The sequence below is a fragment of the Mauremys reevesii genome, linkage group 3, assembly GCF_016161935.1.
Source record: "Mauremys reevesii isolate NIE-2019 linkage group 3, ASM1616193v1, whole genome shotgun sequence".
Classification (NCBI taxonomy): Eukaryota; Metazoa; Chordata; order Testudines; family Geoemydidae; genus Mauremys; species Mauremys reevesii.
In genome coordinates this window covers 198,792,356-198,864,444 of record NC_052625.1, presented here as the reverse complement: position 1 = coordinate 198,864,444, position 72,089 = coordinate 198,792,356, and the positions used below count along the sequence as shown (strand labels likewise).

Here is a 72,089-nt window from a genome sequence, read left to right as displayed (position 1 = left end):
TTATTCTCAGATGAGTTTGCTCAGTCACAGTTTGGCTGAATGGCATCTCATGACAAACAAATCCTGCAGGCCACATAAAAACCTCAAGACAAGATTTTCAAAAGTGACTAAGGTTTTCAAATGCCTCCATTTTGGGGGTCCCAGTTTGTGACCCCTTAAAGAGTTTTGATCTTCAGACAATGCTGAGCTTCTGCCCTCTGAGAAACAGGCACTTTAGGGTGTCTCAGTATGAGCCCGACAATAGAGATGCCCCAAATCGCTATAACATCTATATTCACAGGGCTCTTGGAAATACAGGGCCAAAGTGCAGTGAGTGACGCTGCATTTGCTTACACCACGGTTGAATTTGCCCCACTGTCACTTATTTGAGTACAGACATCAGTGTCCACTCCGCTTTCTAGTTGCTTGTTGTGCAGTTTATTAGGGTCTGGCTATTCTGATACCTGTGAAGACCAACGGCAGGTTCTCCAAACAGAGTGTGTCAGACACCTTCTTTTCAGGTGAACCACCTGATTCCAGTTAGAAGCGTATGCAGAGAAAGTCCTGGCTTGGAGCAGTGTGAGATGTGTGGAGGAGTCATGCAGGGGTTCGGTCTCCCCTTTCCTAGTAACCTTTAGAGCTGGGCAAATTTTTTCAGCCAAAACTTTTTTTCAGCGAAGCATGCAGATTCAGGTGGAAAGAAACTGTTCACAAATTAAAGGTGCTGTGGTTCCACGACTAGGAAAGAGTGAATTTGGCAAAGGACTTCTGGTCAGCGTCCATTGCAAATGCAGGAGACGGTTCACCGTGTTTGCAGCGCAGCAGTCAGAGTTAAATGAAAGGGTTAAATGCTGAGCTTCACTTGAACAAAGGGTGTTACCTCTGTTTCCTGGGAGTCAACTGGCAACTTGTGGGACAGAAAGGATAAAGAGCACCAGGGCATGGGGTTGTGGGATAGCACTGGTGGACTTCCTGTGGCCCAAGTCCAGTGATGCTGTGTCCACATGGCAAAACCACAGGGCTTGAACCCTGAGTACTGACTCAACTTGAGCTCAGACCCTCTGTTTCTGGGGGGTCTGAGGACCTGGGCCTAAGTCTGAAAGTTGCATTTAGACAGAAAAGGAGTTAAGGCTTGAGCCTGAGCCCAGACTTACAATTCCTACATGTCCATATAGACATATCCTTTGTGTTCATTCTTTGTAAATAAACACGATCGCACCAAAGAAATACCTGACCCATATAATCAATTTCTCCTCTTAATGGAGACAATCCACAAGACCATTAATGTTGGCTAGGAGTTCAGGCCAAGTGGTAACGGCATTTAATAACTTTGCATCATTTTACATTGGGATGTACCTTGGAAGTCTCACCCTCCCCCCTCCCCTGGTGTAACTAAGATCAAAACTCTGAGGCTTCTCTTTTGTGCGTATTACAGCTGTAAAGTTCTAAAGATGGTGCCTGTTTGCAGAGAGCAGCCATTTTGGCCTCAGAGTTACTGTAGACCAATACAGAGCAGTAGACTCATAAACTGCTCTCTCTCCTGGGGACTTTGCTTTGGATCTTCCTTGTTCTTCCATTTTGGAATAGGGAACACAAACCACTTATACCCTGAGACCGTTTGTACATGCTGCTCCACCAGTGTGTAGGGGTGTAAAAACAACACACCTGGCTGCAGGAGAGTTACATCCATGCATGAGCGGCACAGAGTTGTGTAACTGTCTCTACGCTGCCCGTCTTGTAAGCGCTGATGTACAGGAAGTGCTAGAGATGGTTCTGAGAGTTGTCAGGTCTCAGAGGTGCAATCCCTATACCATTGAACACTATGGAGATTCTGGACGGGTCTGGAGCTGGCCATAAGCAGACTGGGTAAAGCCGGAATGAGAGCAGCCAGCAGGGTTGTTCCAATATATGCTGAGGACACTCCAAATCCAAAAGCAAGTTGTTGACACATCACAGTGCTGAAATATGAGTGTGTGTGTTCTGTTGGGAGCGTGGGTGGGGGTGGGAGTCGGGGGGATGTTAGTCAATCCTAATATAGACACCAACATATCTCTCTATATTATAACTTGATGTTAGTTACATCTTACCTGGGACACCAAGAAGTAAGGCAACAAAAAGAAGAAAAAGTTGGGAGGCTGGGACCCACAGTGAGAATCTATTTGTCCTGCAGCCACATAGTAGGGGACATACATGGGGCAAAAAGGAGTTAGTGGCACCTGTCTCCCGTGTCCCCCAGTCATTGCACCCTGCCCTCATTGTGTCCTGACCCTGACCCTCCTCCACATTCCCATCCATGTGGGTAGATGGAGGCAGCCATCTCCTCACAGAGTGAGGCCGGGGAGCTCTGTCCTCTTCTCTTTCATGCTCACAGGATCCTCAATATGATTAAGGTCATTTTTCAATGTTAAACTCTTTGACCCCTTTGTGATGGGTGGGATACCTAAAAGTAGGACAATACCGTGGATACACACACAACAATGGGAACAAGTGTGTACAACAGATACTTAAACACAGGCCCTGCTGCCAAGGCACATCACCACTAGAGCTGTTCTCTGAATTTGGCTCTGCACTATGTGACATTGTCCAAAGCCCACTGAAATCAGGGAGACTCTTTCCATTGACTTCAGTCAGCTGCAGATACTTACCCGAGATGAAATCCCGGCCCCACTGATGTCAATGGCAAAAATCCCATTTAGCCCTTAGAAGGTCATTTCCTCTAGGCAGGTCCTTGTCAGTACTAATAGTGACACCGAAAATAAAGGAGCTTATCCAAAATTTTTGTATGGAACATTTTTTTCCTTTTGAAACTGCTGTTTCATCAACAAGGAAACGTTCACGGGGCACATGTCAGTTTTAATGAAATCTCATTTTAAAAATCTGAAACAATTCTGATGACGCTGAAACTTCATCTTCTTATTATTATTATTTATTCAGGAGCCCAGGTCATGGACCAGAACCCCATTGTGTTTGGCACTGTACAGACACAGAGAAAAAGATGGTCCTTGCCCCAACAAGCTCACAAACTAAGCGTAAGGCAAGAGACATCAGATGGATACAGACTCACGTGGGAGTACAAGGAAACAAGGAGACAGTCTTGGCCAGCATGATAGGCAGTGGTATCAGCACAGTAGCCTAGCCACTATCAAGTTTGTTGCAGGCTTCACAGTGCAGGACAGTCTTTTTGGAGCCATTTGGAGGAAGACAATGAGGTGCTTTTTGGCTGTTTAGGGGGACCTCTTCAGAAGCATGAGGAGCAGCATGGAAAATCACAAAAGGACTTGCCATATACAATAATGTCATAGACATCCATAACTTAGTCCTAAACCTTTAAAATATGTCAAATAGCAGCTGAGGCTTCTGTGTTTCACCTAGGACTTAAACTGAATAATAACAACAGCAAGCTGGCTACACTCACTGCAAATACTTGTTAAATTGTAAAGGGACGTCTTTTATCTTTTTATTCTATAATGCACAAACACACACACAAAGCTGCATATTTTAAATATAAAAGTTATCATAACTAATCATTCAAAAGATATAACGATCCATTTGTTTTATACTAGAGACAGTGATCTTGCCTGTGACCTAGCAGCTCATCTGGTCCTGATCTGGGAATTTCATTATGATTAGTGATCTCAGCTGTGAAAGGGTCAGGAAAGGCTACATAGAGGTGGGAGAAGAACTCAGGAGGAAGTAAGAAGGGAGTAGGTAGATTCCCTCTCAGGCAGGGCTGAGGAAGAGCACAAGGATGGAATTAATCCATCTGGTGGCTCCTGGAAATGGGGCAAGGCAAAGAGAGCCAGTCCTGAGGGGCTGGTGTTCCAGCAGAGGAGGAAGAAGCTAGGAGAAGCCAGGGCCCTTAAAAGCAGAGGATAGATTGTGTTAAGTATGAGCCCCAGGGGAGCAGCATGAGGTGAGGCAGGAAGTGAGGTGGCCAGGAAAACAGCGGCACATATGAAGGAGCAGACCTAGTTGCTTAATGCAGGGTCCTTGGGCTGGAACTCAGAGCAGTGGATAGACCTGTGTTCCCCTGGGTGCACAAGCCTCTTGTAAGGTCTGTTGAGCCCAGGGTGGGGCTCAGGGGCGGCTCCAAGCGCGTGCCTGGGGCGGCAAGCCGCAGGGGGTGCTCTGTCGGTCACCGCTAGGGTGGCAGGCAGGGTGCCTTCGGCGGCTTGCCTGCGGAGGGACAACTGGTCCAGTGCCTTCGGCAGACCCTCCGTGCTTGGAGTGGCAAAATATCTAGAGCCGCCGCTGGTGGGGCTGAATCTTAAGATTAAAGGACACGCTGGAATATCCCAAGAGGGAGTGGTAGGAACTTTTGTGCTCGGACTTGTACTTTTGTCACCAAGAAAAGGGTTCCAACTAGCCAGGACTTATCCAGGGGCTGAGTCCTGGCAGAATCAGCCCATCACCGGGTCAAAGAGGTGACCAACAAGCTGTGCTAGTGGTGAAGATCCTGGCAACACTCCAACCTAATGCTAGAAGGTGCTATGGGCAGTGAATGCAAACTCAGGTCTGTGGGATGGCTGCTTAGCAATTGAATACTTTTGCTACAGAAAGACAATGAGTATCTTTGGACAGTCACAGGGCAGGTTGCCAGGAGGGGAGTGCAAACCTCAAAAGGCTCGCTATGTGGGTTGAGCGGGTTAATTTACTGTATGAATGGGGCGAGGGTGAAGATGTGCGTGAGTGTGTTTGAGGGAAGGTTCATTCTGTTTCCATAGACAAACACATACGGTGAGCTCTCAGGGTGAAGGTCTCTATTGTCCCTCCTGGAGGCCTATCCATCAGGGTACATTCCACCAGGAGGGGGGCAAAGGTGTCTTTAAGCTGCTTCTTCACCACTCAGGTTGCATGGGGCTGCCCCGAATCTCTGCTGCTTTACAGCCCTGATAACCCCCAGCGCCATCTCCTCAGCGAAGGGCCAATTACTTCAGCACTATGCTACCTAGGCATTGAGGTAACTCCCCCAGCCCACTGTGGTGCCTCTCCATCCCTAGATGTAATCAGAGAGACACATACACCCGGAACCACACGTTCAGCCCTGTTGTTTCAAATATTTATTTTCATTTAAGGGCTTGTCCATCTAACAAGTTGAACAGGTCAACTTTAAATCAGTTAAAAATCTTTGTAGTTAACTGGTGCAAAATACAGTGTGGACGCTCATGTTTCTGTATGATCCAGTTTAAACCAGATCCATGTTGATTTAACTGAAGTCAGCTCCTTACTGACATAAGTTAATCTGTGTTTACATTCATAGACGTTTCTTTGAACAAAAATAAGGGTGCTCACAGAGTGTTTTGCAAAGATTTAAATTAATTGGTTTTCAGTCACACCAAGAGACATGCAATTTAGTTTACTTTTACCTCAGGATTAATGAAAACATCGTTTGCAGGTGGGTATATCAAACATCGCAAAGTTTTCATGCGACCACAGAGAGCGCTGAGAGATTCCCCAGAACAAAGCCACACTGACAACAAAAGACATCAGGACACACTGTTTTAAGGTCTGAAGGCTGGTGCTGCTCCCGGTGTAAATCAAGAGTCTCTCCACATAAGTGAGTGTAGTGACACTAGCATAAAATTGTCATAAGGGAAATCAGAATCAGACCTGTGATGTTCCATAAAGGTTAGAACAGATTGACAATATTTCAGTCTGTCACACCCCTCCAATGGCTGATCCAGTCCCATCCTAGACTTCCCACAATGATACCCTGGCATTAGGCCACACATCAGCAATTTAAGACAGATTGGTTTCCCTTTGTGCTGTTTAGAGGTGTGTGGGGAAGGTCTAAATTAGAAAGTGAATCACATCCTTCAAGAAGCAGAGACAGTAATATTCCCATGATTGTTTACATTGCACTGTCACTAAAATCCACCAGGCTGCGCTATGAAACCGCAGGTTCCTACTTGAAGGCAGATGCTCCACAAAGAGGTGAATCTTTCTCTTTTCAGTCTTATCAATCTCCCTGAAAACAGGTCTCAGACAATAAAACGTCCGAGGCCCCATGTGAATGCTGAAAGGTTTGCAAGGTCTGATACCATCATTAAATATCTGCAAGTGCAAACTGACAGATACAACCATAGCTGGAAGTTCTTGCACAAGATAAGGGGACCTGGAGTGGAGGGAAGGAGGGTGAGGATCTGGCATAGACTGGAGATTAGGGTGCTATGGAGCTCCCAGGTGGGGGGTACACAGGGGATCTTGTGGCAGGGATAAGTCCCATGTGTTGGGAGTGGAAGGAGGCAGTACAAAGATGCAGCTGCCCTATGGCTAATGCTTCCCCCAGAGCTGTATAGCTATCAGTGCAAAACCGAAGGAGAGAGGTGTAGTGTGGAGATGCAGACGGAGGCGCTAATGGCAGCATGAAATGGGGCAGTCTGGGCAGCACTACAGAGACCCATCAGAGAAGTCCCAGTAAAGACCCTGTGGCATTTAGCCATCGATTCTCATAATAATAACACGAGAGGAGATCTGGGTGCCGCAGAGCACGGCGGTGGGGGTTACGCACAGTACAGTCAAGCTGCGACTGTACCAGCTCCTCTGACACAGCACAAACCAAAAGGATTTGTAGCTTGTGTAAGAAATAGATTGATCCACCTGAGCTCATTGACACATACAGAGATGACCATGGTCAATAAACACACACATGTGAATTTAACATGCTTTGTATTTTATTTATAACTGAAAAAAGAAATGAATTTCTGTGGAAAAAAATGGCAGAAAAGCTCCCCAGCCCACCCCTCCCACTGTGACACAAACACACACTTCAGCATTGGGTTTTCAAAGCAGCTTGATTTAATTAAGAGGGAATCTCTTTACAGGTGACACCAGGGCTCCCTTCTAGAAATTCTCCAGCTCATGCGGTTCTCTACAGCCCCAATGAATGGTGCTTCCATTGCAGCAGGATTAAGTGATTTTAGAAATGAGGGGCTGTCTCCCAAATTCCCAGAGGGCCTGCTTAGGCAATCAGTGACGTCACCACCTGCACAAAGAAAAAAGACTCTCAGATTCTTTGTTTATTCCCATAAAAACAGAGAAAACGTGACTGATTTCCAATCAAACAGCAGAGTAGGAATGTGCAGTCACTGACTGGTGAGTGCAGATATACATAGTTAACTTTAGTGCAGGGAATTCATTTTCCACTGCAACTATAGACAAGTCTACTATAGAGTTTTAATGGGGATAGTCATATGTATCTAAAGAGATGACTTGGCTGCCTACCTGGCTTACCAGGTATATACCAGGCATCTGAACTTGCAGGGGAGGGGAATACCCAAACCTAATATGTGGGATTTTTTTTTGTAAACCAACAAATCGTTTCCTTTTGAACTATGAAATGAAAACAGTTTTCAAATTTTCAAAAAATGTCGTGACTATCTCCCTCTGCGTTTCAACCAAGAGACACAATACGCTTCAGTCACACAACTGTTTGTCAAAATGGCATGCAAAATGCTGAAATCGTCAAAGAAATTAGGAATGGATCTCTCTAGAGAAGAAGAAGAGAAACATCTCCCTGTGCTCCATGCAGAGAATCACCAGGGTCTTTGTGTATTCATTTGTCTCACACACATTCAAATGTGCTCAGTCTCCAACACTTCAGACTCAGAAACACGCTCCTAGAAACACTTCCCCAATCTGCACACACTTTAACATTCACCCAGGGCTCTAAGTAAACTCAAAAGTCTCAAGGTTTGCCTATGGGTCCATCTACACTTATGTGAGCATGCAGAGTACAGACATAGCACACCCAGCCAGCATGGGTGTAAATAGCCATGTACATGCTAAGGCCTGGCTTCGGTGAGTAGAATATAGCGCCCTACACACCTGAGCCCCCCGGGTATCTACCCTATACAGCTGACTACCTGCCCAAGCAGTGGTTCCCCCATCCATACCACTATTTTTAGCAGCATCCTGTCCTGCAGCCAGAGCCTTTCCTCACTGCCAGCCCCCACTCCCTGCCACCACAGCCTTTCCTGGCCACAGTGGACGGCTCCTGCAGCGGGGAGCAGCCAGAGCCTTTCCCTGCCACCTCCCCACTGTCGGATCCTTTCACTACGGCGGGTAGCTATACACTTCAAACAAACCAAAGGAAGCATTTCTTCACACAACGCACAGTCAACCTAACAAGTCAACTTGTTGCCAGGGGATGTTGTGAAGGCCAAAACTATAACTGGGTTGAAAAAAGAACTAGATAGATTCATGGAGGAGAGGTCCATCAATGGCGATTAGCCAAGACAGTCAGGGATGCAACCCCATGCTCTGGGTGTCCCTAAATCTCTGACAGCCAGAAGCTGTGACTGGACAACAGGGGCTGGACCACTTGATAATTGTCTTGTTTTGTTTACGCCCTTGGGGGCACCTGGCACCGGCCACTGTCGGAAGACAGGATGCTGGGCTAGATGGACCTTTGGTCTGACCCAGTATGACCGTTCTGATGTTCAGTATCAGAGGGGTAGTCGTGTTAGTCTGGATCTGTAAAAAGCAACAAAGAGTCCTGTGGCACTTTATAGCCTAACAAATGTATTGGAACATGAGCTTTCGTGGGTGAATACCGACATGCGTCTGACGAAGTGGGTATTCACCCACGAAAGCTCATGCTCCAATACGTCTGTGAGTCTATAAGGTGCCACAGGATTCTTTGTTGCTTCACTGTAATGACAAGTGTGGACATGGCCTGTCTTTCGCTGTGGCAGGTGGCTACATGGGCAGTGCCTGTACTCTACACACTGCTGTAACTGTAGACATAACCTATATCACAAGTTGCACTGCTTTAACTAAAAGTGTGATTTTAAACCAATTGACTTAACTCTTTGAAAAACACACAGTGGACACTCTTATTTCAGTTTAAACAAAGTTTGGGTTTTTTTGGGGGGGGGGCAGGGTTTGGCATGTGAATATAGATTTAACTTACTCAGGGAAAAAATATTTCTATTAAACTGCTTTAAACTGGACTATATAGAAATACCAAGGTCCACACTGTTTGGCAGTAGTTTAACTACTTAAGGTTTTTAACTGACTAAAGGTTAAACTGGTGCAACTTGTAATGTAAACAGGCCCTTAGGCTCTTCCTTTCTGTGCACTGCATGTCTAAATGACTAAATATGCTGCCTGTCCGCAGCATGGTCTCAGAATTACTGCAGGCAGATACAGAGGAGATGCAGCCCCCGCGCTCTCTCCTGGAGATTTACTTTGTTCTTTCTTGTCTTCACTACTCCTAAATTAGCTTAGATTTCCAAGGTTGATTCTGGTCTATGGCTTTATGTAGCTGTCTGGCTGCTTATATCAGGTGTATGTACACCTCAAGGCCCAGTCCATGAGCAGTGTGGTGCTGATATAACAGGCCCTTCGCTACCCCTCCTTTCAAGCATTGGCACAGTGGATGGTGAAGGGGATGGTACTGCGAGATGCCAGGGCTGTGAGGCTATAGAGAGTCTGGGTAGCTCCACAATGTCTTGGTAAGGCTGCCATAAATTAGAGCAGCCATCAGGGTTGATCTAATATATACTGAGCCACTGCAGTTCCCAGCCAGTCCAGAATCTGGCTTCAAGCCTCCTTTCCCCCTAGATTCTGCCATTAGTGCGGCACATCCAGGGGCGGCTCTAGGCACCAGCAAAACAAGCTGGTGCCTAGGGCGGCCAAATCTAGGGGGCTTCCCCTGCGGCCGGGGGTGGGCGGCAGGCTGGGCCGGCGGACCTGCCGCAGCCATGCCTGCGGGAGGTCCACCGGAGCCCCGGGACGACCGGACCTGCCGCAGGCATGACTGCGGAGGGGGCGCTCGTCCCGCGGTTCGGCTGGACCTCCCGCAGGCATGGCTGCGGCAGCTCAAGTGGAGCCGCCGCGTCCGCGAACCGTCCGCAGCCGCGGGGGGAACAGCAGTCATGCCCGCGGGAGGTCCGCTGCTCCCGCGGCTCCGGGGCGCCTCCCACGCATGACTGCTTGGGGCGGCCAAAACGCTAGAGCCGCCCCTGAGCACATCTATGGGGGGTAGCACAGACTCTCTCCCGGAGCTAGCACGTTACTTCTCTCTTTATGGCAACAGCACATGACTTCCCCAAACTTCCCCATGCGCACACAGATTCACCCCCTCCCCAGCATGCCTAGGGAAACAGTGGTTTTCTTCCTAAACAAATTTGATTGAGTGGCCATGTGTATATAAACCAGAGAGTAACACACATTCCTGCCAGGCCTGCTGTGTTGCCTCGCCAATATTCTGCACTTACGGTAGACAGCAGCTGTCTGATCCACTGCAGGTGCCAATACGAGCCATACCGCTGGGACATGACCCACTCCGGCAGGAACCCCCGAGGCGTATACACTGAAGGATGTTCTGAGCCTGGGTGAATCCTGCAAAGAAAAGGAATCTTAGTTTCCATGTGCAGAGCAGAGGAAATAAGAGTTGTGATTTCCACATGACAGGCATTTCTCATTCACTGAGATGCCGCCAAATCAGTCCAGTTATCTGCCACTGAACAACTTTACTAGTTTATATAGCTTTCATAAAAAAATATGGAGATATACCTATCTCAGAACTGGAAGGGACCCTGAAAGGTCATTGAGTTTAGCCCCCTGCCTTCACTAGCAGAACTGAGTACTGATTTTGCCCTAGATGGCCCCCTCAAGAATTGAGTTCACAACCCTGGGTTTAGCAGGCCAATGCTCAAACCACTGAGCTATCCCTCCCCCCTACATGTTAAGTGCCTCATGCAATAGGAAACTTAAGGTAGAATATTTTTAACTGGAGGTAGCTCTTCTTTCATAAAACTATCCACCATCCATAGATATAAGCCCAGATCTTAAACTGTGTTCATTGCCGTACACACTGTCCCGCCCCGATGATGGCATTTCCAGGAATGAAGCCAAGCACATAGATGGGGCAGGTTCCTTCTGAAAGACAGTGTTGCTAAGGCTGTGAGATGAGAGTCTGCTCTGGTAGAGATCTGGGTTATATTTGCAGTTTGTGTCACCTTTCCATAGGGCGTGAGACCTGCCTTAGCAACATTTGTGAAGGATTGTGACAAATTGGATATATGTGTGAAAGGTATGTGATCATCTAAGATCCCTATTAATTCTTGTTTGGATGAATAACTAAAATATGTGCCTTGTGTCTCAAGATTATTTTTTTATTTGGTTTTGGTTTTTGAGGCTATGGAGCCGGTTAGAGGACAAATGGTCCATCTGCTGCTACAGTCGAAAAGGCTATACTGAGTCATTGATGGTTGATTGCCAGAACTCCAGGAACACGCAGCCGAGGAAACTGGACTAACTGGATTAGGGAGAAGGAAAACAGCTCTTCCCCTAGAGGTATCTCCTGAAATAAAAAGAGTAGGAAGTATTGTAATAGACTCCTGGACCCAGCAGGGAGAGGAGTCTTTTAATGGAACACACACACTGGCTCATGAGGGAGGGACATAGCAAGAGTGACTGTGAGCTAAGGCTGTCTCTGCACTACAGGGGCTGTACCCACATCACCCCGCAAACCAGACAGAGCCTACAGTGACAGACATTGTTCTGTTGACGGAGGAACACCACTGCCCCGCACAACGCTAAGTACATTGACAGAAGTACTCTGCCGTCAACCTATCTGCATCTACACTGGTAGGGTTGTCAGCATAGCTATGTCAATCAGGGGTGGATTTTTTTTCACACCCCTGACCAACACCTCTACCAATCAGACTTTTCAGGGTAGACCAAGCCTCAGACGGGGGTAGGTCACAGAAAGAAATATGTGGGCTGGCCTACACCTAAAACTTAGGTTAACTAGGTATGTTGCTTCAGGGCTGTGAATTTTTCACATCCCTGAGAGACGTCGTTAAACCAACCTAAGCCCGGTGAAGACACCACTAGACTGATGGAAGAATTCTTCCATCAACCTAGTTACTGCCTCTCAAGGGGGTGGATTTAGCCCTTCTGCCGCCATAGTAAGTGTCTATAATGCTGCAGGTGTGCAGCTGTAAGAGCTGGAGCGTAGACGTACCCTGAGTTGGTTCAGTTTTTGTCTGTAATTTCAGCTGAATTCACCTTATTTAGTTTAATCCATAGTACATTCTCATGCCTAGACAGGGTATGTGTTTTGGTTCATTTAGTCCAATTTCTGCCTTCATTTGAGCCTTTAAATGAAGAACTTGTTTTTTAAAAGAGACCTGGTCGGCTTGAGGGTTCAAACTCTCTTCTCTCTCTGGAAGGAAGGAACTCTGTAGACAGCCTTATGCACAGGGGCCTGCAAGTTAAAGGGGTCTATGGAACTAGGCACCTATCCATGTTTTGGTCTAGGAGGGGCAGGATGGTGAAATCCACCCCAAAGAAGGAGCAGTTACTAAAGGTGAAAGCATAAACTCAGCAGGGGGCAGCTGAGAAATCAAAGTAACTCCAGTGGGGCAGGGGTCATAAAGGTCACAAGAGAACAAAATTATGAACACTGCTCAGCAGAAATTAGATGTCAATTACCGAGCTCCTCATTCCCAACTCAGTACACTTTCCCCCAGACCAAAGGGTAGTTTGGAGGAGGTAGGGCAAAGGGGAAGGTTTCAGTGTGTCTGTGTCTTGTCTGGCTGTTCAGTTCTCTGTGCCGTGCTGAAGCAAGAGCAGGTGCAGTGAAGTCAGAAACTTGGGGCTTTTAGCAGCAGGCCTCTAACAAGCTTTACTGAGGACAACAGAAATGATAAAAGGATTTTCTAAAGTTTATAATTCAGCTACATGCAAATGGATTTTCATGAGGCAACAAAGGCACCTCCCTAACCTCTGGACTATTCCCTTGCCAAGCTTCAAGTTTCTCCTGAAGAAAAACAGTTGGAAATTTTGTTATAATGGAGAGTGTCAAACAACTTTGCTATCAGCCACAAATATCCACCTATAATATCCTTCAATTTCATTTTCAACTTACCTGGAGCACTCTGGAGCACCAAGAAGACAACAGCCAAGAGAAGGTAAAAGGTCCTCATGGCTGAAAGTTGGTCAGGATGTCCGCACACTGGAAAGACGAGACACCAAGATAGAGATGAGATGGAAACAGTCCCTGTATTTATAGGCCCCTGGATGTTGTGAAACGGTGAGGTGCTGCAGTCTTGGCTTGAGGCACATGAAATTTTACACTTTAATAGTAACAATTATCATTCCTACAACACCACAGATGCCACTGGAGCAAGCGGCATTACTTCAGACGTGGCTTGGCAACAGGATCTCTGTTGTGGGTTTGTTGTCTTATACAATTGTTATCAGTATCCTATGTATATTTCAAGTATTTTCCTATTTCTATGGATCCAAATATATGCTCAGATGAGCATCTCAGCTTTCCTGGGGGAAACAATCTGCAAAGAAAAGCTTGAAACCATGCACCCTAGAGGCTTAAGACAAATCCAAAGAACCCACATCTATTATTTTTGAAATTACAGGATTTTAAAGCCTGTCATGATTGTATGGAGCCTGACTCGTGGTTCTTGAACACTTGGTGTTCACAATGCCAGCCTCTCCTCCAGCCCCTTGAGGAGACGGCCTGTCACTCTTATGATTCTCCAGTGGCTGACTGACTAGCCCTGTCGCCACTCCTGCTATGGTAGAGACCTGGCCAACTGGCCAGCACCCCCCTTATAAATTGAAGCTCCCGGTATATTCTGTGGAACAGGTGATTTTTCCCTCCCTTCATTCTCACCCTTTGGTAGCAGGTCTGGGAAATGCTTCTGTTCAAGTGAGACCAGAGTTGGCTTAATACTCTAGTGCATTGTATATGTTTTAGACACAGTCTTTTGAAGGTGACTTGCAAAGGAGAAAAGGATATTGTGTTTGTGTCCTATTTAATTTACTGTTTTGCTTCTGTGCAAGGTATCAAGAGGCTTGAAGCTTTACTGTTGTTCTTGCTATAATTTGCTTTCTTCTGCTTTTGGTTTACATTGGAAAAAGCAAGAAATTCAAGTCTGGTCTTCCTTGTTTTTGAGGGAGGTCTGTGTAATGACACAGAGAAATGAATGGGAGTTTCCTCAGCCCTTAATCGAAGTGATGCAGGAGCGGGAGATTGGCAGCTCATAGTATTGAATCTTTACTAAAGAAGTATCAGAGGGGTAGCCGTGTTAGTCTGGTTCTGTAGAAGCAGCAAAGAATCCTGTGGCACCTTATAGACTAACAGACGTTTTGCAGCATGAGCTTTCGTGGGTGAATACTCACTTCTTCGGATGCAAGATCTTTACTAAAGAAAGATTTCCTCCTTACTGTTTAAAAATGATTTGACTGAAATAGCTGTTAGTAATAGCAATAAACAAAAAATCTCTTCCTTGGTGCCTGTGATGCTATAAGCTTACCAGTTCTTGCTCTTTCTCTCTCTGTCTCTCTGTCCCCATTGCTTAAGAATAGCTATATATATCAGAAGAGTTAAAAGGCCACTGGACCAGCTTTAAGAGGACAAAACAAAGTAGCTGGGAGCAGAGTTCTCAGGCTTGCTGATTGCAGAAAGGTACCTTAATAAATGCTGAGAAATACGGTGGACAAGGAATACTGATCCACAGAAACTCCATTCACCCTTAGCATGTGTGTAAGGCTTTGCCTGTGTGCAAAATTGCACCAGTATGGTTTATATTGATGCAAGAAAATCAATGCAAACAGTACTGATCCTGGGTGTTCCCACTGCTGCACCAGTTTAAGCTACTTCCCCTCAGAAATTCATCTCTGTTTTTAGGCATGAAAAACAGAATGTTTTCCCTCAGCTGTACAATGGACATAGAAGGAGTGCATTGACAAATATGATTCTGGGAGGTCCAGCTTCCTCTGTGCCTCTCTGGCTTATGAGGCCTTCAACTGGAATTTGGACAAGAGAAAGGAGCTATTTAATTTCATCCTAGGATGTCTGGGAAATGGACATTTAGAAAATTGAATGACAACTGGGGGTTTCTCATGATATGGCTAAGGCTTGTGAGCAATGTCTGCCCTGTATTACCAGTGCATGATGCAAGTTGCATGCTATATGTCAGGGGTAGGCAACCTATGGCACGCGTGCTGAAGGCAGCACATGAGCTGATTTTCAATGGCACTTTCACTGCCTAGATCCCGGCCAGCAGTCCAGGGGGCTTTGCATTTTAATTTAATTTTAAATGAAGCTTCTTAAACATATTAAAAGCCTTATTTACTTTACATACAACAATAGTTTAGTTATACTTTATAGACTACTTATAGAAAGAGACCTTCTAAAAACGTTCAAATGTATTACTGGCACGCAAAACCTTAAATTACAGTGAATAAATGAAGACTCGGCACAGCACTTCTGAACAGTTGCTGCCCCCTGCTATATGTCATACCAAAGGTGACCACATGCGGGAAAGGTGAGGCCATTACTAAGTACTGGGAACAGGAATACGGAGATTTTCACCTAATTTTGAACAGCCTGAAGCAAGGCCTTTAGCCAAAGTTTCAAGTAGCAGGAATGTCCGGTTTAGGAAGATCCCTGCACACATTTTGAGAACAGGGCAAAGGGGGATTGACATTAAGGAGTGATTGCTTTATTCCCTATATCTGTATGTATCACTTAAATGTACCACTTGTTTTTGTCCTCTGACTTTTGTTCAAATGTGTTATCTAGCAGACCTAGTCAAGGAACGGATTTTTTTTTCTCATGGGGAATTTCCACATTTTGAAGTTTGTTCCTGTTCTAAACTGGAACAGAAAATTGAGACAGCGAAAATTTTGTATAGTGAAAAATTCTGAAGAGTTTCAAATTAGAAATGTTTCAGTGAAAACCTTCCACTTTTAAAGCAGAAACCAAACAATTTGACACGTCAGCTCAGAACAGGAAGTCCTAACGTGGTCATTTTCAGTTACTTTTTCAGATGAGGTTGGGTTCTTGTGGGTGTTTGGTGGTCTCCTGAAGTTACCCTTGGACACACAAACAAAGCAACCCTGTGTACCCGGTGGACAGGTTAGGATGAGAGACAAGGAGGAGCAGGGGGCAGTGAGGAGGGAAGAGCAGGAGATGTGAGTTGTAGGAGTAGCAGCTGCACTCCCTCACCATTCCAGGCGTCAGCGCTCTCAGCTCTGGGGAAACTTTGCCTGTAGGACACCAAAGTGGCTTCCTGCCACCATTGTGAGGAAGGAAGCTGCATCAGGATGGGGAGGGAATGAGTGCTCCGTGAAGCCATCTTCTCAGGAGGCACCCAGATGTGCTGGGGGCAGGGAGGACCATGTCCCAGAGCTGCTGTCCAAGTTCTCCTTGCGTTTGGTCCCAAAAGCCATGTGGGTCCCCAGTCCCCTCTCTCTCCCCTCTGGAATGGAATCTTTACCAAAAAATTTCCTTTTGATTTTAAATTTTTAAAATGAAACATTCAGATTGAAATTAAATGAAATATTTTGCTTTGCTTTGAATTTTAATTCTGAGTCTAATTTTTCCCTGTGAAAAATCAAACATTTTAATCAAAATGAACATGTTCCCATAGAAAATTTCAATTCTGGTGACACCCCAATTTCCAATGGGAACATTTTTCCATCAAAAAATCTCTACCAGCCCTGCTTATAGAACCATCTACTGGAAAACAGGACAGAGAAAGGAGCTATTGAATTTTGCCCTGAGTACCTCTAGGCTGTCTGAGGAATATGCATTTCAAAGTTTGAAAGGGTTGTGCCTTTTGACACAGTTTGAGGCTAATAGCAATACCTGCTTTATATTACCAGTGCATACTGCATGTTGCACAATATACATGAGACCAAAGGTGACCAACCATAGCTGTGAAAGTCAGTCACGAAAGACTGGAAACAGCAGTTTTGAAGAGCCTCAAGCCAGGCCTTTGGCCAATGTTTCCAGTAACAGGAAGTGTTAGTGCTAGTGTTGGGAAGGCCCTCTACGTACATTTCAAGAGCAGAGCCAAAGGGGAATTGAAAGTCAGAGTGATAACTTTATTCCATGTTTGGCCACGTGGACCGCTCTTATGGCTGCCTGATTGTTACCTAAATATTACATGCAAAAAGTTGTTACTAGTAAAGCTGGGTGAGTTTTTCAGGTGAAACTTTGAGTCACTGAAAAATGCACACTCAGGTCAACCAAAATATTTTGTGAATTAGTGTCAATTTTGGCAAATTGTTTTGGTCAAGCAAAAAAATCACAGATGTCAAAATGATTCATTCTCAACATTTCCCAAACAAACCATTTTGATTTTTAAGGCTAAATTCACAAGGGGACTTAGGTGCTGTTGACTCCTGGCTCTAGAGCAAGGACTTGAACGTGGGTCTCCTCCATTTGAGGTTAGTGGCCTAACCATGGGGGGTGGGAGGGCATCTCATTCTCCTTGGGTTCTGTGCCTAGTGCTTAAGTCCCCTGTGACTCTAGCCAGAAAAAAAATCAAAAATACAGGTCTGCTAGGTAACATATTTGAAGTCAGAGGGCTAAAACAAGTGGTACATTTAAGTGATACATACAGACATATAGGGAATAAAGCAATAACTCCTTAATGTCAGTCCCTGTTTGCCCTGTTCTCAACATGTGTGCATGGGATCTTCCTAAACTGGACACTCCTGCTACTTAACATATAAGAACATAAGAACGGCCGTACCGGGTCAGACCAAAGATCCATCTAGCCCAGTATCTGTCTACCGACAGTGGCCTATGCCAGGTGCCCCAGCGGGAGTGAACCTAACAGGCAGTGATCAATTGATCTCTCTACTGCCATCCATCTCCATCCTCTGACGAACAGAGGCTAGGGACACCATTCCTTACCCATCCTGGCTAATAGCCATTTATGGATTTAGCCACCATGAATTTATCCAGTCCCCTTTTAAACATTGTTATAGTCCTAAAACTCTAGAGGGATATGTTGGTGCCTATATTAGGATTGCCTAACACCCCCCCACCCCTACCCGTGCTCCCAACAGAACACACACACTCATATTTCAGTACTGTGATGTAACAACAACTTGCTTTTATGAAAAGGGGAGTTGCAATCTTTTATCAGTGATAGAAGCTCTCCTGTTTGGATTTCTCCAGCACACGTGGCTCTGTCCGGTCCAAATGTACAGAGTTTCATGCTTCCATTGTAGCAGGATCTAATCATTCTAGAGGTGAGAGGATGTCACCAGATTACGAGAGATCCTGCTGAAACCGGGGCAGAGCTGTCAGCAACGCCATCTGCACAGAGAAAAGAGTTGATCAATGTCTTTGCTTATACCCATAAAAATGAGAAATTATATTTAATTTCAGATCAAAAAGCACAGCAAAAATTGTCCCATCAGTGAGGATATTCCTGGTTAATAGTCATTTTCCCTGATGCAATGTGCTGTTACCGAGTTGTAGTTGTTGTGTTTAAACAAGTGAGCTACCTGACATAACTGGCAAATGTAGACTTCTGAACAGGGAACTCTGCTCACCTGTCCCAGTTCTCTAGGAAGAGAGGAGTGTTCTCTCATTTTTTTAAAATGCACTTCCTCTTAACGTTTTGCAAAGTTAAAATGTTTGCCAGAACATAACAAATGCAACATTGACATGATGCACTAAGGAATGGAAGCAAAATATGTATCACATCCCTTTGAAACAGAATGGTAATAATTGGAGACATACCAATCTCCTAGAACTGGAAGGGACCTTGAAAGGTCATCAAGTCCAGCCCCCTGCCTTCACTACGCAGGACCAATTTTTGCCCCAAATCCCTAAGTAGCCTCCTTAAGGATTGAACTCACAATCCTGGGTTTAGCAGACCAATGCTCAAACCACTGAGCTATCCCTCCCTGTGAAATATGAAATATTTGTGGATTTTTTGGTGTGTAAATTGAAACTATAAAGGAAACATTTAGTCAAAATTGAAAATTTCCAGCTCCCTCTATTAAATTTAGAGAAAAGCAAAGCATTAAAAACTAGACTGTTGAACTGTGTGACTCACTTCCGTGTACTGTTCTGTCAAACACATCTTTGTCCAGAGCTGAAGCTAAACTAATAGATACTTAGGTGATAACTAATTCTTAAAGAATGCATGGAAATTCCAGTCCTGCTTCCCAGCTCACATAAGACTAAATTGACTCTGTTCTGGTGGCAGCTCCTTGCTAACTGCCTTGCCTGGTGAGAGCATGGATATCTGGGCATGCTCAGAGAAACAGCCGGGCCACTCCAATCTAGGTCGCTGGCTCCCAGTCTGCTTGCCTGGGAGACAACTTGGAGACCCACGCCTGTGTGTCACAGGAAGTTTAAGAAGCCCACCAACACTTCCTGCAGAGCCATCGTTTTGGTCCTCCTGGCACTCCAAGCCAGCAATGTGGAGGATGTGCCATTTGAAGAACTTGCGCTTTCACTCCTGCTTAAACAAACGGACAGTGCTTCCGTGAGACTTGGGTGGACATTCCAGTGGAGTTTTCTGACCCTTTGAAGGCACCGAACAAAGATAATGATGGAGGAAGAGGAGGACAGAGATATGACAGATTTGAACGGGCTGATGTTGCTTATGACACTTGGTGGAGCCACTGATGCCCCATAAATAGACCAGCATTTCTGCAGCAGGGCCACAAACCATGGCTGGTGGGACCACATTGCCATGTAGACCTGGAATGACCAGCAGAGGGTCTAGAGCTTTTGCCTGGAGATTGCTGCTTTCAACTACCTGAAAGGGGGTTCCAAAGAGGATGGATCTAGACTGTTCCCAGTGGTAGAAGATAACAGAACAAGGAGCAATGGTCTCAAGTTGCAGTGGGAGAGGTTTAGGTTAGATATTAGGAAACACTATTTCACTAGGAGGGTGGTGAAGAACTGGACTGGGTTATCTAGGGATGTGGTGGAATCTCCTTCCTTAGAGGTTTCTAAGGTCAGGCTTGACAAAGCCCTGGCTGGGATGATTTAGTTGGGGATTGGTCCTGCTTTGAGCAGGGGGTTGGACCAGATGACCTCCTGAAGTCCCTTCCAACCCTGATATTCTATGATTCTATGAAAGCTATGTTTCTGGAGCTTTGCGAGCAGCTGGCCCCCATCCTCCAGTATTTCCAGTGTTGCCAGCTTCTTCGCTCATTATGTAGGCAGAGTCAATCCCTGTACTCTAACTAAAATCAAATAATTTGCTAACCTCACCCCGAGATTTACCAGAAACCTGCTGTGGTCCCGCAACTAGGAAGGAGTGAATTTGGCAAAGGACTTCTGGTCAGCGTCCATTGCAAATGCAGGAGACGGTTCACTGTGTTTGCAGCACAGCAGTCAGAATTAAATGAAAGGGTTAAATGCTGAGCTTCACTTGAACAAAGGGTGTTACCTCTGTTTCCTGGGAGTCAACTGGCAACTTGTGGGACAGATAGGATAAAGAGCACCAGGGCATGGGGTTGTGGGATAGCACTGGTGGACTCCCTGTGGCCCAAGTCCAGTGATGCTGTGTCCACATGGCAAAACCACAGGGCTTGAACCCTGAGTACTGGCTCGACTCGAGCTCAGGCCCTGTGTTCCTGGGGCGTCCGAGGACCTGGGGTTAAGACTGAAAGTTGCATTTAGACAGAAAAGGAATTAAGGCTTGAGCCTGAGCCCAGACTTACAATTCCTACATGTCCATATAGACATATCCTTTGTGTTCATTCTTTGTAAATAAACACGATCGCACCAAAGAAATACCTGACCCATATAATCAATTTCTCCTCTTAATGGAGACAATCCACAAGACCCTTAATGTTGGCTAGGAGCTCAGGCCAAGTGGTAATGGCATTTAATAACTTTGCATCATTTTACATTGGGATGTACCTTGGAAGTCTCACCCTCCCCCCTCCCCCGGTGTAACTAAGATCAAAACTCTGAGGCTCCTCTTTTGTGCATATTACAGCTGTAAAGTTCTAAAGATGGTGCCTGTTTGCAGAGAGCAGCCATTTTGGCCTCAGAGTTACTGTAGACCAATACAGAGCAGTAGACTCATAAACTGCTCTCTCCTGGGGACTTTGCTTTGGTTCTTCCTTGTTCTTCCATTTTGGAATAGGGAACACAAACCATTTATACCCTGAGACCGTTTGTACATGCTGCTCCACCAGTGTGTAGGGGTGTAAAAACAACACACCTGGCTGCAGGAAAGTTACATCCATGCATGAGCGGCACAGAGTTGTGTAACTGTCTCTATGCTGCCCGTCTTGTAAGCGCTGATGTACAGGAAGTGCTAGAGATGGTTCTGAGAGTTGTCAGGTCTCAGAGGTGCAATCCCTATACCATTGAACATTATGGAGATTCTGGATGGTTCTGGAACTGGCCATAAGCAGGAATGAGAGCAGCCAGCAGGGTTGTTCCAATATATGCTGAGGACACTCCAACTCCAATGCATCCCAGGTTCTAGGTACCTGAGACGTATCCTTTGCCTGCTGCCTCTGGGTTCTGCCATGTGTGCTGCATCCCCATGAGCATTAAACAACAGTTTGGATATCAAAAGGAGAGGAACACATATTTCTGTTAATGCAGTAATTTCTCTGCCGTGGAATCATAAACTTACCGTATGCAGCAGAAGCCCCGTGTGACACACCTTCCGAAAGGTGTACTACAGCGGGGACAAGGCGCACTGCAGACACCCCCAAGGTGTCCACATTGCGATGGGGTCCAAATATTCTTTGCCAGGCCTACACAAAAAATGAGTCTTAATTATAAGTCAGCAGAGCTTTCCCTGGGAACACAGATCCAAACTCCTTGAATCTCAACACAAAGGGAAATAAACCATTCCCCACCTCCACCTTCTTCCCCCCACCCCTAGCCGTTGGGAGAGATCACCACAGATTCAAACTCCTTGAATCAAAACAAAGAGGGATTCACTTTTCCCCCCTCCCCTTCCCCTGAAAATCCAAACAAGGGAAGAAATTAATCAGGTTCTAAAAAGAAAAGGATTTTATTAAAGAAAGAAAAAAGTACACTATCTCTGTATTACCAGGATGAAAAAATACAGGGTCTATCTTATAAACCTGGAGAGGCTTTCCCCCCCTCCTTTCTCAGAATAATCAAAGTAACAGCAAACAGAAATAAAGATATTTCTCCAGCCACACACAATTGCAAATACAGAAATTAATTATAAGACTAATTCGCCTTTCTAATACTCACTATACTGGATAGTAGGAAATACTTCAGGAGAACTTGGAGATATGTCTGGCCTCTCTTAGATCCAAAAAGAGAACAAAGACCCCAACAAAGAACACAGACAAAGCCTTCCCTCCCCAGAGATTTGAAATTATCCTGTCCCTTGATTGGTCCTCTGGTCAGGTGTTCATCAGGTTACTGAGCTTGTTAACCCTTTACAGGTAAAAGAGACCTTAACTATCTGTTTATGACAGGGCCTTTCCATCATAGTAGGTCAGAGGAAGAGGATTAATTTTCTGTTTCTCCCATCTGCATGTTGAGTTCTGTGCATCATTCAATAGCAAGAGCATGTTCAAGGCAGATACAGTTTGGGGGATATTTAGCCTCTAGCAACATCTGCTAGAAAATCACAGACAGGAACTGAGGGTTTTTCAACAGGTTAGAATTCAGCCAGATCTAAATGGACTTTTATGATCACAACAAAGATAACTCCTTGATTCCAGTACAATTTCCCTGCCACATTTCCAGTGTTTGCTGCAACCTAGGTATCTATTAAAGCTCTTCAGAAAAACAGTTGCAAAAAGTTACAATGCAAAGTTCTAGGCAACCTTCGTCTAGACTTGCCAAACACCCCTCTAAATTAGCCTTGATTTCACTGAGATCTTACCAGGAGCAACTTGGAGCACCAACATAACAGCAAAGAGAAGGTAAAGGATCTTCATGGCTGAACTTTGGCCGGGAACAAAATGTCACTAGAAAGAAGAGACCGACAGGAGATGGAGTGTCCCTGTATTTATTTGGTGCTGGAGATTGCGAAATGCTGAGCTATAGAAATATTGTCTATAATTAAATGACATAATATGTGTGTTGCAGTTTGTTAGTAATATTTATTATCTGTACAGCACCAAAGGTGGCGCAGGAACACTTCAGAGAAATAGAGTCATGTGAGGAAAGATACATTTTAAAACACAAGCTGGGTGAGCAATCCTAATTAGCCTGTTACTCGCATCAAGCGTCTCCCAGTTGTGTGGATCACTATTCTTTTCCCAAAATAGAGACTGAAATAGTGCACACTGATTAGTTTTATTAGCCAAAATAGAATTGAAAGCAATTAGATTACAGAAAGCAAAATAAAGATGGTTAAATAATCATGTTTATGAAATCTGCTAGAATGAATTCAATGTGATATGTGCCAATGTATCAAGAAGGCAGGTAATGAATCAAATCAAATCATGCAATTCTTCTCACAGTCTCTTTATACAGCAAACTTTATCTTAGTCTTACAATATATTTGGTAGGTGACTTTAGTATGAACATGGAACTATAAATCCATAAATGTAGATTTTTATCAATTTCTAATTAAACATGTTTGCCAGTGAAATTATAGAACTGCTTGTGGTATTCAATTACACAGCTCCAGTGTTAGATTTAGAAATTTGGACAAGTTACTTAATGATTAAGGAGGCCAATGCAATTAATTATCAGACTTTGAACCTGAAATATAATACTTAGGTACTGATTTAAGCTATTCTAATTTGTCTGGAATTTTACCAGTATTGCAGCCTCTTTTCCCACTTTAAATATTCACCTACTGCTAAAAATCTTTAGCTTAAAAGATAAGCCAGAGCTTTTTCCTCTTTTTGAATAGGAGGCTGTCAATTTCTGCTGACCACAAACTGCCTGATTTCCAGGGTAAACCCTGAAACACTTAGGGTTCCTTTCAACAATCTTTTGCACAGTTTCCTGTTACAAATAGTATCAGGCTTTGAACAGAAAGTGTAACCAGCCTCAATAGTCTTAATCATGTGTTGACTTATCATCATTTCTAGACAACTAAGATTAAACTTGTTAGTGAAATGCAAGTTTAAATTATGCATTTGAGTCATTTACAGGGTTTTAATTCAGCAGAGTGGCCAGCCCCAATGATTTTATTCTAAACTCCCGGCTCTCGGGGTGAAGAACTACATGAGAATCATAGTTTTCATTTTAAACAAGAGGAGCAGTCTTGCCCTCCTGATTGCAAAGATAAGCTAGAAAACATGAAACAGGTTAACTTTAAATGCTCAGAAACCAGAAGGCAAATAAAATGTACCCCAAAGTTGTCATTTAAAAAAATCTCATGATTTAAGCCCATCTCATGATTTTTTAACATTTGGAGTTGACGACACTGACTCTGGCAAGTTCTTTCTGAGAAGCAGTTAAATTTAAGAAAACCAAGCATGCTTTCCTAATTGATAGAATACTAGACTTAGTTAATTTAATGAGTTGGTGAACCCTCAGTACTCTTAATCACTATTGATTTACCATAATTTCTAGCCAACTAAGTTTAAAGTTGTTAGTGAACTGCTATAATGTTAGCAGTATGAAGGAGGGGTAGCTTGGTGCTTTGAGCATTGGCCGTCTAAACCCAGGGTTGTGAGCCCAATCCTTAAGGGGGCCACTTAGGGATCTGGGGCAAAAATTGGTCCTACTAGTGAAGGTAGGGGGCTGGATTCAATGACCTTCCAAGGTCCTTTCCAGTTCTAGAAGATTAGTATATCTCCAGTTGTTACTATTTATTATAGTGACTTTATACATTTCAGTCATTTACAGGATTTTAACTTAGGTACCTACCTTCTGAGAAGCATTTAGCTTTAAAGTTACCCTGTTTTCATTTGGGTAAAAAAATACATGTATTTTTGGTACATAACAATGGAAACTCATGTGAAGGTGTGTTCGCCAGCTCAGCTTCCCAGTAGCAATGACTGGTTTCTCCAAATAGATAGAAAGTTAATTGAGGCAGTACACTCAGGGTATTATGACAACTGTGTTCGTGTTTTTGTTTGCAGCTGTCTCCCTAGTGAGGACTTAAAGGACAGAATCATGACATGATTGTCATTGAAGAGACTTTAGTTCTTACCAGGTCTGTGGCGCTCTCACTGGCCAGGCAGTGAAGGTCTTCTTTGTTGTCTCTTGGATCCAGATGTTTCAGCTTCAGGTAGTGATGGTTTGATCAAAACAGGCTGCTTTATACAGTTGCTGAAGGGCATCATGGTTTGGTTTGTCTTCTGGGGAAAGTTGATCTGGGCCAATCAGAAAGTGGCCCATTCTTCTGTCAAAGATTAGAAACGTCCAGCTAGAATATGAGTTGTCCTTTCTCATCATTTAAGGACAAAAAGAGGCATGTTTATTGAGTTTTTGCAAGTTTGTCTCTGGAAAATTCTGTGGTCTTCCTGCAACACATCTTGTGACATCCCAGTTTGTGTAAGACATATTAGGTTGTGCAAATCGTCTTGGTCCATGCAGTGAACACCTGCTGGTTTGGCACCGATCAGCAACCGACTTCCACAGGGCTCTTTCTGTAGGCCTCCCTGTGGTGCGGTTCTTGGCAAACGTGACACAACTCTGTGTGCTTTCTCAAGTGGTGATTTCTCTGTCAGTGCTTTGCGTTGTCTGCAGAAATGCCCTTTGAGAAGTTAGGAGTGAAACTTTGTGAAGCTTTTTCACATTACCTGACAATTGTGTCCTTGTTTCATAGCTCACCAGGCAGCAATACAGTCATTTGACTCATTTGTGTGGTTGACCACCAATAATGTGGGTAACGATTAATGGAGTAGTAAGACAAGAAAGCTGTATAATCCTCTCAGCTGGCACCTGGTTATTCCCTACATTTCAGGACCACAGGCAGCCTGCATGATGCATCAATAGTTACCAAGTTGTGGTCAGGAGACAAACAGCAGAGTCGGGGTCAAGCCAGGTCAGGACACCAGGAAGTGAGGGTCAGGTAGCAGGTTAAAGATAGCAGGCAACTAGTGGAGCTGAAGCAAGACACGAGAAGTCATTCTTCCGCTCTACTCTGCACTGGTTAGGCCTCAACTGGAGTATTGTGTCCAGTTCTGGGCACCGCATTTCAAGAAAGATTTGGAGAAATTGGAGAGGATCAAGAGAAGAGCAACAAGAATAATTAAAGGTCTTGAGAACATGACTTATGAAGGAAGGCTGAAAGAATTGGGTTTGTTTAGTTTGGAAAAGAGAAGACTGAGAGAGGACATGATAGCAGTTTTCAGGTATCTAAAAGGGTGTCATAAGGAGGAGGGAGAAAACTTGTTCACCTTAGCCTCTAAGGATAGAACAAGAAGCAGTGAGCGACATGATAGCAGTTTTCAGGTATCTAAAAGGGTGTCATAAGGAGGAGGGAGAAAACTTGTTCACCTTAGCCTCTAAGGATAGAACAAGAAGCAGTGGGCTTAAACTGCAGCAAGGGAGATTTAGGTTGGACATTAGGAAAAAGTTCCTAACTGTCAGGGTGGTTAAACACTGGAATAAACTGCCTACGGAGGTTGTGGAATCTCCATCTCTGGAGATATTTAAGAGTAGGTTAGATAAATGTCTATCAGGGATGGTCTAGACAGTATTTGGTCCTGCCATGAGGACAGGGGACTGGACTCGATGACCTCTCGAGGTCCCTTCCAGTCCTAAAATCTATGAAGTTGAACTGGGTCAGATGTCAGGGTCAGGCACCAGATTATAGACACTGGACAAGTTGCAGGGTCAGAAGATGGAGTATAAGGTCCACAGCAAGGCAAAATCTGGAGCAGTCTGCATCATTGCTTAGACAGCTCCCCATGATGGCTTCCTGGTTCAGCCAATCAGAAAGTCATGGGGGGCTGCCACTCAGGCCTGGCAAGGCAGTAACTTCCTATAGCGTCTAGCTACTTATGATTCTCCAGTGAAAATCAACCTGAAGCTTCCAGTAGTAAAACAGCAGCATCAACAGTCCAGCACCCTTGTGGTCCCATGTTCTAGTCCTACAGGTTTTTACAATGTGCCTTGTTTGTAGGTTCACCTGATATGTTCAGTGGCCTTTTCTGCAATTGGCTACGAACAGCTGAGCTGGTCTTGTGATTGCTTAGAACTTATAACATTTCAGTTGGATTCACCTTACAGATTTTTCACTTTTCATTGGCCTCTCAACATATCAACTGAGCATATCACCATTCCCAATATAAAGGCAAGCCTGTGCTATCTGTTTATTAAATAGCAGCTATACATAAGTATATATTATTTTTATCACAATAGTATTTAAATTAGACATCATTGTCCTTAAGGTTTGCAGTATTCTGTGAAGTCAAGTCTCCTTGGCAATGAAACCTTCTCAAACGGCAAGAATCCTCAGCATAGCTTTCAAATTTCTATATAGTTTCTTACATTTTCATTGGCAACTTTTGTCTCTCTCTTCTCCTGCACAATTATACATTATACATTAAACTGACATCTCAGGTAAGAGTTTGATGTACTGTATCTGTGTCATTAACTTCTAGGCATAAAGCATAAAGTATAGAAGAAAAAAAAGAGAAAGGAGGAAGTTATTTTCCATCTTAGCAAGAGTTTGTGGTCAGTTTAGCTAGGATAGGGTGACCAGACAGCAAATGTGAAAAATCAGGATGGGGGTGGGGGGTAATAGGAGCCTATATAAGAAAAAGACCCCAAAATTGGGACTGTCCCTAGAAATGTTGCTGTTACTCAGTGTCAGTCTTCTGTGAAATTCAGCAGCAGCCTCTGTAATTTGATGCATGTTGAAGGTTTAGGTCTAAATTATGCCAAGGATTCTGGCCTATTCACAGATGAATATGACATTATTTGTATTACCAAAGCTCATACCAAGTCTCTGCCTTAAGCAAATTACATTCTGAATACACCCAGAACCTGCTTCAAAGCCTATTGAAGTCAGTGGACAACATCCCTTTGATAGTAGTAAATTCGCTGGAGAAATTCAAGCATGTTACATCTATTGCAGGAGTGGGCAAACTATGTGCCACGGGCCGGCTCCAGCTCCTCAGGGTTTTGGATCCGGCCTGCAGGATTGCTCCCCGTGGCGCCACAGGCCCTGCACTGCTCTCAGAGTGCTCTCGGGCGGGGAGGCAGAGGGCTCCATGCATTGCCCTTGCCTCCAGGCACTGCCACCCCCCCCTCAGCTCCCATTGGCCAGGAATGGGGAGCTGTGGCCAATGGGAGCTTCAGGGGAGGTACCTGGAGGCGCGGCAAGGGCAGCTCACACACAGCCCTCTGCCTCTCCCCCGACCAGGGGCCGCAGAGCTTCCTGGTGCGGTGCGGGGCCGGAGCCGGAGCCGGAGCCGGAGCCGGAGCCGGAGCCGGAGCCGGGGCCAGGGCAGGCATGCAGGGAGCCTTCCCTGCCCACAGTGCACACCGCTGCCACCCCAGAGCTGCTTTAGGTAAGCAGCGCCCGGCCGGAGTCCAAACGCCTCCTGTACCTCACTCCCTAACCCCCTGCCCTGAGTCCCCTGCCTGCACCTTGAACCCCAACTCCCCGCCCTGAGCCCCCTCATACACTCTGAGCCCCCTTGTACACTCTGAGCCCCTCCTGCGCCCCAACATTTCAGTTGGATTCACCTTACAGATTTTCACTTTTCATTGGCCTCTCAATATACCAACTGAGCCCCCTCATACACCCCACACCCCTCCTCTGCCCCAATCCCTTGCCCTGAGCCCCTACCTGCCCACCGCACCCCCTGCCCCGGCCCTGCATACAATTTCCCCACCCAGATGTGGCCCTCGGCCCAAAAAGTTTGCCCACCCCTGATCTATCGCATGCTGCCCTCCTCTAATTACACCATTCTATCAAAAAAACCCACAGACGGGTGAATCCGCTGCTCCTGCCCAGGATTCATTAGCCTCTGCAGAGACACTCTGCTTTCTGTTTGATTTGCCAGAGTAGAGGTTAGACATAATGGACAGTAATGGCCAGGATTCAAAACATAGCCAGGAAGGATGGGTTTATGGTTCATTGACTAGACTGGGACTGAGAAAGTCAGGGATCAGCTCCTAGCTCTGCCACAGATTGCTTGAGTGACATTGGAAAAGTCACTTCATCTCTCTGGATTCCCTGTTCCCTATCTGTAAAATCAGGATAATTATATTTCCTTTGTCAGTCTTGTCAATTTTGAGTGCAAGCTCTTTGGAGCAGAGGTTTTCTTTTACTATGTACGGTGCCTAGCTCTCAACTAGGTTGAAGCCTCTCAGTACAACCATAATGTAAATTATAATGATATATTAGTTGAAAACAGAGTCTGAAGAAAAAGAACCCTGGAGCTGCATAGAAATCAGCCATTCTCACAAGAAGTTGCATCCTGGCAGGCCCTTGGGACAGCTCCAAATAAACTCATCCAAGAATAATACAGTGTTTAGCTAACCGCACCCTCTGTGTTTGGCACAGGGTGGAATTCAATATTAATTCTCTATAGTTCTCCAGGCAACATGAGACACATAAGATATAATGAAGGGCTTGTCTTCACTGCTAAATGAGTTGTTTCCTACCTCAGGGTAACTAACGCACATGATTTATTTCTAGGTAAAAACACAGTAAAGACAAGGCACTTTCATTTTACCAGGAGGTTAGCTCCTTGCACTCAATCCCAAATGGCAGGATATTGCTGACCTTACCAAGTTTACCTCATGGTAAATCTAAACGGCCTTGTACTCAGAGTGTTTTACTCCAGGATGGCTCCTGCACATTTGTGATGAAGTGGGAATGTTCTTGCTGTGTTATGTGAATGCTGAGTGGGGAGTATTGACCTGGGAAGGTGGCAGGGGAGTTGTGCTGGGATGGCCTGCCTTGGGGAAGGGAGCATACCTGAGCATGTAACCTGAGAACCCAGGAGGGGGTTTGAAGGCCAGGTGACACCTCTACCCGGGACACTGAACAAAGGACACAAAGACTGGGGGAGGAGCCAGGGGGAGGTTGAGTGAGAGGCTGGGGGGAGTTTTCAGTTTGAAGCTGGCTGGGAAATGGAGAGGGGTGCCCCAATGGGGCTTGGGCTTCCCAACGGGGCTGCGGCCTCCCTGGGGGCCCCAGATGGGCCAACTAAAGGGGGTACTGTTGTCTGTTTTGGACTGTGTTCCTGTCATCTAAATAAACCTCTGTTTTACTGGCTGGCTAAGAGTCACGTCTGACTGCGAAGTGGGGGTGCAGGACTCTCTGGCTTCCCCAGGACCCCGCCTGGGTGGGCTCACTGTGGGAAGCACATGGAGGGGGCATATGCTGAATGCTCCAAGGAGAGACCCAGGAGGTAAAGCCGTGTGAGCTTCTTGCCCTGAAGACAGTCTGCTCCAAGGAGAGGAGGCTCCCCAAAGTCCTGATTGGCTTTGTGGGGAGCAGTTCCAGAGCATCGCCCGGGGACGCTGTGACAACATTATTTCAGTCGAGGTAAGAAAACCCAGCTTTTTGAAGATTGAAGACAAGCTCCTAGAGAAGTTGGTTACCTGACTTCCAGCTCATACACCCATAACCTCAAAACTCTCAGGAGACTTCACCACGGGTTACGAGCCCCTGACTCCCAGCTAGCAAATGCTCCCGAACCTCTAAAGGTACCTCTGCACTGCAAAACAGAAATCCCACGCTAGCTAGTCTCAGAGCCAGGGTTAACTGACTTGGGCTTGTGGGGCTCACACTACAGGGCTAAAAGTAGCAGTGTAGATGTTCCCGCTCAGGATGGGGCTCGTGCTCTGAGACCAGCCCCCTCCCCAAATTTCAGAGCCCAAGGGGGACTGTCTACACTGCTGTCTTTAGCCCCATAATGTGAGTCAAGGTCAGTTGACCGGGGCTCTGAGACTTGGTGCCGTGGAGGATTTTTTGGCATGGTAAATATACCGTAAGGCAAGAGTAGAGAACTTCCCACGGCCCAAATCTTCCTCCCATCACCTCCATTTCCTCCTGTTGCCACGAGTGCCCAGTTCCATGTGAGGGTTGATAAGCTCTGTACATCTGGGGAAGGGAGAGATTACGGTCTCCTCATGAGGGAAGGGTGGGGGAGGGGAAATCTATCTACATTTCTAAAGTGTCTTTTATTTAACCCCTGGCTGTCAGTGCCGTGTGCTGACCATGAGATGGAGGTGGCTGAAGACAGCTGCTCCTCCATATGGAACATCAGCTTTGGAGTCGGAACCAGCACAGTGCAGCCTGCTGGACTTCAGTGACAGTGCAATGAAGACAATCATGGAAAGATGCCGGCTCTGCCTAGGCTCTGCCTAGTTAAATCTGTGATGAGATTTTCCATTTAGAGCCCCCCACCTCCAAATTTCTTGTGTGTGAGCCAGTGGCAAAGGTTAATTTCTGAGCACCACAGGGGCAGCATCGGATAAGGCTTGGAGGAGGTGAGACTGACTGAAAGTTTGTGGAACATCCTGGGCCCAATTCTGATCTCTCCTATGCCAGTTTTCACCACTATAACAAAGTTATAAGTGTAACAGGCCTCAGACCTTAAAGCAGCATGGCCTGATTTCCTCCATTCTCCTTGATACAGACTTGTTTTGGGGAATCTCTCAGAGCTCACAGGGGTCCCACATGCACAGTGAAATAATTAGAAGATTTGGGCTTCCATTCTGATTCCTGCACGGGAGCCTGCTGCATATGGCCATGTCTGGAAGCTCTGGCAGAAGAGAAGGGGACCAGGTGGTGGGGAGGTTTGAGAGGACAGGCGAACAGAGGGAGGACTGATGTGCCCTGAAGCACCAAAGTGGGTGTTACACATCGTACAGCAAGTTGTGATTGGATCCAACTCCTCTGACAACAACACAAACCAAATGGATTTGTGACAAGTGCAAGGAACAGGTAAAGATTTATCCATGTGATCTCACTGCAACAGAGAAATATGTATGTCCCCAGGTCTAGGAACGCACCTGGGTGGATTTAACATAGAATAGGGACCTTGTATTTTATTTATTTCTAATTTAAAGAAGGAAACATAAATGGATTTTAATGGGAAACAAATCGCAAAACAGGCCTGGATTGCCAGTCAAAACACTCGCACACATATTTCAGCAACACACCATCACAACCAGTTACTTTTATTAATAGGAAAATAACACAACATCATGGATGATACCAGCGATCTCTTCTGGGTTTTCTGCAGCCCATGAGATCCTTGGGAGCCAAATGAAAAGGATCCAATGATTTTAGAAGCAAGACATCGTCTCCCAGATTTCCAGAGATCCTGAATGGACAGGTGAGTATATTCACTCCCTCTTAATACTGCAAAAAGGAAAGAAACTCTCAGGTTCGGTGTTTGTACACATTAAAAGTAAGATAATATGAGAGTAGATTTCAAATTGGAGGTAGAGCAGGAATTTCCCCAGCACTGAATGGTGAGTGCAGATATTCCTGGTTAATGCCAGAACAGTAATGAAGATAGTCAGTTATAGCTAAATATGTGAACTGGCTGCCCACCTGGCTTACCAGACTTTAGAATATGGACCTCTCCCCCCTTTACCCCAACTGTCTTCTACATCAGGCAGAGTCCTTCTTTTAATATAAAAAAAAGTCCTTCTTATTAACATCCTACAAAGTTAAAGCAACAGCTACAAAATATAAATTGAGCAGGGACATAAAAACAAACAAACAACCCCCAGGATGCACATTATTCATTGAAATGTTAATAACAATTTAAAATGATTGAAATGTTAAATGCCATTGACGAATTTTATTAAAATTGTGAACTTTAAAAATGTGGATGAACTCTATTACACAGAGAAAAATAAAATAAAAAATACATAAAGTGTACAACAATGTGACTCTCTTCCATGTCCAGTTTTTCTATCAAACACGCATAGCTAAAACTAAAACCAGCCAGGAGAGCAGCACTGCAGTTGCTACCATGAAGCTCCCAGCTTCACATCTCCTGCCCTCAAGCTGCCTCTCTGGTGTTTTACTGACTGGAGAAACACACATGAACAACTTTACACTCAGGTTTGCAGGTTCTGGACCCAGATGTTCTATACCACAGCTCCAAGAATGCTGCTCAGCACCTGCTGTAACTGCAGTTTTCACACATTCACCATTTTGTTCATTTCCAGTTTTTCACACTGAGTCCTTCTGGCTGGACCCTGTAAGTGAGGACTCAGACAGACATTGAGTTTCAATGTTCTGCCATTTTTGAGTCAACTAATTTGAAAATACATTTTTTATTCTGAGAAAATCATGGTTATTTCAGACTGTGTGGTTGCAGCTTATCTTCCCATCATCAGATTTGGCCACCGCCCCAGTTTCCCCTGTTGAGCAGGTGGTTTACCCACAGCTAAACCAAAACCTCCCCTAGCTGGTCAGATAAAATAGTCAAAAAGAGAAAACAAAACTCTCTGGGTTAGAGGTGCTTCCTCGGGAGTTGAGTGAACATTTTCTCCCGTCATCTGTTTTCATGTAATATGAGTCCCAAATTGTCCTCTTCTCAGATCCTCTCTGGGATCATAGATTTATAGATTCTTAGATGCCAAGGTCAGAAGGCTCCAGTGAGATCATCTAGTCCAGGGGTTCTCAAACATCATTGCACTGCGACCCTCTTCTGACAACAAAAATGACGACATGACCTTAGGAGAGGGGATCAAAGCCTGAGCCTATCCAAACCCCAAAGCCCAAGGACTTCAGCCACAGACAGGGGCCCTGTAACCTGAGCCCCTCTGTCAAGGGCTGAAGCCCTCAGACTTCAGCTTCAGTCTAGGGCTGTGGGGCTCAGGCTTTAGGCCTGGGTGGTGGGGCTTGGGATTCGGGTCCAGCCCCAGGCCCCAGCAAGTCTAAGCCAGCCCTGGTGACCCCCTTAAAATGGGGTCATGACCCACTTTGGGGTCACGACCCACAGTTTGAGAAATACTCTTCTAGTCTGACCTCCTGTATAACACAGGCCAAAGAACATCCCCAAAACAATTCAGAGTCTATATTTTTGGGAAAAAAAATCCAATCTTGATTAAAAAATTGCCAATGAGGGATAATCTGCCATAGCGCTTGGTAAATTTTTCCAGTGGTAATTACCCTCACTGTTAAAAAGTTACACCTCATTACCAGTCTGTTGTTTGGCTTCAACATCCAGCCATTGGGTCATCTTATAATTTTGTCTGCTAGAATGATGATCCCATTATTATATATTAATTCCCCATTTAGGTACTTATCGTGACACAGGCATACCCAGGTAGGTATATTAACTTGCATCCAATCATCTGGCCTTATTGTGAGTGCTACCAAGAAAATGCTATGATTGAATCTCTCTTCAGCTAGTGATTGAAAATAAGATCCTTCTGTCAGTGACAGAGAAAGGGACATATAAACATCCTGAGATGTTTAAAAGTATAACTCTTCATCAGAAGCCAACATGTGGTAGTGATTCTAGTTGGTCTATGATATATTCAATCACTTTTATATCACAGCGTGGCAGACATCCCTTCCCTCCCACACACATACACATTTAACAGAGCTCAAAATTTGTGGGAATTCTTTTTTGTAAATGAAGCGTGAAAGTTCTAAGAATGCTGCCAGTCTGTGGAGAGCCGCCATTTTGGTTGCAGAGTTACTGCAGACTGGTATAAAGGAGACACCCCCACCACGCTCTCCCCATGGAGACTTTACTTTTGTTCTTCCCTGTTGTTTCCCCTATTCTGAAATAAGTTAACATGCAGACATAGGGATGAATCTGGCCATAGCCCGTGCCTGTATTCTGATGATCTGGCAACATATAGAGGCTAGAAAAGGGGCTGGGGGAGAGTTACCCCAATTTATGAGCAATACATGGCTGACATAATTGGTCCTATGTTGCCCTTCTTGCAAGCAATCCTGAGGGTGGTGCTGGAGATGATACTGGGTGTTATCAGGTCACAGAAGGGCACTGAGCATTATGGATTCTCCCCGCTTGGGACCGGCCATAGGCAGCCTGGGTAAGGCAGCTCTAAGTAAGAGAATTCAATAAGGTTGTTCTAACATATTCTAGACTAACATCTGATAGCACCAATCCAGTCTCCAGGCAGTCCAGAATCAGGACAATCATAGGAGCCTCCTTTGCGCCCCTGCCGCTGGGTTGTTCGTTCTAAGCCTCCAAGGGAATTAGATAATAGCTTGCATAGATAAAGGAGAAAAACAACTATTTTGGTTCCCGCCGTACCATTTCCCTTGTGCAATCCTGAACTTACCCTCCTACAGCAAAGGCGCCAAGGACAGCAGCGCCCAATGTTATAAGTATTTGGGGGACATTGCCAAGGGTAGCACCTGCCCCCATTTTGTAGACATCGCATGGTGGCACCAGGACTACAGGTAAATCCTGCAAAAAGAAAACAATTCTTCATTTTCATTCACACAGTAGGGTAAAAAAAAAAGATGGAAGCATAACAGGCATTTCCCATTCACTGAATTTCCCATTCACTGAGATTCAGACAAGTCAGCCCAATTATCTTCCTGTGCACCATTTTACTAATACTTAAATGGCTGTAATTCTGCGCCCATTCAATGGCTGCCCTGGGGAAGAGAACAAAGTGAGAGAATTAAGCAGGTGCTCGGCTCGCTGGCTGCGCACTGCAAAGCCCTAGCACTGAATATGGGTGTCCTTCACAACCCCACACCTTCAAGGGATGGAAAAGCAGGTAGCTGCCTGCATCACCAACTTCCCTTAGTGGCTGCTGCTGTGGTTCTTTCTGCTTCCTAACCGTGATGTACCAGGCGGTGTCATAAATGCTGATTGGCTGAGAAAGGTTGAATCAGCTCAGCACTGAGCTGCGCGGGCTGCAACACTTGGAAATTGAAGGGTTTGAACAAATCCCTGCCACTCCAAATGCCTGACTGTCTATGAGGGTCTGCACAGACATTGTTGTGAAGACTCTGCGCACGGGAATAGTTTCTTCATGAACAGTTGTTAGGTTTAGGCATGCCAGACCAGCTGGGCCTTGCGAGAATGTTGCCTAAATGTCCCTCACCTCACCATTTGTGATACTTTGATTAAACTGTTTAAAACTGGATTTTATCTGGGCTTTCCTTAAAGTATCCGCTACACATGGACACAAGCTGAAACCTAAACAGTATTGTTTCATTGCTTCCTTGTGCTACACCTGTCTGTATGTGATGTCTCTCTTCTTATACTCTGATTGTAAATACTTTAGTGAAGGGAGGGTGTCTTTGTTGTATATTAGTTCAGAGCCTGACAATATGGGGTCTGACTGGGGCTCCTAGGGTCTAACATAATAATAAAATAATAACAATTAACAATTAATAATTAATGCTGCCTTGTCATTTCTGTAGAAATTGTTACAACCCCACGCAAATGCATTTCCAGTAGTGAAGCCAAGCACATAGGAATGGCAGATTATGCCCGGGGTCAGTAAGGTTAAGATATTGACACAAAAATCTGCCACATTAATGATGTGGCTTCTATTCCCCAATGTAAGTAATCTCTAATTGGGGTGTGAGATATTGCTGAACAGAAGGGTGTGAAAGCTCTGAATAATGAACACTAGTCAACAGAAGAAGTTAGCCTGTAATTCATGCTCTTCTGGTTCAAAACATAGTTCACCATCCCCTAATGTATTTTCATCATCAGGCCAGAAGAAAAGAATTCATCTTATATGTGCCCTGTGCAGATGCTCAGCTCTGTTTGGCATCAGGCCCACCCAGAAGGGGCAAGGGGCAAAACGGGCAGTTTGCCATGGGCCTTGTATTTGAGAGGGTTCCCAAAATGACAGTAACTGGGTCAAATTTGATTGAGAGGCACTGCAACCAATGTACCCTTTTAACAATGTGCACATGCATCCTTCGTGACTTGTGAATACCAGAGCAGGATGTAGTACAGTATTCCACTGTGATATGTAGTAGAGTTGTAGTTGTGTCACTCCCAGGATATTAGAGAGACCTGAAGAGCTTGAAAGCTTTTTATCTCACCAGCACAAGTTGGTCCAGTAAAAAGATATCACCTCACCCAACTTGTCTCTATTGTATTCTATCAGCAATCACACCAGGGCTGAATATAGACCTAAAAAAACCTGTCCACTCTTCTTTGAGATTCCCCTGTTTCTGAATCCAAGGATATCATTAGCTCTTTTGGATTGGGAGCTCATATTCAGCTAATTATCCAGTATGACCCACACATCTTTTTCACAGTCACTGCTTCCCAGGATAGAGTCCTCCATCCTGAAAGTATGGCCTACCTTCTTTGTTCTTAGATATATATTTTTGAATTTAGCCATATTAAAATGCATCTTGTTTTGTTTGTGCCAGGCTTACCAGGTGATCCAGATCACTCTGTCTTTGTGACATGTTCTCTTCATTATTTACCACTCACACAGTTTTTGTGTTGTCTATAAAATTTATCAGTGATGATTTTGTTTTCTTCCAGGTCACTGATAAAAATGTTAAATAGCGTAGGATCTAGGACTGATCTTTGTGGGATCCCACTAAATAGAACGGTGGGGATATTTTTATAGGTTATAGTTAAGCCAAATCTGAATAGATTTTCTTAGGCACATCAAAGGCACCTTCCTGACCCCAGGACTATTCCTCAGCCAAATTTCAAACATCTATTGCAAACTAAATAAGCACTAGAGAGCTTCAGAAAACAAGCTGAAAAAAATATGAAAGAAAGTTTTAGGCAGCCTTAGTACAGTTCACAAACCTCCTTCCATGTTCTCCTTTCATTTCACTAAGATCTTACCTGGGATACTTTGCAGCACCAAGAAGAGGACGGCAAAGAGAAGGTAAAGAATCTTCATGGCTGATGTTTGGATGGCAACTCCACACCACTGGAGAGAGGAGACACTAAGACAGACAGGAGACAGAGAGTCTGTCTCTTTATAGGGTGCTGGGGATTGCGATATGCTGATCTGTTGAAATCTTTTTTTTTATGCCAGTGACATTTAAAAGGTGTGTGCTGCAATCTGTTAATTGTAATGATTATTTGTAAAGCACCATAAAAGTTCCTGGAGAATTTCAGGGAAGTAAACTGTCAAATCCCAGCCTTGAGGAAGTTACAATATGAATATTTACACCTAGCAGACATGGATTACCTGGACAGAAGCCATTTGAAGATAATGAAAATCCTCTCATTGACCTTAAACAAGGGTCCTATTGCACAGAGGAATTCCAGAACACAGCTATACATAGGAAGCATTGGCGGTAGGGTATGTGTGTTCGTGTATTTGTTGTGTACAATAGTTATCAATATTTTACATGTATTTAGGGAAATTTCCTAATTTCATACATCAAAACCCATTACAAAGAGGTTACAAATTCTTTTAAAAATGAGAAATAAAGTGACTAATATTTTCAATATGAGGTTTCAGGAATGTAAGGGTAGGGTAAAGCCAATGGAGAATGCACTAATGTTTTCCCTCTTGCTAGGGAAGAACTCCAGGGGTGCCTTCAAGAACCTGATCTTATTAATTTCTATATTAATGATGTAGTGGATGTTTTAAAGGAAAATAAGCTTTCTCCAATGCACATTAAGAGGAGATCTATTCTGCTCTCATTATATGCCAATTACATGCCTGTTTTAACACAAACTTGAAGAGGCCTTTGCTAGTTATCTCATTTTTCCTCTTATTATAACTTTCAAGACCTGGTTATTAATTATAATCATAGATTATTAGGGTTGGAAGGGACCTCAAGAGATCATCTAGTCTTATCCCCTGCTCAAAGCAGGACCAATCCCCAAATGGCCTCCTCAAGGATTGAACTCACAATTGGAGAGAGTCCAGCGGAGGACAACAAAAATTATTAGGGGGCTGGAGCACATGACTTATAAGGAGAGGCTGAGGGAACTGGGATTGTTTAGTCTGCAGAAGAGAAGAATGAGGGGGGATTTGATAGCTGCTTTCAACTACCTGAAAGGGGGTTCCAAAGAGGATGGATCTAGACTGTTCTCAGTGGTAGAAGATGACAGAACAAGGAGTAATGGTCTCAAGTTGCAGAGGGGGAGGTTTAGGTTGGACATTAGGAAAAACTTTTTCACTAGTAAGGTGGTGAAGCACTGGAATGGGTTACCTAGGGAGGTAGTGGAATCTCCTTCCTTAGAGGTTTTTAAGGTCAGGCTTGACAAAGCCCTGGCTGGGATGATTTAGTTGGGTTTGGTCCTGCTTTGAGCAGGGGGTTGGACTAGATACCTCCTGAGGTCCCTTCCAACCCTGAGATTCTATGATTCTATGATTCTAACCCTGGGTTTAGCAGGCCAATGCGCAAACCACTGAGCTATCCCTCCCCCCAAAATAAGATTAAGGTCATGATTTTTGGAAGAATCCTACTCATATTCAGTGAATGACAGAAGGCCACCCGGTGTAGAACATGTCTCTGTTTTGACTTATTTAAGGATAAAATTTCATCATTTGTGCTGCTGGTCCCCTTATCATAAACAGTTAAAACAAAGGGCCCTTTGCTCTGCTCAAGGGGTGCTGTTTTACCTGCTTATATGATGGGAAAAGCGTTGCCTCAGCTCTAAGAATTTTTAACTCCAAAACTGACATAGCAGATGCTCTATGGGTTTCAAAGCTTGGGTTGGAGCCAAATTTTGGCCATAAGAAGTCACTCAAAATATATTTTTAGTAGACTTTTAATTTTCCCAAATTCTACCCTGGACTTGTTTTTACATACTGCTTTTATTAAATGTTGGTCTAAATTTTACTCGTCCAGATTATAGATTGCCCCATCCTTGTTTCAGGAGATGGAGAAACAACTCTTTATTTCCATGGTGTAAGATTCTTCAATTTATTATAGTTAGGCGGGGTTTCTCCATTACTCACTTATTGTGGATACTTTTAAATCAATGTAATCAATTGCTCAAACAGAGAGTAACAGATATTACCCAACAAGAAGATCCGGCTATGATTCATAATTTTAAGTTTGCCTTTTGCTTTTCTATTTTGAAGACACCTTATGTTTTTTTATCTGCATTTGAATGAGATATCAAGTCTTCATTTATGTATGACATATACTCAGCTAAGATTCCAAACCACAGACACTGCTTTCCTTAAAGGTAAATAAGAAAAAAGTTCCTTCACATTGTCATTTTCGCCCATGTAAATCGGGAGCATTGGAAAATCTACTTCATTATCTTTTAGACTGCAGAATCCATCTTCTGAGAGCACAGTGGATTTGATATCTTTTGTATAAAAGTAACTTTTATCATCATCTGAAATGATAATTCTTTTATTTTTTTCTTAATACATGGTAGGAATCAAATTGGTGGCAATTTTTGCATTTTTAGCATTGTGCCAAAGAGTTTTGATTAGGTTCTAACTGACATTTTAATGTGTTATATGAATGTCACTGTTGGTGCAATTTTTTCTTTTTGCATTTGCAAAAGACATATGTCATGTATGATTTAATAAAATGGAATTGAATTGCAGGGTAGTGACAATATAACTCTTCTTTAGTCCTTAGAATTCAGAACAAGAAGACACCAAAAACCCAAAAGAGAGAAAGAGAGGAAGGAGGTTGCTCCCTAAAACAGAGGTGCACAACTCACCCCACATTACTGTAGGCTGGCTGGCTGGCTGCTGGCTAACAGCTAAGGCCAGATCGCACACTTCCCTGTAGAGCCCCCTGACCTTCAAGAAGGAGCAGGACAAAATTCAGAGCATTTAAACGGATAGCTTATAATTTTAATGCTGTTTTCAATACACCACACATTCTCCACAGGTGGCGATGTTCCAGCTGGATCCCCTCCAGCTTCAGACTGGAACACCAGGATCTGCCCTTAATTGGTGCCTTCCTGTTGCACTGATGATCACATCTGGCTGTGGGATGTGGGTGTCATAGATAGGGATGATAAAACTTCTCCATATAAAATAAGAAACCCCACCCTGCAGAAAAACTAAAAATGCTTTCCCCCTTCTTCTGCCAATTAACCTACCTTGGCATCTTCTCAGAACCAGCTGGAAGTGGGAATGAAGCCTGGCTGAAGCTTGAAGATTCACTTAACCCCTGGCACCTACCCAACCCTGCACCCAAATCTCTGTCCCTCAGGGAGATTGGGGTGTGTGTGTGAAACAGTCTGTTTGTGTCCCATCAAACCTCCTCTCCATAGGCCCCTCCCAACAGATCCTTCGCTCCCAACATCCCCATGCTTCCTTCTTGTTTTGTGCTCTGAAATCAAGGGGAGGCCAAGCCACCATCTGCTCTTCCCGCCCAGCACCTTGAGGAGAAGGCCCATCACCCTGCTCACTTTCCAGAGAGTGGTTGGTGGCCCTCTCCTATTATCTTAGAGGTCTGGCTGGCCGCCCTCACAGGTTGAAGAAACTGATATGTTCTGAGGCACAGGAACCCTCATCCTTTAGTAGCAGGATGTGGCAATTCTTCATTTTACACCAGGTCAGGCATTTTCTAACACTCTTCATGCACTGCTGATATTTAACCCAGGTACTTCAGATTAATTGCAAAAGAGAAACTAGCACTGGGCCTGTGTTCTTTTCTAACTCTTTACAAGCTTTCAAGGGACCTGAAGGGTGTTTTGGTTTTTAATTTGTTTTGTTTTTTCTCCATATTACTTACCTTAGAAGTATCAGGAAAACTGAGTCCGGTCTTCTCTCTTTTGCCTGAAGGCTCTTTGGAGGCCTCACAGGTTCAAGGTTCCTCAACCCTAAATGGAAAGTGTGACAGGATTTTGACTCTTTAATGAGGAAATTTTATTTTCTAACTGCTTAAAAATTGTTTGAATATCATGGTTGTTAATAATAATAATAAAAAGTTTTAAAATTGTCCTTACTAACTACTGCAGGGATTGTCTCCCGGTCCTCTCAGTGGTCGGTCTTTGGCCAACTTGGCACCACTCCATAACCTTCCCTCAGGAGCAGTTTCTCTGTCTGTACTTTGAGCTGTCACCAGAAATATCCAGTTTTAAGTCAGTAGACTTTATGTAAAGTCTTTTCATATTCCACGATGATGTTGTCTGTGTGTCATAGCTCATCATGCAGCAACGTAAAGTCATTTGACTCATTTGCTTGGTTCATCGCCAGTAGTGTTGCTAACAATTAATGGAATAATAAAAGTAACAGCTGTATAATCCCCTCTAATCACATATGATTATTTTCTATACTTCATTTGCACGCTAGTAGGATTGCTTCACATGTTAAATTGTCCATTTGCTACTGGCAACAAACAGGATATCAGGCCAGGTGGTCGTTTAGGTCTTATAACATATTAATTAGGTTCACCTCACAGATTTTCCATTGGCATTGGCCTTTCAATATACCCATTGAACAGACCACCTTCTCTAATATAAAAAAAAAAGATTCTTATATCTTTGTTAATAATTAGTTAAGATAACATTTGTATTTAAAATATGCAGTTTTGTATGTGTGTGCGCGCGTACGCACATAATAGAATAAAAATATAAAAGAAATTCCTTTACAATGTAACAAGTATTTTCAGCTAACTTAGCCAGCTTGCTGTTGCTGTTACTCAGTTTATGTCCTAGGTGAAGCCTCATCTGCTATTTGACATGTTTTAAATAGGGCTGTCGATTAATCACAGTTAACGCACACGATTAACTCAAAGCACCTCATTATCCTCATTATCCAGCTTGCAGATGACACTAAACTGGGAGGAGTGGTAGATACCCTGGAGGGTAGGGTAGGATACAGAAGGACTTAGACAAATTAGAGGATTGGGCCAAAGGAAATTGGATGAGGTTCAACAAGGACAAGTGCAGAGTCTTGCACTTAGAATGGAAGAATCCCATGTACGGCTACAGACTAGAGACTGAGTGGCTAGGCAGCAGTTCTGCAGAAAAGGACCTAGGGGTTACAGTGGACAAGAAGCTAGATCTGAGTCAACAGTGTGCCCTTGTTGCCAAGAAGGCTAACGGCATTTGGGGCTGTATAAGTAGGGGCATTGCCAGCAGATTGAGGGATGTGATCATTCCCCTCTATTTAACATTGGTGAGGCCTCATTTGGAGTACTGTGTCCAGTTTTGGGCCCCACACTACAAGAAGGATGTGGAAAAATTGGAGAGAGTCCAGCGGAGGGCAACAAAAATGATTAGGGGGCTGGAGCACATGATTTATGAGGAGCGGCTGAGGGAATTGGGCTTATTTAGTCTGCAGAAGAGAAGAGTGAGGGGGGATTTGATAGCAGCCTTCAATTCCCTGAAGGGGTTCCAAAGAGAATGGAGCTAGGCTTTTGTCAGTGGTGGCAGATGATAGAACAAGGAGAAATGGCTTCAAGTTGCAGTGTAGGAGGTCTAGGTTGGATATTAGGAAACACTATTTCACTAGGAGGGTGGTGAAGCACTGGAATGGGTTACCTAGAGAGGTGGTGGAATCTCCATCTTTAGAGGTTTTTAAGGCCCGGCTTGACAAAGCCCTGGCTGGGATGATTTAGTTGGTGTTGGTCCTGCTTTGAGCAGAGGGTTGGACTAGATGACCTCCTGAGGTGTCTTTCAACCCTAATCGTCTATGATTCTATGACTGAGCGTGGAATATTCCTGCCAAAGAGAGACCTTTGCAGAATTGGATAGGTTTGTGAGAAGAAGGGGTTATAATGGAAACAGACTGAGAGCTGTTCCTACGGTGAATGCTATAAAGATATTGCTATAACTGAACCTGCAAGTGACTGAAAATAGGATTCATCCTTCAGTGATTGGGAAAATGACTTATTAAGATCGTGAAATATTTGAAAAACATGAGCCTCAACCAGAAGCCAACACATGACCTATTATTCTAGTTGGAATTGTTATGCTGGAGATTGTTAGTGGCTGCTACAAGGAATCAAAGACCTCAGTGAAGCTAATGGGCATGCATTACACCCTTTATTCTGTCTCAATGGAAGATGTAATTAAGCTATTTTATGCAGTAGAATAGCTGAAACAATAGAAGCCTCTGCTCAGGGCACTGGGCACAGGGAAAGCCTGAGCAAGAACGAACTCAAGGAAGCATAAGAATGGGTTCCCTGAGAACTGATTGCAAGCACAGGGGCTGCAGTATTGCTGTGTGTGTCAAAAGCAGAAAGCCTGCGGAATGCAAAGACAAAGGCTCAAGGAATCCAGCAGAAAGCCTGAGAAGAAGCTGGTAGTGTGGCCCTGGGATGGGACAGAGACAGATTTCCTTGGGACTCAGGACTGGTTGGAAATCAGGCTTGGATTTCAGAACAAAGAAACTGCTTCCTGTTGTTTGTTCCTATTGTGTTCAGGCAAATAGGACTTTGGGTATGGCTACACTTCAATGTAAACCCAGGGTTGGTGGAACTCGAGTCAGAAGACCCAGGGTTTGAGAACCCAGGGCTTGAGCGTTTACACGGATTGCTGACGCTAGGTTGAGAATTTTTTAACCTGGGCCCCACCCCGGGGTTCCAGCATCTGCACTGCAATACACAGGGCTGAGTCAAACCATCTGCCGCTGTTAGAGCCCTGGGCTGGGTTGCGGTGGAGTTGGGCAGGCCCGCGTCCCCCCTGCCGTCCCACCCCCGGGGTGACAGTACTCCCCCTCCTTAGGCCAGGAGGCCTGCGCTCATAGGACACCCCTTGCCTGAGCCCCATAGACTGTGGTTGGTGCTCAACCCCTGCCAGCGAACTAGACTCTTTGCTGGGGCCTCTGCCCTGGCTGAGGCCTGAGCCAGGGGCAGCTCCAGGCATTTTGCTGCCCCAAGCACGGCAGTCAGGCAGCCTTCGGCGGCATGCCTGCGGGCGGTCCGCTGGTCACGCAGATTCAGTGGCGTTTATGTGGCTGATCTGCCGGTCCCGGACCTTCAGCGTACTCACAACCGAATTACCGCCCTCATGGCGACTGGAACGCCGCCCCCCGCGGCTTGCCGCCCCAGGCACGCACTTGCTGTGCTGGTGCCTGGAGCATCCCCCAGAGTCGGTGCAACCCATTAGGCGACCAAGGCGGTCGCCTAGGGCGCTAGCATTTGGGGGGCAGCATTTCGGGGCCTTCGGCGGCGACCGCAGCGGCCGGATCTTCGGCCAGCCCGGTCGTCGTCGGCATTTAGGCGGAGGGACCTGGGGCAAGGGGGCATGGGGAGGGCCGCCTGCAGCAAGTAAGGGAGGGCGCAACAGGGGACCCGCTCCCTGCCCCAGCTCACCTCTGCTCCGCCTCCTCCCCCGAGCACGCCGCCCCGCTCTGCTTCTCTCCCTCCCAGGCTTGCGATGCCAAACAGCTGATTGGTGCCACAAGCCTGGGAGGCAGGAGAAGTGGAGCAGCAACGGTGTGCTCGAGGAGGAGGCGGAGCAGAGGTGAGCTGGGGCGGGGAGCTGCTGCATGGCTCCTGGGGTTAGGGGGAGCTGCCACGGGGGGGGGAGGGGCAGATCTGTGTGCACTACAACTGTAAAGCTCTAAAGATGCTGCCTGTTTGCAGAGAGCAGGCATTTTGGTCTCAGAGTTGCTAGAGACTGATACAGAGCAGTAGACTCATATCCTGCACTCTCACCTGGGGACTTTGCATTGGTTCTTCTTTGTTCTTCCATTTTATAATAGGGAACACAAACCATTTATACAGTGAGACTGTTTCAGGCCGCACCCCATGCATGTATATACTGCTCCACCAGTGGTTAGTGGTGTAAAAGCATCACTCGTGGCTAAGGGAGAGTTACATCAATTCATGAGCAGCAGAGTTGATGCAACTGGCTCTATGCTGGCCTTTCTTGCAAACGCTGGCATAGAGCTGGTGCTAGAGATGGTACTGGAGTTGTCAGGTCTCAGAGGTGCAATCTCTACAGCATTGAACATTAATGACATTCTGGGATTTTTTATGTGTGGAGCTGAGCAAAGGCAGCCTGGGTTAAGCTGTAGTAAGAGCAGCCAGCTGGGTTGTTCTAATATATACTGAGGACACTCCAACCCCAATGCATCTCAGATCTGGGTACCCAAGGTGTATGGAGAGGAACACACACTTCTGTTAATGCATTCATGTCTCTGTTATTGAATCGTAAACTTACGGTAAACAACAGTGGCCCATTCTGAAACAATCTGCAATGTTTCTGGTATTCGGAGGACAGGACAAGAAGCAGTTACCCCCAAAGCATCTACATTGCTCTCTGGACAAATTATTCTGTGCCAGTCCTGCAGAAAGAATGAGTCTAAATTATAATTCAGCAGAATGAAAAAGGGGTTATTATTTTAGCATTGAAGGCATTTCCCCTTGACTGGATTTCACATTTACTGCGAGCTGGCCGAATCAGCACCATTATTATCATCCAGGGCACAGTTTTACCACAGCTTTAATGCTACAGAAATGGCTGTCATTTGGGGAACATCCTGTAGCACCCTCTAAACAGAGAGCAGAGCAAGTTTATTAAATGGGGCTCGGGCTCGCTGGATGCATTTGAGAACTGTAACTCTGTGTCCTTCACTGCCCCACACATTTAAGGGAAGAAAAGTTGGCAGCTGCCTGTACCAGGCTTTCGTTACAGGCTGCTGCTCTGGTTTTGTTTGTTCATGGCTCCCAAGAACAATGGAGCAGGAAAATGATGATAAATGCTAAGTGACTGAGTAGGATTGAACCAGTTCAGCATGAGGTTGGTTGGCTGCAACTTTTAGAAGCAGAAGAGTTTGATCAAGTTCTTTCTGGATCGAGTGCCTGTCTGAGAGACTCTGCGTAGACATGCTTGTGAAAATTCAGCTCTCGGGAATAGCTTCTTCATGGTAAAATAATCTCTCCACTACTACTCGAGATTCCTCTCTTTATGCATCCCAGGGTTGAATTAACTCTCTTGGCCACAGCACTGGACTGGGAGGTAATGTCCAGCTGATTATCCACCCATGACCCCCAAATCTTGTTCAGTCACTGCTTCCCAGGATAGAGTGTCCCCATCCTGTAAGTATGGTCTACATTCTTTGTTCTTAGAGAGATATATATTTGCATTTAGCCATATTCTAATGCATATTGCTGTGCTTGTGCCAGGCTTACCAGATCACTCTGTCTTCGTAACCTGTTCTCTTCATCATTTACCACTCATCCAGTTTTTGTGTTGTCTGTAAACTTTATCAGTGATGATTTTGTTTTCTTCCAGGTCATTGATAAAAATGTTGAATAGTGCGGGACCAAGGACCGAGCCCTGTGGGATCCCACTAAATAGAATGTTGGGGATATTTGTATAGGACATAGTTCAGTCAAATCTGAATAGATTTTCATAGGCACATCAAGGGCACCTTCCTGACCCCAGGATTATTCCCCAGCCAAATTTCAAATATCTGCTGCAAACTATATCAGCACTAGAGAGCTTCAGAAGAAAAGGTGGAAAAATATGTTACAAAGTTTTAAGCAACCTTAGTACAGGTTCACAAATGTCCTTCCATATTCTCTTTTCATTTCACTAAGATCTTACCTGGGACACTTTGCAGCATGAAGAAGAGGACGGCAAAAAGAAGGTAAAGAATCTTCATGGCTGATGTTTGGCTGGGAACTCAGCACCACTGGAGAGAAGAGACACTGGAGAGAAGAGACACTGGAGAGACACTGGAGACAGAAAGTTTCTCTCTTTATAGGGTGCTGGGGATTGCAATATGCTAACCTGTTGAAATGTTGTTTTGATGCCAGTGACGTTTAAAAGATGTGTGCTGCAATCTGTTCATTGGGATTATTTGTACAGTAGCATAAAAAATCCTGGAGAATTTCAATACACGTGGCAAAAATCTACTGCATGTTTGAAAGCCCTTTGAAGACAATAGAAATCCTCTCATTGACTTTAAATGAGGGCCCTAATGCAGGGAGGAATTTGAGAACACAGCTGTACCTGGGAAGCATTGACAGAAGGGTGTGTGTATTGGTGTATTAATTTTCTACAATATTTATCAATATTTTACAGATATTTAGGGATTTTTCCTAATATCATTCACCAAAGCCCAGTGCAAACAGATGGAAAACTCTTTTAAGAATGAGAAATAAAGTGAATACCTTTGAAAATACTCTATATCAGGAATATATAGATTTGGTTTTCTATTTCTGTATATGTAAATTGAGAAATTTTACAGTTAGCGATGGGGAAAAGAAACATGAGTTTTCCCCTTCTTTCCACCCACAGCAAATATTATCTTTAATGACAGCAGTCCAAAGTAGAGATATAATATGTTGAAGAAGCCATTGGCACTCGTAGATGCTAAGCACCGCTCAGATTTTGTCTCATTATCTCAGGGAGGAGAGAACAAGAAGTGATTGAGCTTAAACTGAAGCCAGGAAAATTTAAGAACATTTCTGAGAGTTCTATAGAGTAATTTGACATCACAGTATTGCCTGGGGGATTCATTCTAACCAGGCCCAGAGTCTCCAAACTACAACCTCCCACAAGGTTTGATAACCCCCCATTGGGAATCTCCCTCCCAGTCATCTCGTTCCCCTGTAGGTTTGAGATCTGATCAACTCTCCCCCCCCCCCGCCCCATTAAACCAGCCTTGGGTGAAACTCAGGGAGTTCACCACTAATATTGAAAAAAAAAAGATGTTCTGCTGCTGATAAAGCACTCTCACCTCAGAAATATCCCTAACAGGAGTTATAACCACCAAGGTTGTAAAGTAGAGACACCCAGCACTGGGAAACTAGGGAGGATACAGAAAAAGACTCAACAAATGGTAAAATGAGCTCTGACCAGCATTTTTGTGCTTACCATCAGCATAAACAGAGAAGGTCACAACTAAGTTACAATTTGGGCATGAAAGATACAATGTAAAAAAAACTTGGGCAGGAAGGAAGACACATAGGTGCCAGCATGGAATTGGTACATTTTTTTTTTGCTGTTTAGGAGTGTGGGATAATGTGATAGGGTTAGTAAATTTGGAGGGAGCTAGTTTTACCTTTATAATGTACATGAAAAACGATGTTCTTTGGGAATCATTTCTGGACTGCAGTTCGACATGAATCTGATAGAACTGTGACCCCTCTGCTGGAGCATACTGTGCTGAGGCATTGCCGGGAACCCTCAGACGAGTGGATCCTGATTGGCCATCAGAAGAAATTTGTCTGCATATTGGGCGTGGTGAGCATAAGAGATTTGCTTGGTATATGTATTCTGTGTGTGTTGCTAATAAATAGATATTTAGAGCACAACTGTGTAAGGCTCTTTCACTGGGAAAAGGTTCCACAGACCCGTAGAGCCCTGAGCCCCGAGGGAAAGGGCGGTTACTTAAATTGACCAGGTTTCTCCCTGAGCCCGGTGGGAAATGGTAGATGCCCTACATGCCAAACCCTCAGTGGGGAAAGGGTGAGGGTTCTTAAATTGACCAGGTCACACCTTGAGCCCTCAGTAGGGTATAGGCAGAGTGTCCCTATATTGTGCAGGTAACACTGGTGGAGAATGCTGGGTCTAGGTCATTTCAACTGAACTGATTGAGCCTTTTACAGCAGTTGGACAGAATATTTGTGTCCTTCTGTCAACAAGGACTGCAGCCTGCTTGACAGAATGAACACTCCAGAGAAGAGGGAGAGTGGGAAAGTTGAAAAGCCAGGAGGGTGGAAGCTGGTAGCGGAACCGATCCTCCTTGCAAAGTGTGTAGTGGACCAAGAGCCATGCCCAAGGAAGATGATTCTTTTCAAGGGAAAAATGCATTGAAACATGCATGTAAAGGGTTTGAAGCATATGCAATAATATGACATCTAAATTAAATAAAAGAGCTGTAAAAACTGCGGCTGGGTAGGCACTATGGAAAGTGTCTTACAATCTCTCAAGGTTAGTAATATCCCAGGATAATCAGTTAGAAGACTGTGAACTGAAATTGGGTATGGTAAAGGATACCTTGAATTGGTATAAAGCCTTTATAAGTGAAGCAATAGAGATATTATGCTTGAAATTGAGGGATGCTCAGGCAGCTGTCAGAACAATCCTGCAGGAAAAACAGTATCGGGCTCAGACTAGCGGTGATCATTCTGCCTGCATGCAACAGATTAAAGAGTTGAAATGTGAGCTGGGAGCCCAGAGGAGCATTGTGGCAGCAGTGAGGGAAGAATAGGTGCAGATACTGGGAGTACTTCAGACCCGTGGGATGATACTTGGGGTGGGATATTTGGACTGATCTGAAGGGGACAGATCCTGGATGGTCATACCCTCCCAGGTCTTCCCCAAAGGGCCATATGTCCCCTTGAGAAGGGAATAGCAGGAGTCCTGGATGATAGCAGAATTAACAGATCATTTTAAGAGACAGGAGCTGCAACTGGATCCCAGAAGGGTTGATTAATTTTTTTTTCTCAAGGTGAAAAACGGAGAGTGAGCGGGTTAACATCTAGCATTAATGTGTTAACCCATGGAGTTGCCGAGGAACAATTAATTGCAACAAAAAAGGACAATCCTGCCATCCATTTAGCATGCAGACAAAGGCAACAGATACCAGGGGAACAAATTTGGGGTTTGCAAGTGGAAACTAAGGCAGCTGTGTTGCCGAGACAGTACTTGGTGGCTGTGTCATTGCAGGCAAAATGCGCCACCTTAAGCAATAAATGCAAAACACATAAGAATCAGTACAACTGATGAACACAGCAGTTAGAGTGAAAGCATGGAGGGGTTAAGATCACAAAATGATGTTGCCACAAAAACTTTAAAAGTTACGGCAGCAGAGAATAATATAATAAAGCTAAGATATAATAAATTGGATGCAGAAGTAAGTGATTTAGAGAAAGAGTAAAGAGTTAACAGTAGCTGCTGCAGAAATTAATACTACAGAGTCTGGAGGAAAGTAACTATTTGGGAGTTGTGGAAATGTTAAAGAGTGACATTTATGGTGTTAGAAGAAGAGAATTCTGGGTTTGCTACTAAAACCCAAGTATCAGAGGGGTAGCCGTGTTAGTCTGGATCTGTAAAAGCAGCAAAGAGTCTTGTGGCACCTTATAGACTAACAGACGTTTTGGAGCACGAGCTTTCATGGGTGAATACCCACTTCGTCGGATGCAAGTAGAGTGGAATGCATCCGACGAAGTGGGTATTCACCCATGAAAGCTCGTGCTCCAAAACGTCTGTTAGTCTATAAGGTGCCACAAGACTCTTTGCTGCTTTTACTAAAACCCAGTCATGTAAATTTAAATATATGTGCAACTCCGTACAGTCATATCGGTGAAAGCCTGATAGTTAAACAAGTTGCACAAGGGGGGCTAGGTAAATGTTTTTGTTCCCAAGAGTTTTTACAGCTATTCTGAAGGAAAATGGGCCCTTTCCCCCAAAGGAATGGTCTGTAAATAATCAATTGTAAAGGGCTGTTACAGGCAGCAGGCAGAGAATCTGATTTAAATCATTTGACTATGGATGATTTAGTCAAAATCACTAAAAAAACACACAAGGGGTTTCCATTGGAACTTAACTGCCTCCAAGTGTATAAAAGGGAATGTAATCTGTTACAGCTTCATAAAAATAATTAAAGCAGTGCAAGAGATATTAAGCCAAAAAGAATGTGTGTGTGTAAATATATTGTGTAATTTTTTAAGGACCTAAACTAACACTCCTAGTTTGTAAAACCCTGTTCTGTAGGTTAAAGATGAATTGTTGGATTTTTTTAATAATGCCACTAAAAATCCATTTGAATTTTTTATTCAAAGTTGATACATTGACAGACCCTTTTGCTGGACACAGGCAGATAGTGTGGTTTGGCTTTGGTACTTGCATTTAATCCTTTGGGTCTGTGTTTTTATAAAGTTTAATTTTTTTTTAAATAAGGACCAGAGGATGTGACCCGGGCAATCAGAACCAGGAGAATGGGAAGAAATTTTTTGTTTGTTTGTTTGTTTGTTTGTTTGGTAATAAATAGCATCTGAGAACTGCAGAAGAATAAAAAGTTACAGGACAGTGCACCTCGGTTGCAAGCGCATAGGTGGAATGTAAGAAGGAAGCAATGTTAGGAACACTAAGTCTTAACGTGGCTTTGAGTATCAGACTGTCACTTAAATAAGGATACATAAAAAGTCTATAAGCACAAAATAAACAATTACACTTTTTGTAAACATTAATATGGCTAATATAATGTTATAGCAGTTAAATTATGGAAGGAATGTGCGTTTTTCTATGAAATATGCAGTGTATATTGTAGAAGGCGTAAGAGAAATGTAAATAAAACATGCTATTTAATTAAAATCCTATTAGGACTCCAAAAGGAGCCACAATAGGTTATGTTTTCTTTTTCAGATCACTGGGTATTCTGGAAGCAGAAGTCGGAAGTTGTAGCCAATGATTTTAGTTTTCAATTTTGTTTAATAAAACTCAAAAAAATCAGTTGGTAAATTATAATAATAATCAGAATAGAAATCATTATCTTGAAAAAAATTTTGTTCAGCATATACAAATATGTAATCAACACCATTAAAAATGCCTTACAATTCTTAAAACTGAAAAAGATACCAACATTAATTAAAGACCAGCAAATTTTAAATTGGAATTATCCACAATGTATTCAAAAGTGTGAAGAAATTTTTTTTAATGCCAAATGGAATGTAAAAAATATCATTTGAGGCAATTAAAAACCTAAAATCTGTGACACCACATCCAAATCAGAATACATGTTATTTAAAAAACCCCTGTGACATGTCACAATCCTTATATGTTTTGTTCACTCTATTGCTACCTGTGTTTGATCCACATAAGGATGTATTTAACCAATTGGCTACTGTTCAGTCCATAGGCCACCTATAGGATAACCTTGACAAGAAATGGACGCAAGTATCATCACAATACCCAAATATGGAGAGTACCATGGATGGCTTATTGTTCTCAAAAGGGACGTCAATGAAACTGTAGGTGTGATGTGTTTAAGATAAGAACTCCACTATGTGGTCAGCTGTGAAGGTACCTATAAGATTTACTGGCAGGAAATGTAACATAAATATCATGTCCAGTACAGCTAACCAAATGGAAATCTCCTATGGAACAAATACCCTATGCAGGAAAAGAACAATATTCCATGGTAACTAATTACAAAAAAGTTCTATCGTGGTCAATGCAAATGTATGGTCACAAATCCAAATTTTTGTTTTAAACCAAAAGTGCCTACAACAATTGGTCACACAACAAATATCTCCAATACCCACTTTTAAAAATAAAACTGTTATTCTGAGTAACCCTAATGATCAGAATCGAATCACACAAAGTATTCCAGCTTTTCATGACTATATACCATCACTAACCTTAGAGATAAAAAAATTATTTAAAGAAATCATATTTAATTAAAATTAGTAATGTCACGAATAAAGCAAATCAAGCAATAGTTAAAATTTTAAATAGTGGCAGTTCACAAAACAGTGCACCTGAAGAAATGGGAATTGAATGGAAAAAATGGATTATTTTCCACAGTATCCTTACTACGTGCACCATCCTGGCCTTATGTTACATGGGAAAAATAACTTGGAACCATACATACAAAAAGAGTTAACCCCCTGCTGCATATAATTCAACCTGTTTCCTTTCCCTTTTTGTTAACTGACACAGCACCAGTAGCAGCCGGAGCTATAGAATAATGGTGTGCAAATAAAGCTATGTTACATATACCTTTTAGGCATAAATTTAAGTTACACATAAGATTTAAATATTATATCAGTAATATATTTTATGTACTGTGGTATTAATCATTACTTTACACTGTCATATGTGTGTGACAGGCCTCCTATTATCTCATTATCACTTGATAATGAGACAACACCCTGACGGGCATGGGGGGAATGTAGCCAACGATTTTAATTTATTGTTCATTTATTGTGTAATGTTATGATTAATCAATGTTATATCATATACATTACATGTTAATTAGAGTTAATTTGTAGGATTATAAAAGTATATGTTTGATCAGTATGTAGAGGAATCAAGTATTAGACATGAGTAAGACAAGCTGAAATGCAAGAACTTGTAAGCTGAGGCCTGCAAGATTTTAACTTAGCTATTTTAGGCCTTGGAGACAAGAAATGATGACATAAATCAGTGACCAAGAAATAACCTGAAAGATTATGGAAAAAGGTACCAACTGGTAATATTACGAAAATCTTACTGGGAAGGTTAAATTTAAAATTATAAAATGCTGTAACAGCAAATACTGTCTCCAACATATCTCTTAACCACAAAATAAAGGTGGTATGTCAATGTTAATGAGAACCTGCACAGCCTATAGAATTCGGGGTCTTTTATGTTTCTAGGGGACACAGACCAGTAAGAAAAAGAGGATTGACACTTTCTTGTACATGCACAGAATGTAGCTATAGACAGAATCACAGTATATAAAAGGTTTCAGAGTGGTAACTGTGTTAGTCTGTATCAGCAAAAACAACGAGGAGTCCTTGTGGCACCTTAGAGACTAACAAATTTATTTGGGCATAAGCTTTCGTGGGCTAGAACCCACTTCATCAGATGCATGGAGTGGGAAATACAGGAGCAGGTATAAATACATGAAAAGATGGGAGTTGCCTTACCAAGTGTGAGGTCAGTCTAACAAGACAATTCAATTTCAAGGGAGGAAAAATAACTTTTGTAGTGGTAATGAGAGTGGCTCATTTCAAACAGTTGACAAGAAGGTGTGAGTAACAGTAGGGGGAAATTAGGTTTAGGTTTTGTAATGACCCAACCACTCCCAGTCTTTATTCAGGCCTAATTTGATGGTAACTGTACGGGGAGATGTCAGCAAACCAGTAAAGTGCCTGAAACCACTATGGCTTATTGTTAAAAGCAGCCAAGCCAGCAGGCTTAGCTTATCCAAGGAAGGAGGGGAAGGGGTTTTGGGTGCCACAGAAAGGGCAGCTTGACCCCACATGATTCCTAATAAGAATTGTGTTGAAGTTGCTGATACATGCATCTTAGAAGATCAGGATTTGCCATCAGGGATGTGTCTGTAGGGCCTCAAGACTGCAGACTATGGGAAAAACCCACACCTGGTTTGCTGGACCATTGAAACTGCTTGTAACAAGTTTTCTTTAAGGGACATGTCATTGTATTATAAATAAGGGGGAAAGGTTTGAGGTGGTGGGACTCTTTCAGGACTTGACTCTCCATCTGGATACATCTTGTGTTCCCCACCAGCAGCCGCTGTGCACTCGAGAGCCACACTCAGCTTCGGTAATTATCGAGGGTTGGGGGTCTTTTACTAACCTGTTGCAGATGTGTGTAAGTGTTTGAGACTAAGTATAATTTAGCTTTAAGTGAAAGCACTCTTATGTTGTCCTCTTTGTGCCAGCTATCGGTCAGACAGCCGTGTCTCCCCTGATTTATTTTCTGACACCACCTCACACAGAATAAAAGTTACCAAGAGTGTTGGGTTGAAAGAATCCCAGGTAACAGTGTCCAGTTTGCAAATTAATTCCAGTTCTGCAGTTTCACGTTGGAGACTGTTTTTGAAGTTTTTTTGTTGAAGAATTGCCACTTTGAGGTCTGTTATTCAGTGACCAGGGAGATTGAAGTGTTCTCCTACTGATTTTTGAATGTTATAATTCCTGATGTCAGATTTGTGTCCATTTATTCTTTTGCGTAGAGACTGTCCAGTTTGGCCAATGTACAGGGCGGAGGGGCATTGCTGGCACATGATAACAACATATATCACATTGGTAGATGTGCAGATGAATGAGCCCCTGATGGTGTGGCTGATGTGGTTAGGTCCTATGCTGGTGTCCCTTGAATAGATATGTAGACAGAGCTGGCACCAGGGTTTGTTGCAGGGTTTGGTTCCTGGGCTGGTGTTTTTGTTGTGTGGTGTGTTGTTGCTGGTGAGTATTTGTTTCAGGTTGAGGGGCTGTCTGTAAGCGAGGACTGGTCTGTCTGCCAAAGTCTGTGAGAGTGAGGGGTCATCCTTCAGGATAGGTTGTAGATCCTTGAATATGCGCAGGAGAGGATTTAGTTGGGGGCTGTAGGTGGCGGCTAGTGGCGTTCTGTTATTTTCTTTGTTGGGCCTGTCTTGTAGTAGGTGATTTCTGGGTACCCTTCTGGCTCTGTCAATCTGTTTCTTCACTTCACCAGGTGGATATTATTGAGCTTCCTATGGGAACCTCCTTCAGGAATCACTCTTATATTGATGATCTATCCATAAAAGGGTCAACAGACTCTAACACCATCTAGGAGGATGTGAGGATGTCTGTAGTTATAACTAATATATGGTACATATCTTTAGGATTTGTATATGCTGTGACATTTATAATTTTGTTGGTAACTTTAATAAAACTGCTAAAAATAGATGTTCTTGTGATTGTCTGTGTTACTTGCCTACTGTTTCATATGTTCCTATGGACTATTGATCTAGAACAGAGATAAGTCTATTAAACTCGAGACTGTAGCCACCAGAGCCAAACCTACTGTAGTATAATTAACATTAAATAGAATAAAAGGCTACAAAGCGGAAAGTAATCAGAACTCTATGATTCTGACTTGCTGATGGAAATTAATCCTTTTAAGACAGAGTCCAGTCTCTGAGCTGGTGATTGCTTTGGATCCAAAAGCAAGCATCTGTGTTGAGGCAAATTACCTAGAATCATAGAATAATAGAAGATTAGGTTTGGAAGAGACTTCAGGAGGTCATCTAGCCCAACCCCCTGCTCAAAGCAGGACCAACACCAACTAAATCATCCCAGCCAGGGCTTTCTCAAGCCGGGCCTTAAAAACCTCTAAGGATGGAGATTCCACCACCTCTCTAGGTAACCCATTCCAGTGCTTCACCTAATGAAATAGTGTTTCTGAATATCCAACCTAGACCTCCCCCACTGCAACTTGAGACCATTGCTCCTTGTTCTGTCATCTACCACCACTGAGAACAGCCTAGCTCCATCCTAACCCCCTCTCAGGTAGTTGAAGGTGGGTATCAAATCCCCCCTGTGGCAGGGCAGTTACCCCGCTTCTGGGGGAAGAGGTAGGCTGATTGGGGAAGCAGCCACAGACGGGCACACAGCTAATCAGGCCACGGCAGCCATGATAAGAAGGGCTAAGGGAGGAGCTGGGTCAGAGTCTCACTCCAGCTTGGGGTGGGACGGGCCTGGCTGCCTGGGAGCAGAGGGTACCTAGCACAGAGCAGTGCTGGGGAAGGGCAAGAGGAGCTGGGGCGCTCCAGCCTGGCAACTCCCCAGGCTGAGGCCTTGGTAAAGGCCTAAGGAGGTACTGGGCTGCAGAGGTGCAGCCCGGGTTAGGCAGAGGCAGTTGGTCCAACCCCCTTGCTAGTGATGAGTGGCTGTTACAGACTGCAGTCTGCCCCAGTGAGCGGGGGCTAGATGATGACTGGCAGTAGCCACTGAGGTAAGGGTTGTGGGTTCCCCTGGGAGAGGAGACCCAGAGTGTGAGGGGTACTGCACTGGCAGAACCCCAAGGGAAAGGGGCACTGGGGTCCAGGAGGGACATGGGGCCTGTGGCAGGAGAGACACCAGCCAGCAGGAGGCGCTCCAAGGCTGGAATGAGCTAATTCCTGAAGTAACCAGCAGGAGGCGCCGTGCCGGTGAGTGCTCGATCTGCTCCCTCAGTTTTCTCTTCTCTTCTGCAGACTAAACAAGCCCAGTTACCTCAGCCTCTTCTCGTAATTCATGTGCCCCAGCCCCCTGATCATTTTAATTGCCCTCCACTGGACTCTCTCCAATTTGTCCACATCCTTTCAGTAGTGAGGGCCCCAAAACTGGATGCAATACTCCAGATGTGGCCTCACCAGTGCCGAATAGAGGGGACTAATCACATCCCTCGATCTGCTGGCAATGCTTTTACTAATGCAGCCCAATATGCCGTTGGCCTTCTTGGCAACAAGGGCAAACTGCTGACTCATATCCAGCTTCTCATCCACTGTAATCCCCAGGTCCTTTTCTGCAGAACCCTAATCTTCTATGATTCTCTAATTTAATCATTTCAGATTTTTGTCAGATAAAAGCAGGGTTCTGTAACTTATTGTGCAGATCAGCCAGTCAATAAAATGCACTAAGCGGGTATCCTTTGGTTTGATAATCTTGTTTAAAACACTGTTGGATTCTCAAGCGCTTTGCACAACATTTACCAAGGTCACCTTTGGGCTAAATTTTCTTGGATTAAGCACAGACATTGCATTGCATAACTTATGGCAATAACCATGTTTAATAAACTTTTCAGACACAGATAAGCAGATAGGGCCTGTAGCTTCCCGTTTATATCCTCTGACATCCAATTCACATAGTCATGATACTACTGGCCTGGCATGTCTACAACACAGCCTTCCCAATCTTCAGAAAGCTTTTCCCTAAAGCAGTGATTAAGGATAACTTAAAGAGAAACACTTTCATTAGATGCCAAAACACTTTTACACTCACCATGTGGCACAGGATCAGTTAGTTCTATGCCAAAGGCTTTCTTTAAATCTATATATCCATCATCCTCTTCATACGTCGTGTCTTCTTGAATAATTTATCTTGGTGTGTAGCAAACACAAGTTTGGCCTGATTCAGCTTCACCCTCTGATGTCCAGGGGTGCTGGATCCTCTAAAAAGGCCTTGTCGAGCTGTTGAGAGATTTTCAGAAAAGGTACAACCGTAACCCCCCTGTTTTTTAGAGTCACAGAAGCCCAGGTCAATTCCTACCCCATCCTTGACCAACACTTTCTTATTTTCTGTTTCTTTAGCAACATCTTCTCTGTTCATCTGGTCGAATGGTAACTCTGACAACAAACTGTGGCTGCCTTCCTTCCTGGGGGCGGATGATGGGGGGTGGGGCATTACACTTGTCAGTTTGCCTCACAAGCACTTGGGCTTTGGGGATAGATTCTGGCATATCCGTCAACTGCTGGGCCAGAGGGCTTCCCTCATCAGCTCCCTCGTCCTCCGAACTGCCACTAATGTAACACTTTCTCTGCAGGCCATGGAGCATGCTTGGCACTCAAACAAATTTTGTAGTTCTCACAGAGTATGAAGGAGGCCACATTTCCTCTCAATGTTTCCACAATTTCTGAAAAATACGTTGTTGAAACAAGAGGGCCTCTTTCGCACAGTGATAGAGGGCAGTGCTGCCAATCAGACTAGATCCTTGTGCTATACCTGTTCTGATTGGTACGTGTTTCCCTACATTAGGGTCTATGTGGCTGAAACGCATTTCAGTTCATAGCGGGTAGTGGGAGGAGTTCTTAGAGGGGTCACGTGATCCTTTTTCAGATGGATCAACTCACCCCAGAACTGATTGGTCAAATCCTCTCTACGGGTGGTCCTACAGCTCTGAAACCCTTTCCAGTTGGTAGAGAGCAGTGGGAGGAGTTTTCAGAGGGGTGACAGGCCACGACTTGCTTCCGCTCACATGTCAGTCTCAGTCATGGAACTTGTCCTGATTGGTCAAAGTCCTTGGAGTAGTCCTACAGGCCTGAAACATACTCTGATTGGTAGAGGGCACTGGGAAGAGTTCTTAGAGGGGGGTCACATGCTACCCATTGTTTCTGGTTGCATGTCAATCTCAGCCCTGGAAGTAATAACCCCAGGGGTGGTGTTTATTGTGACCTGTGGGCGTAGCCTCAGGGATCAAGGGGTGGGATAAACATTTGATTGTCATTAACCCCTAGACTACTAAGAGCATATTAAGTAGGGTTCCACACAGACCTGTCCTGGGTCCAGTTCCAGTCAATATCTTCATAAATGACTTGGATTGGATAATAGCATAGAAAGTATACTTATCAAGTTTGTGAACAATACTGAGCTGGGAGAGGTTGCAAACACTTTGCAGGACAGGATTAGAATTCAAAATGATCTTGATGAACTGGAGGAATGGTCCGATATAAATAGGATTAAATTCAATAAGGACAGCTGCACAGAACTAAATTTAGGAAGAAATAATCAATTGAACACATACAAAATGGGAAATGACTGCAGAAAAGGTTTGGGGGATAGTGGATCACAAAGAGAAGATGAATGAAAAATGTAATACTGCTGTAAAAAATACATTCTGGGATGTATTTGCAGGAGTGTTGTAAGCAAGACTCAAGAAGTAATTCCACCACTCTACTCAGGACTGATAAGGCCTTAACTGGAGCACTGTGTCCAGTTCTGGGCACCACACTTCGGGAATATATGTAAATGGTTGTTATAAAGGGGAGGGTGACAAATTGTTCTCCTTAACCACTGAGGCAATGGGTTTAAATTGTAGCCAGGGAGATTTACGTTAGATTGAAGAAAAAACCTTCCTAACTCTCAGGGTGGTTAAGCAGTGGAACAAATTACCTAAGGAGCTTGTGGAATCATTGGAGGTTCTGAAGAACTGTTAGACAAACATCCGGCATGGGCCCACTTATCTCTTTTATGGCAGCACTGCATCAGTATAACTCAGTGGTAAATGGAACAAGGAGTAGAATCAGACCTCAGAGCTTAAAGTAGCTTAGCCTGATTTCTTCTGTTCTTCTTGGTAAGGACTTGTTTTGGGGACGTCTCAGCCTCCCTGAGATCCACATGCAGCATGTAAAGTTTCAGCGATTTGTGCTGCCATTCTGATTCCTGCAAGGGAGCCTGCTGCACATGGAAATGTCTGGAAGTGCAGGTACAAGACAAGAGGTCCTGGTGGTGGGGAACTTTGAGAGAACAGGGGAGCAGAGAGAGGGCTGAGGTGCCTTAGAGCACCAAAGTGGGCATTACACACAGTGCAGCAAAGCTGTGACTGAAACCAACTCCTCTCACAACAACACAAACCAAATGGATTTGTAAAAGGTGTAAGGAACAGCTAAAGATTTGCCGATGTGAGCTCACTGAGGCATATAAATATGTATGCCCCCATGTCTAGGAACACCCCTGTGGGTGTGGATTTAACGCACTATAGTGACCTATTTTATTTATTTATAATTTTTAAAAGAAAGAAGAAAGGGATCTTTATGGAAAAGAAATAGCAAAACTGCCGCTCACAATCAAAACACTCACAATCATGTTTTAGCAATATGCCATCATAGCCAATTACTATAGGAGAATAACAAGTTATTGTGGGTGACACAAGGGCTTCTGTATGGATTTTTTTCCAACTTGTGAGATTCTTTGCAGCCCAGATGAAAAGGATCCAATGATTTTAGAAGCAAGGCATCATCTCCTAGATTCCCAGAGATCCTGCATTGACAATCTCTGCTGCTATCAGTCACTTTTAGAACTGCAAAAAGGAAAGAAACTCTCAGACTCTATCTTTATATCCATTAAAACAGGGACAAAATAACATTACATTTCAAATGAAAGGTAGAGCAGGAATTTCAGTTTAACTCCAAAGCTGGGAATTCATCCTTTCTGCTACAGAGTTATAGTGAAGATAGTCATATATATCTAAACATGTGATCTGGCTGTCTATCTGGTGTATCAGTTAAATATATCAGACTTCTGAATGTGGCTCTTCCCTCCCTTTACTCCAGCTAGAAAGAAAGAAAGAAGGGACATAAAAACAAGGAAGAACCTCCCCCACTAGAAATTAAATGTTAGAACTGCTAGAAATATGATGCAAAATGTTCATTGAAATGTTCATCAAAATTAATAAAACATCTTGAAATTTGAAATTACATTGACGGATTTAATCAAAATTGTGAATATTAATTTTTTTGACTAATTCTATTACATAGAGAAGAATAAAACCTCAAATACAGAGAGTGTACAACAATATGACACATCCAGGTACAGTTTTTTTATCAATCACATTTTTGCCATATCTAAAACTAAACCGACAAACACGTAACTACATGCTCAATAAGTTATTCTTAAAGAATGCCTGGAAATTCGAAGTCTGCCTCCCAGTTCAAGTAAAGCCTAAAACCTGATCATATTCTGGTGGCAGTTTCATGCTTGCAGCCATGCCTCCTGGTTGCAGGGATCTCTGAGCATGCTCAGTGAACCAGCTGAAAGAGCAGCACCACAGTTGCTAGCATGGAGAGTCCAGCTTCATTTCCCCTGCCTTTAAGCTGCCTCTCTGGTGTTTCAGTAACTGGGCAAGTCTCTCCCTACTGCTACCTTGGGACCTGGCTATGTTATAACATTAATTTCACCATGCTGGGCAGCCTGTGTAGTTTATGGTACATGCAGCAGGTAAAAAGAAGAACAGGGATAGGAACTGCTACAGATTTGCAGAGTGGCCAAGTTCATTTTATTGTAGGAGCCTTCATGTTTAAACCATTAAAAATAAATCCTGAGCAATGTTAACATTCAAGTCACCAAGGTTTGTAATTGCCCTGGAACTGTAAAAGGAGAAATGCAAAGGCTCAGAGTATGTACTGAGCTACCTTAAGGACTGAAGTAGCATCATTCCTCAAAGTGGACTGTTACTTATTGAATTGCATTCAAGAGTGAGCGCTTCTAATGACATGCATCTGTCACCCACTGGGCAGTATGTGTTACACACATTCCCCCCCTTTGTGGAAGCTGAGAGTTCTGTTACATCCTCCTCTCATTAAAGGTGGATCCCAGCTTTCTGAACTGGACAAGAGCTATAAGGAGTAACCATTGGATGAGAAATACATTATTAAACAGGAAAGTAACTTGCTAATAATTACAGGCTATAGATGGTGCTTTATGTTTTCCTTTTAGCTGTAACTTTATGTTTCCAAACCTTTATACTTCCTTGCATTTGAATCTCTGTCTCAATCTCTTTAAGATTAACTTCAATTTGGTTTTCCTATAAACACATCTAGATGCCTGGTGCAAAGGGGGTGGTGAACTGGGGTGCACTGCAGCAGATTGGCGTACATTGCAGGTGTCTAGAGGCCCGGGGAATGGGCAATCGAGTAGAACAAAGTGGGGTATGTAAATTGCTAGCCTGTATTGGGAAAGGGCAGGGCTTGTAGACCCCAGAGCAGTTCACGTGTGTTGCAAACTGCGGGTAATTGGGCAGCAGTTCCCCTGGGGGGCACACTTAAGGTGCTTTCACTCTGTAAGTAGGTGGGGGTGATTGACTTTAGGCACCTTGGATAATCCCCAAAAGTGTCACATTTATACACTGTCATCAAGTCATCCCTCAACCATCTCTTTGTTAAGATAACTAGATTGAGTGCCTTGAGTCTATCAGTATAAGGCATTCAATCTTGTAATCATTCTCATGGCTCTTCTCTGAACCCTCTCCAGTTATAAACATCCTTTGTGAATTGTGGGCACCAGAACTGGACACAGTATTCCAGCAGAAGCCACACCTGTGCCACATACAGAGGTAAAATAATCTCTCTGTTCCTATGTGATATTTCCCTGCTTATGTATCCCCAGCTCACATTAGCCCTTTTGGCCACAGCATTGGCACTGGTAGTTCATTTTCAGCTGATTATCCACCACTTCCCTCAAATCTTTTTCAAAGTCACTGTTTCCCAGGATTGAGTCCCCATCCTGCAAGTATGACCTACATTCTATGTTCCTAGATGTATATATTTATATTTAGCTGTATTAAAACGCACATTGTGTGCTTGCATCAAGCTTACCAAGCGATCCAGATCTGTCTTTAGTAGTGACCTGTTCATTATTTACCACTCCCTCAATTTTTGTGTCATCTGCCAACTTTACAAATGATGATTTTATGTTTTCTTCCACGTCATTGATAAAAGTGTTAAATAACATAGGGTCAAGAACCAATCCCTGCAGGACCCCATTAAAAACACACTTGCTCAATGACGATTCCCCATTTATAATTACATATTGAAATCTATCAGTTAGCCAGATGTTAATATGTGCCAGGTTAATGTTATGTCATTGTATTTTTGTAACCAAAATGTCATGTGGTACCAAGTCACATGCCTTACAGAAGTGTAAGTCCATTACATACATATATAGGCTACTTTTGCAATCTTCATTTTTAAGTCATTTCCCCTTGTGATGATCAGCCCTCATGCTTTTACATCTTCTTTTTCTTTCCAGAGAGGCTACCAGCTCCCCTCAGATTGAGGACAATAGGCCTTTCATACCCAGAATGCTTTGTTAGAAGTCTACAGTTGTTATGATTGCTTGACTACAAATCAAAGAATCCCTGTTTTTGACAGAGGCCATTTCCCAGGTGGGAACTGAACTTGTGTAAAACATATTAAACAGGGGGGAGGGATAGCTCAGTGGTTTGAGCATTGCCTGCTAAACCCAGGGCTGTGAATTCAATCCTTATGGGGGCCATTTAGGGAAGTGGGGATTGGTCCTGCTTTGAGCAGAGGGCTGGACTAGATGATCTCCTGAGGTCCCTTCCAACCCGATTCTATGTGGCTGAATAAATTTTGCTCAAACATTCCAATCAATATAATCTCATTGGTCCTGGAGTGAGTATGGATGTTTCCCTTAAAGAGGAGACTTTTCCAGAAATGGACAAGTATGCAAGAAGATGGAATTATTATGGAAACAAATTGGGAGCTGTCCTTATTTTGAATGCTACCAAGAAAATGCTATGACTGAATCTGTCCTCAGACTCCAACGAGAAACTGCAGAACTGGAATTAATTTGCAAACTGGACAGCATCAAATTAGGCCTGAATAAAGAGTGGGAGTGAATGGGTCACTACAAAAAATGTATTTCCCCCTGCTGATACTCACACCTTGTTAGCTGTTTAACTGTGCCACATTGATTTCATTGGCCTCATTAGCACTACAAAAGTGATTTCCACCCCTTCTTGTCAACTGTTGAGAATAGCCCACTTCCACCTTAATTGAATTGTCTCGTTAGCACTGACCCTCCCCCCCATACACTTGGTAAAGTAACTCCCATCTTTTCACATGCTGTGTATTTATACCTCTCTACTGTATTTTCCACTTCATGCATCTGATGAAGTGGGTTTTAGCTCACTAAAGCTTATGCCTAAGTAAATTTGTTAGTCTCTAAGGTGCCACAAGGATTCCTCATTGTTTTTGTCCTCAGCTAGTAACTGAAAATAGGATCCTTCCGTCAGACACTGGGAAAGTGACATATAAAAATCCTAAAACATTTAAAAGTATAAGCCTTGATCAGAAGCCAGCAAGACACTAATTATTCTAATTGGGTTGTCATAGAGTCAGTCGTCATGTACGTGGCAACCCCTCCCAGCCTCCACCACACCTGTGGTGCTGGAGATAATGTTGGGTGTTATCAGGTGTCAGCATCCAAGCACTATGGATGCTCCAAGCTGGGAACTGACCATAGGCAGCCTGGGTAAGGCAGCTGTAAGTACAACAAGTCAATCAAGTTGTTCTAATATATGCTTGGCTAACCATAGGCTAGGGCCAATCCTGCCCCCAAACAGTTCAGAATAAGGGCAGCACAGAGGCCTCCTTTGCTCCCCTGTCGCTGTGCTGTGCAGTATGTGCAAAGCCTCCAAGGGAATTAAACAACAGTTTGGACATATAAAGAAGAGAAACAATTATTTATAATCACAGAGACATTTCACCCTACTGGAATCCTGCACTTACCCTCTTACAGCAAAAGAACCGACGACAGCAGCGTTCAACGGAATAAGTTCCTAGGGGACAACTAGAGTAGCATTGACCCCCACTTCGTATACATCGCCTGAAACAGGCGGGACTCTGGGTGAATCCTGCGCAAAGAGAAAGGATCTTGATTTTCATTCACACAGCAGGGTAAACAAGAGCTGTGACTGCAGCAAGACGGGAATTTCCCTTTCATTGAGACCCAGCTGTGTCAGCCCAATTATCTTCATATACACTGTTGTACTTTAATGGCTGTAATATGTGCACATACAATGGCTGCCCCTCGGAAGAGAACAGAATGAGAGAATTAAGCAGATGCTCCCTGGCTGCCTACTGCAGAACCCTAGCACCGAGCATGGGTGTTCTTCACAGCCCCACACCTTTAAGGGATGGAAAAGCAGGTAGCTACCTTCATCGTTAACTTCCCTTAATGGCCGCTGCAGTGGTTTTGACTCTGTCTTACTCCTAACAGTGAAGTATCATGCAGTATCAGCACTGGGCTAGATTGCTGCAACGTTTCGAAACAGAAGAGGATGAACAAGTCTTTTTTTCAGTCCTAACTGTCTGTGAGACCCTGAGCAGGCAGCCCTTGGGAATAGATTCTTCATGACCAATTGCCAGGTTTTGACTTGCCAGACATGCCAATACTTTTGAGAATGGAGATATTCACCTCCTTCCCCCTTTATGATATTTAGATTAGAATATTTAAAAGTAGATTAGTGGTGCTTTGATTAATGTATCCACTCTGCACAGATATCAACAGTATTGTCTCATTGCTTCCTTGTGCTCCGCCTATCGGTCTGTGTTTTCTCACTCGTCTTATACTTGAATTGTAAATTCTTTGATGCAGGCAGTGTATCTTTGTTGTCCTGTAGAACAGAAACTGACACAGTGGAGTCCCTTTGTGGGAGTGGGGTTTCTAGGTGCTAATTCAATAGTAAAGAATAATAATACAGATACATTGTCATTTCTACAGGAACTGTTCCAGCCCCACACAATGGCATTTCTAGTAATGAAGCCAAGCAAAGTTATGGGAAACTATTTCTGTGACACAGTGTAGCCAGGACATTGAGCTGTAGGTCTGCCATGTTAACAATTTGGGTTCTATTCCCAAACAGCATAGACTCTCGTAGGGGCATGAGATATTACTTAACAAAAGGGACATTAAAGTCCTGAATAATTAACTTCAACTTTAATTTAATTAAGAACTTATCTGGAGTGCTTTGCAGCACCAAGAAGAGGACAGCAAAGAGAAGGTAGAGAATCTTCATAGTTGAAGTTTGGCTGGGAACTCAGTGCCACTGGAGAGAAGAGACACAAAGATAGACAGGAGACAGAGAGTCTCTCTATTTATAGGGTGCTGGGGATTGTGATATACTGATCTGTGAAATCTCATTTCGACGTAAATCACATTAATAACATGTATGCTGCAATCTCTAATTATAATTATTATTATTTGTACAGCACCATAAAAGTTCCTGGGGAATTTCAGGGAAATACAAAAGACAAGTCTCTGCCTTCAGGAAGTTACAATATACAAGTTATCTCTAGTAAACATGTACTTCCTGGTTGAAAGCCCTTTGAGGACAATGGAAAGACTCCCATTGAATTTAAATGAGGCCCCTTTTGCAGAGAGGAATTCCAGAACACAGCTGTATCTGGGAAGCCATTGGCAGTAGGGAGTATGTGTGTTTGTGTATTTATTTTGTACAACATTTATAAATATTTACATGTATTTAGGGAATTTTCCTAATTTCATGCATCAAAACCCATTACAAAGAGGTTAAAATCCTTTTAAAAATGAGAAATAAAGTGAATAAATTGCAAATACTGTTTGCCAGGAATGCATAGGTTTGGTTTCTTTCAGTAAATCTAAACTGAGGAATTTTTCAGTTAGTGATGGGATAAACAATGAATTTTCCCTTTGTTTTCCCTCCATAACAAGCATCAGCCTTAACAATAACCATCTAAAGTAGAGACATAAAATGTTAATGCATCAAACATGTGGAGGCCAATGGCATTTGCAGGTGCTAATCCCCTCTCAGGATTTGTCTCATTCTCTCAGGAAGGAGAAAATAAGAAGTGATAGGGCTTAAACTGCAGCCAGGAAAATGTAAGAAAGCTTCTAAGGGGTCTATAGAGGCGTTTGACACCTCAACGTTCCCTGAGTGATTGATTCTAACTAGGGCCCAGAACCTTACAAAATACAAACCCCCCAGAAAGCTTCAGAACACCCTTGGGAATCTCCCTCCAGTCATCACCATCCTCTTCCTCCCCATTTCCACTCATTTGGAGGCACCAGATACAAAAAGATGAAGGAAGGGGACCAAGAATGACAATCCATGCAGATGAGGACATCAACAGGGCAGTGAGGAGCTGTGACAGGGCAGTGAGCTGCCCCTCTCATCCCCCAGTCAGTGCCCTCTGTTTCAACTGTCTCTCTGCTGTTATCAACTGTGGAAGGTGATGGTCTTCTCACCTGCCACTTTCTCCACAAAGAAAGGACAAGGGGCACTGGATGCTTCACTGCCCAGAGGGGACACGAGGAGCGGGCACTCCCCCCTGGCTCGCCACCTCACTCCTCTTCTTTCCCAGTCATGTTCTTGCCATACCCACAGAGATGTTAGATAAAAACAGCAATACTCTTGCAGGAAGATGGCTGGTAGAACCACAATTGATAATGGCTTTATTTTGTCCTATATGAACACATGCTTCCCTATAGAGCCCTCTAGCTTGAAAGCAGGACCAAAACAAAACTTTGAACATTTAAAGTGATAGCTCTACAATTTTAATACAGTTTTCAATACACTGCTCTTTCCCCACAGATGACAATGATCCATCTTAGTACCATCCAGCTGCTGACTGGAACTCAAAGATATTCCCTTAATTGGCACATGGCTGTTACACTGATGACCACACCTGGCTTTGGGAAAGGCTGGAATATGTGGGTTTCACAAGTGGGGATGATTGAGATAAAAGAAACACCTCCCTTCACAAAAAAATAAATAATGCCTCCTCTTCCCCTTCTGCTGCCAATAAACCCCACCTTGACCTCTTTTCGGAGCCAACTGCAAGTGGGAGTAAACCTTGGCTGAAGTTTAAGGAAGATTCGCTTACCCACTGACACCCATCAATCTTACTTACCCATAGCTCTATCCCTAAGGGAGACAGGCAGTCTAAATATTCTCCTTGTGTCTCATAAAACCTCATCTCCCATAGGCTTCTGATGGTGGAACCCTCTCTCCCAACACCCCTATGTTTCCTCCTTGCTTTGTGCTCTGCTTTTGAGGGAAGCCCTGCCCATCTCCTACCGTCCCCCTCAGCATCTTGAGGAGATGGCCCATCGCTCTGCTGACTTTCCGAGGGTGGTTGGTGGCCTATTCCTCCTCCCACTATCTTAGAGGTCTGGCCATACCCCCCTCACAGACTGAAGTTACCAATAGTTTCTCAGGAACAGGTGCCTTCATCCTTCAGTAGCAGGATGTGGCTAATCTTTTTTACACCAACATAAAGTGATTGATTGACCAGATCAGCTATTTCCTAATACTCTAATGCACTGTCAGTATTGAACCCAGGTTATTGCAGATTAATTTGAAAGGGGAAAATAGCACTGGGCCTCTGCTCTTTTCTGCCTTTTTATAAGGTATCAAGAGACCAGAAGGGATTTATGTTTTATAAAGTTTTGTTTTGTTTTGTTTTAATCTGTTTTGTTTTTTTTCTCCTTGTTATTTACCTTAGAAGTATCAGGAAAACCAAGTCTGGTCTTCCCTCATTTCCTAGAAGGTTCTTTGGAAACCCATCAGAAATGTCTTCTGGGTTTGTCAAACCAGAACTGAAGGGCGGGGTTCTTGAATCTTTAACAAGGAAAGTTTTTTCTCTTAACTAGTTCAAAAACATTTGAATAAAATAGTTGTTATTAATAATAAAAAACTAAACAAAGAGTTTTAAACTTTTCTGTAGTACCTGTTGTGTCCTGGCCTTACTGGTTCTCAGTAGTGTCATGTCACAGTTCCCTCCACATGGCTTTGGTGTCCCTCCATTGGGAATATTGAATTGAGTTGAGTTCTGAACCCTCCTTACCTGACTTCTACTCACAAACTGGAGAGAGCTCAGAGTCTAATAAAAAATTACCAGGGAGCTGGTGAAGGTTTAACTGGAATTTAAAACAGAGTCTGTACATGTATCGCTTGACAAGTCAGCCCCTAAAGCAGGGTCAGACAACGCTAAAAGCCTACAGCTACTTAGAGGATGTAAACACCAAGCGGGGAGAGCAATTATTTTTAGCCTGATATAAAGGGGGTCTACTGAGAATAATCAAGACAGGGAAGATTTAGGCTGAATCTCAGTGGGAGTTCATTGAGCTTGGTGACATCTGTGATTGGGGGAAGAGTCCCACAAGGCAGACCCTGATACTGGCTCCCTGGGAGTTATGGCAGCCAGGCCCTATGGTCCCTTGGTTTATGTTTGAGGCTCTCCAGCTCTCAGGGTTCGGAGGCCTAAGCACTCAGTCACTGCTAGATCTTCCTCCATGTGGGAAGCCTTTCCAGCAGTCCTCTGTTTCCATGCCTGGCCAGTCCATGCACGAGTATCCGAGCGGGGGGTCTCATTTCACACAGGTCCGGCCCCGCTCTGATCGTCGGGCCATTGGCAGCTATTGAATATCTAGCTTTAAATGTGCCCCATGATGGTTGGTCACTACCTCCTGAGGGAGGGGAGGATGAGGCAGCTGGCTTGCCCTCAAGAACAGAGCACATGGTGACGGGGAAGCATGGCCTGTTGGCAGAGGGGGCTCTGTTGGGTGTGGCCTATGGGACAAAAGGTTGGGAAGGGATAGGGAGAATGTTTAGACCCTGACCACCTCCCTGATGGGCTGGAGATGTGAGTGGGGAGTCAGTGAGAAACTAAAACAACTTCTCAAACTTCAGACAAGGTTAGATCCAACCTCAGGGAGGCTCTGAAAAGGGCCCTGGTGAGATTTTGGCGAGGAGCAGGGGTAGGGAACAGAAGGTAGAAGGTCTCTCCTATTTTTGGGCAGGGGTGTGTTTCTTGTACCATTAGGAGCAGTTAGCCAATCCCTAAATGTGACAGTCACATATGCCAGTTCTCCCAAAGCCAGCCCTGATCATCAGAGCTAAAACCAGTTCTCCACATGGTGGTGTGTGTCCGGCTATCTGGAGTGGCTCAAGACCATGAATACCAACCTCAGGGTAAACTGTTAATCAGTATGGCACAAATCCCAATTTTGCTGTGAGTCCTATTCTTAGATTTCACCAACCAAGTGTTAAGTGTAAACTCCTCAGGCACTATCACAGCCTAACCATGAAGTCACAGGCAGTCCTCTTGGGTATGCGCCAATCTATCTTGCCAACTAGGCAAGCTTGCCTTTGTGGTAGATGGTCTCATACACCAAAAAACACAACAATGTTCAGGTTACTCTCAGTCCCAAAGGACCTGTCACTTACCCCAGGTCAATTGCGCCTTAGATCTCACACAAAAAACAATAATTGTAGATAATCCTGTAATAAACTATCTAAAGATTTTTTAACTAAGAAAAAGAAATAAGAGAATTATTTATAAGGTTAAAGCAGGTAGGCAAAACACGCAGTCAAATGGTAATAGGAGTTTTTGTAAGTAAATTCTGTATATCTCTTCGGGCTAATCCAGGAGCTGGAGATCCCTTTCATGTATCTAGAAATCTTTGCCCTTACAGAGCCCACGCAGCATAGACATACCATTTCTTCTTGCTAGGGATTTTTATTCCCTTCCCTCAAGCTGAAGGGATGAGCCTATTTGCATTTCTCCTCTTCATAGGGAAGTGTGGGAGGAGAGAAAGCAATTGTCAAAGTCTTTGTTCTCTGATGTTCCACAACAGCTGGTTTGGTTTCAATGGGCCTTCCTGGTGGGGAAGCACCTAATAGCTTCTGCAGGTAGCCAGCACTTTACATACATTAATGTTTCTCTCCTTTCTGGCGATATATACAGTTCCAGAGGTTTACAGTGCACATGTTTACGTTACCTTACAATATGGGATACAGATGTTATAAGTGAGATTAACACATGCAGCAATTTAAAAGCAGTCACACCTCTCTAATCCTAATGCATATTTTAACAATACTAACACAGGTGAGCCAGACTGGTTCTAGGTATGTATTTGTTAGTGTTCAGTTGAGACACAGGGACCTTGGCATGAGCTGGCATCTGGTTTGCCAGCATCACAGTGTTAACAGGAAAACTTGAGTGAGGGAGGGAGGCAGAATTCGGCCCTTTCAGGGGAGGCTTTCCTGAGATGCTACAGTAAATGCCTTGGCATTGAAACACATTACATCTATTGTGTGCTGCTGGGCCCCTAAGGTTATAACCGGTCAGGTGTGTCTGGCAAGGATTGTTCTTTCCAAACCCAAGTAGTGCTCCTGCTCCTGGTTCCATTATCCACTCTCTAGAAGTGTCCCTCTCCTCCCTTTTACAATTTGATCTACGGGGATAGAAATTGCTTCTCAGGTAGCAATTGCCACGATCACTCTGCTTTCCTTTTCTGTAAAGCTTAGGAAGGAAGGATGGTCTCATTGTTCAGTCATGAAATGAGAACTTAGAGGGAAAACAGACCCATGACTCCTGCCGGTCACTTAAGGGGGTCATGATGGGTTAGCCAGGAGATGCCAAGAATCAGGAGAAAATGTGGGAACTGGATACATTCATGGTGGCTAAGTCCATAAATGGCTATTAGCCAAGATGGGTAAGAATGGTGTCCCTAGCTTCTGTTCGTCAGAGGATGGAGATGGATGGCAGGAGAGAGATCACTTGATCATTGCCTGTTAAGTTCACTCCCTCTGGGGCACCTGACATTGGCCACTGTCGGTAGACAGATACTGGGCTAGATGGACCTTTGGTTTGACCCGGTATGGCCGTTCTTATGTTCTTATGGAAGTGTATCCCATTAAATTGCAGTATCCCTCAGTGCCCCTGGATTGTGGTCTCCAAGGGGAGTGTTTCAGTGACTCCAGACCTGGAGGATTGGGGGATCCCTCAATCATTTCTATCAGGTCGGAGACAGACTTGGACTATAAGGGGACCAGTAGGGTCTGAGCTGCTCTCATCCATAAAGTTATCTGTGATGCCAGAATCAATGAGGAAGTTTCTGAGGGAGTTACTGAGGCTGGCTCAGGATCCTTGGCCTACTGGGTACTTG

At 44.0% G+C, this 72,089-nt stretch overlaps 2 long non-coding RNA genes across 6 annotated transcripts; both read right to left on the bottom strand.

Moving 5' to 3' along the window:
* Nucleotides 1–17,845: 17,845 nt before the first annotated feature.
* Nucleotides 17,846–24,936, bottom strand: LOC120400269. 3 transcript variants are annotated; one of them, XR_005595661.1, is made up of 3 exons: nucleotides 24,849–24,936; nucleotides 21,378–21,501; nucleotides 17,846–18,073 (listed from the first exon to the last, which is right to left on the bottom strand). It is a non-coding gene; the product is annotated as an uncharacterized LOC120400269 (long non-coding RNA). The 3 variants fall into 3 exon arrangements; XR_005595660.1 differs by lacking the exon at nucleotides 24,849–24,936 and adding an exon at nucleotides 22,617–22,731; XR_005595659.1 differs by lacking the exon at nucleotides 24,849–24,936 and adding an exon at nucleotides 21,974–22,032.
* A 12,517-nt stretch (nucleotides 24,937–37,453) lies between these two features.
* LOC120401512 lies at nucleotides 37,454–46,960 on the bottom strand. 3 transcript variants are annotated; one of them, XR_005596499.1, is made up of 5 exons: nucleotides 46,581–46,959; nucleotides 45,610–45,733; nucleotides 41,443–41,551; nucleotides 41,229–41,316; nucleotides 37,454–37,502 (listed from the first exon to the last, which is right to left on the bottom strand). It is a non-coding gene; the product is annotated as an uncharacterized LOC120401512 (long non-coding RNA). The 3 variants fall into 3 exon arrangements; XR_005596497.1 differs by having other exon boundaries at nucleotides 45,610–46,958; XR_005596498.1 differs by lacking the exon at nucleotides 37,454–37,502 and adding an exon at nucleotides 40,171–40,474 and having other exon boundaries at nucleotides 45,610–46,960.
* Between the last annotated feature and the right edge of the window lie 25,129 nt (nucleotides 46,961–72,089).